Source organism: Lactuca saligna, chromosome 4 (genome assembly GCF_052625555.1).
Source record: "Lactuca saligna cultivar CGN05327 chromosome 4, ASM5262555v1, whole genome shotgun sequence".
NCBI lineage: Eukaryota > Viridiplantae > Streptophyta > Magnoliopsida > Asterales > Asteraceae > Lactuca > Lactuca saligna.
The window spans coordinates 270,151,644-270,223,732 of record NC_136420.1 but is presented as its reverse complement, the minus strand read 5'-3'; the positions used below and the strand labels follow the sequence as shown (position 1 = coordinate 270,223,732).

The window sequence follows — 72,089 nt, the reverse complement described above, 5'->3', positions numbered from 1 at the left end:
TTGCATACCATCATGCACTTGGATAGACTATAATGAGAGAAATAAGACACTTATGGTTATTAATATATTATAAGTTCTAGTATATTAATAATAAGAATAATGAGATTATTTAATTAGTATTGATCAAGAATTAATCTAGGATTAATTAAGTGATCAAAAGAAGACTAATTAAATATATGGGTTGATTGTGTAAATTATCCATACTTGTATAGTGGGCTAATGCTCCATGGATTATCTAGTTGGGCCAAAACCCATATGATGCTCCATGGATGCTCCATGGTGTATTTGAACCCATGGATCCAAGGAAATGGAAAGTCATGACAATTAGGGTTTACCCTAATTGTATAACTATATAAGCATCTTATTCTTGAGGAAAATCGGCCACTAGTGAGAGTAAGAAAGGGCTAGCCGATTTCATGAAGTGTAGAATTCTCTCTAAGTTATTCTAAGTGTTTTGATGATTGTGAACCATTTGAGGTGTCACACTTGGGGCACTAGGCACTCAAGCTTCATGAAGACTTTCTACATCAAAGAGGTATGTATTCTATCTTATTATATTGATTGTTTTTGTATGCTAGATTAGGATAATACCTTGGATGTTCATATTTGCATGTATAATAGAGAAAACATAGATCCAAGGTATTTAGGGTTGCATGTACACTTAGGAGTGTTACAATGCTCATAAACCAACACTAACATCCCACACTGAACTCTTGTCCTGACTGGGATCCTCAACTTGGTTTCCATAGTCTGCTACACATCAATCTGATGTAGTCACAAAGTCGGGAAGTTTCCCAAACTTCCAATTCACATTATCCTCCATACAGGCAGCCACTTGAGCCACCTTTTCCTTTTCTGATGGGGATACGAGCTCATCCCAATTTCACGCTTACTTCTATCCTGGGCACCTGAACGGTTCTCCCCCACTTCGATCCGACTAAGTCTCCATGGCATACGAGAAATGGAAGGATTTTCGATCCTTCCTACCTTCCAATGATCGATCTGCTGACAACTGGCGCTTACTAATGCTAGTGATCCATTACTAGCTGAACTTAAAAGACCATACAACCTCTGAAGACTAGATGAACAGTTTCTGATTCCAAGCAATACTGATAACTCCAGATGCTTGAAATGATAACACACTCGAAAATTGAAAGACCAAAAGAAAGATGCTCCTACCAATACCTCAGCAACGAGCCACTTCCCTTGGCGCTTCCATCAGCCAGTCAATAACAATTACTAAAAACAATGAATCCTGACGATGTTCAATAACCATCCTGCGGAAACCTGACCACAGACCTTCCACATAATACCCCTGAACCGATCTCGACCATAAACCAAGATGACATTGTACACTCCCAACCCGCAAATAGGGAAATGACCTTTCTCTAACCAATAAAAATTCACGGTATGCAAATGGCATATGACATCACATGAAGATATAACCCAAACACAAGCAGAGAAACAAACCCAGAGATACACTTACCCAAACCCTTGGGACGAAATACTCCATCGTGTAGTTTCCCGCAAGTGTTGCACTAAATCCGACCCTGCTGGCCTCTCAAAAGTTGATCCGAAATCTTGGGTCTCTTCCCAGGACCATCCAATATATGCACCTGATCTGGTCTCCTCTTCCTAATGTGCTCCAAATCAATCTCCCGCTCTCAGGCTCTAGAAATCATATCATTCAGGTTCTCGCACCCCGAGATACTCGCGTTCTCCCTCATATCATTTCGTTTATATATCATGATACCTTAAATTCTTCATTTCCACATCTGCTGCATACTTCGGTACCAAATAACCTCTCTCCCGAGACTTGGCAGTGATCTCTGCCACAGTCTCAATAGTCTGGCGGAGATCCAACAACTCTTGCGCCAACTGTTATGCCTCACTCGCCAGGGGAACTTCGCCTGGAATCTGGTCGAAAAGTCATCCCATGACATAGCATCAACCGCTTCATCATCCAAATCACTACCAAACTCTTCCCACCAATCATGTGCCTTATCCTTTAGGAGGCAGGAAGCACGACGGACCTTGTCCCGTTCGGGACTACGTCTGGTACAAAAAAAATGTTGGCAACATCTGTCAATCACCTGTTGCTAGCAATGGGATACCTAGCCCCATGATAATCTGGAGCTCCACAAGCTCTGAACTCCTGAAACATCAATATACGCGTCCCTATCATGGGCTCCATCTCAGTGCGGAATGTGCTTAGCCTCTCATCAGGAATATCCAATATGCCCTCCTTGACTACACCGAAAAACATAGGAGTTTAGTAAATGATACATCGTGTAATCTTAGATGAAACGAACTCCCATATCTGATCATCGAGCTACCCGGCTCCAAAGTCCGAGCCTAATCCCTTTCCGGCACCAGAACTGCCATCTGGTATACCACGTAGCGTCACCATACTTAAGAATATACTGCAACAATCATCAGAATACTCATCATAAATCGAGGGATCACACATACTACAAGTTTCCTGGGTTCATCTCATCCCTCCTTGACTCGAGTACGGATCCTCTGCTTTCAGTAGTACGGGCCCATACTACCTTCCACATATATCTGTACTTTCCTCAACGATTGCCTTCACTCCACAAAGCCCCTTCACTACTACTGCTTTTCGTGCTAATCTCATCCCAAGCTTGCCCTAGGGTAATCTCTAACCCACTCTTCACCATCATCTGCATAAGAAGTCCCCGCTACCCTTCCCTAACTAGCTCGCAAATACCATTAAATATTACTAAGACCAGATAATTCTTTGAATGAGAAGTGTCTCCCTACAACGATTGGACTCAAACAAGAGTTGTGCAATACGGCTAAACCTAACCTTATGAAATTATTTAGTCCTCGTGATATGTAACTTAGCGTATTCATTTACTAGTTAGTTAACGGTAACTAGGACTCCTAAAAGCACAAAGCAACCAACATTCGAGCATTGAGTAACCAAAACCAAGCATATCCTAATCAGGCCATCATATCACTGATCAATCAGTACTAGCATGTAGTTCAATAAGCTCGTACATTAGGCATACAAGGCATTCGTCCTAGATCCTTAGCTCTAATCTAGCATGCGGTTCTTATACACATATAGTAGGCATACAAGGCATCCTTCCCAGATCCTTAGCCCTAATCTAGCATGCAGCTCTCATAATCATATCATATCATAACAAATATGTATGGGTAAATTGAGATAATGTACTTGAGCTCGGTTAATTGCATGCACCACACCCTTTTCTCTTTTCAAAATCATTTTTATAAAAATGGTTTTATTTTGAAATTTTTTATACCAAGTCCTCAGTTTGAGTTCAGACACACCCGAGAGTGTGCCCGAATCCCTCAAACCAAGACTCTGGTACCAACTTGTAACATCCTAAAAATCATGACCAAAAATTTCATTTTTAATTATTAAATAAAACCATAGTTATCAAAATCATGTCATCAAAACATAAATAATAGTATCTCATTTCAAAACATTTTTCAAATATATCATAGTAAACATCCCAGGGTAAAAACATCATGGTGTGTGCAATGCAGTCATCTCGAGCTCTTCCCTTTGCTACTGGAAGTACCTGAAACCAAAACTGAAAACTGTAAGCACGAATCTTAGTAAGTCTCCCCAAACTACCACACACCATACACATAATCACATGATCACATATAAACATATAAACATATCATTGGCCCCGCCCCTTCATCGGGCCCTACCCAGGATCGAATAGTGTCCGGCATCGGGCCTCGCCTAGCATTAGACATAGTCCGACATCAGGCCCCTCCCGACATCGAGCAAAGTTCGGTATACATATAAACAAATACACATAGATAATCACATAACATAAACATATAAACATTCGTCGAGCCTCGCCCGACATCGCACCAAAATCCGGAAGCATACAATATTCCTCCGGCATTTCCCGGTATTGAACCGTAATTTAGAAACATATAACACAGACACATGCAAGAATCATGAAGACATCAAGCATACAAACATTCCTAGAGCATCACCCGACATCGGACTGAAATCCAGAAATCATATAAGCATACATCGGGCAACCCCCAACATTGGACCTTAGTCCGGAACATACTAACATAAATATACGGGCCGGCATTGATGCCTTCGACCCATTCATACTGGCAGAAACTCACCTCGCATTGCTGAAGTCCCGCGAATAAATTGTTGGCTGCTGGTTGACAGATCTACGAACTGTCAACATCAAAACAAAACCCAGATAACCATTTGGGTTCCAATACATAACCATAAACCCACACTTGGGGTAAAAGGACCATTTTACACCTAACCTAGCTTGGTCCAAGACAAAGGCCTAAACTCATTCTCTGAAGGCCCAAAAGTCAAATAATCAACCAAGGCCCAATTATGGCCCAATTTTCCAAATTTGGCCCAAACCCCTCACATGGGCCTTACCCTAAAGACCATCCAAAACCCTAGTACATATACTTGTTCTTAGATGGCCCATCAATAGCCCAATCACCAAAGCCCAAAGGAAAGGCCTCAACTCAAGGCCCAACCAAAAGTAGGGTTTTCACATAAAATGACGATTAGGGTTAAGTGTTCTTACTTAACACATTAAGAACTTAATCCATTAAGTCCATAACTCCACTAGGCCAAACATATAATGTAATTGGGCATAATTCATACTTCAATCCACTAATCCAAATGAGGGTCCCGACAATTCCAAAACTAACATATCCAAAATTAGGGTTTCCAACCAAAACGCAAGTCAATTAGTCCAATGGTTAGATTTTTAGGTCAATTAGGGTTTCATTAGGTCGAGCACCACCCATTGCCACCTCAGGCGATGGTGGTCGACGGTGGCACACGGCGGCAGCCACCAACTCACGGTGGTGGTGCTGGTTTTTCCTTCAATTTTCCTGCCAAAATGCTTAAACAAGTCCCATTCTACTAAACACACTCACAACACTATAACATACACACACAACCATCACCTCATGGCGGCTGGTGGTGGTGAAGCGGTGGTACAAGGTGGCAGCCACCATGGCTGGCTGCCATGGTGGTTCCCTTACAGATTCGGCCAACAGAAACACACACACTCTCAACACGAGATCGATCCCCAAGAAAATACACACCAACCAGCCACCCCATGGCGGCATAAGGCAGTCGGAGAAAGAATGTCAACCATAACAGCCGCCCAGAATGGCGACAACGGCGACATCGCAGCGGCAGAAAAAGATGGAGGAGAAGAAGTGGTCACAGCGGAGAACAGAGGTCGGGTCCTCACCGACACACGACATCAGCAACCTCATCTCTCGATTCCAGCAGCCCTCGTGAAGCTCTTCATCATTGTCGTAGTCACAACGGTGGTTTGGGCTTTTGTAGCTTCCGGCTTCAACAGCGGCTAAGAGGCGGCGGCGGCGACCAGCTGGAGGGGTCAGATGAGCAGCGGCTGGTGAAGAGCTAGGGTTACTGTAGGCGTGTTCGTTTGGATGGATTGGTTTGATCTGATCCAATCAAGTGAATCCAAATTGATTTCGGTTTACAAAACATGGATCCGAATAGTCCAAATCAAAATCAAATCCGATCTGACCCGATCTAATTACAATTTGGTTGGATCGGTTTTTATAATTCAGTTTTCAAAAACCCAAACATTTTAAAACGACATACAATTATAATATTCCTAAACTTTACACAAGAAGCGAAAACAAATTGTTTAGTTGTGATTTGAAATTTATAAACAACTAATAGGATGACATATTATAGTTAAATATTTTACAGATATAAAACTTTTGAGAGAAAATGCATATTAATGTTTTTTTATCAGGTGAAACGTCTTGACCCAATTTGAAAAAATAAATTACAAAATTAATAAATAACTATTCATATATATTATAAATAAATAGATAATAAATGTGTCACACCCGAAAACCGGAACGGTTGAAACGTTCGGGGGTGGACGACATCATGTACAGTATCACAACAAAGCATAGTAGCAAACAAGCAACAACATCATCCATTGCATTAATAAGATAATTTAATACAAGCGTGTTTTGTGAAGTTTATAAGACACCAAAATGTAAATCAAAATAAGAGATGAGTTTTGAACGAGTTCCATCTTCTCAAAACCTGGCATCGGTACCTGTCTACTGATGACCTGAGAATACAAGTTATTTTGAAAGAGTTTATCAGCTTTAAAGATGGTGAGTTCGTAAGCATTTTAGTGTCATTATTTGTATAAAAATGTTTGTAACTGTTTGATGTATAAGTTTGTAAATATTTGTAGTAAATGTTTGTATCTTCTAGAAAATCTTATATTTTCTACTAAATGTAGCCTTCTACCAAGGCATCAAATGTTTCATATGTTTGTTTCTTGTAAGAGTGTGTATTTTCCCAAGTGTGACTATTATTAACCAAAAATATAGTTTATACATTACCGTTTATGTGAGAAGATCACAATGTGAATGCAACGGGGAACTAATAAAGTATTGTGGTGTTGTCTTATAGTAACTACTGTTGTACTAACTACCTTAAACCAATTGTTATTTAAGGTATAATGTGACGTGGTTGCACCATACTATCGACTAATAACACGATGACGAAAGACATCGAAAGAAACGACATTTGGCACCCGTAAACTTGCAAGTCCCACTGTAGTGAACAGCAAGGTGAAGGATAGTCAATCCAGTATAGATCTATACACAAATTCACGCTCTACCTCCAGGAGACTCTGGATACAAATCGAGCCATGGCAGTGATGCCATCCCCCAAACAATGGTTCACATTTATGGTATAGTATTCTTGTATATGTATTGTATGTACTAGTGTAATGTATGTTCTTTCTGTCTAGTATGTAGTATGTTCTCTTTGTTTCTCATCATAGTATGTTCTTTTTGTTTCTCATCATAGTATGTTCTTGTATATTGTATAGTGTATTGTATGTATTGTTTCTCGTTATAGTATTCTGTATCTGTTTCTCGTTATAGTAAGTATTGACTCATGTATGAACTGACTCTTTGTATGTTTCATTGTACTAGAAGTAATGAGTAGTATCTTCCTAAACTATACCTATTATAGTTTACTAGTAGAATTGTTTGTATAACTGAATGTATTGAACTGAGATAAAAGCTCTTATGTCTTATACATATACAAATAATATATAACTAAGGATCAAACAACACTCGGACAAACAACATCGTACTCTAAGTCCACAACCAAACGAGGAACAGGAAATAAAGTGAGTTATCAGTCCTAAGTCCTTTAAACCTTACTTATATAACTATATATGCATTAGACATGGTTTTGACAATATATAAGTTTAAAAAGAAGTTTTGTAAAACCTTTTTGAAGAGTTTAAATAAATATTGATGACTTAATGTCATTTTATAAAACGATTTAAAAGTAGTTTGGCATATAGAAACAAGTTGATAAAGAGTTTAATGTGTAAAAGAGTTTGATAAACATTTTGAAGTGGTTTTTTTGATAAAACAGCTAAAAGTATAGCAAATCCATTTGTCTGATAGTTATTAATCATAGGTGATTGATATAATAACTATAATGTTTCAACTTGTATCCCCCCTCCCCATAAAAGCATTTAAAATCATTTAAAAGGTAGATTAAGGGGTATGAAGTCACCTGTAGTGATTGATACGGAAGTATGTTTGGATAAAGGATGTAGAGTGTCAGGTGAAACCATGAGCACACAAAGATCCTAATAAACACATAATGACATGTGTGTGTATTTGATTAGTGTATAAACAACTAATTATAGGGGATTGCACCCTAATAGACTAGGAAACTCTTAGAATGAAGGGATACAATCAAATTTGATTGCATAACTAGGGTATATGGACACCCCATAGAGTTTACAATCCAAATGGCATGACCAAGTGAGTTTATGGTAAAAGTGGTATAACCATTGGAGTTCACGGTCCAAGTGTTCACAATCCTTGGAGTTTACTGTCATGGAGTTCACGGTCTAAGGAGATTCAACCGCAAACTCATCAAATCTTACACAAATGATGGTTTTCAAAGTCTTCATTCAAAAGCATCGGATTCTAGGGACCATGCTTAGCCTTAGGAAGGGTTTAAGGTCTCTAATGCACCTTTCATTAGAGTTTACGGTCTAAGGAGATACACTTAGACCGTAAACACCTTGTTCTTGGATAAAATGGTGTTTTCAAGGCCTAAATCAGAAATCCTAACTAGATAACAAGTATAGAAGGATGATACTTACGATTTGTAGGCAAAGAAAGGTGTTTTCGATCCAAAACACTAAGGTGTTCTTGATGTTCTTGATGATCTTGAAGATCTAGAATCAAAGTATGAAATTCTTGGATGAATTTAAGAGTGAATCAAGAAGAAGTGATGTATTAAATCACAAAGTGTGACAACCCGATATTTTTCAACCCAATGTAACATTCAAAAAGTCAAATATAATGAACTATTTAGAATCAAAGAAATCATTGTCAAAAATGAAGTGTTCTAAAATCTAAAGTGGGATGCATAAAGTGTTAGATATCGTGCCAAATTTTCCTAAAATATAAAGAACACTCAAATCCGAGTTATAACGAAGAAGTTATGACCAATCGAAAATCCACGACACACCTAGAAAAACACTGATAAACGTAAAAAGTGAAACTTTAATAAAATACTTTTTAGCCCTAGACACCTAAACGGAAGTCGTATATTACGTTAAACCGTGAGCATACATAAAAAGAACGCCCAAATCTGACTTCGTATGAAGAAGTTACGATTTTTCTAAGTTTCGGAACAACGGTAGATAGCTAAAAACTCGGAATAAAGATCAAGACATTTTTAGCCGATGCAACCTAAACAAGAGTTGAAGGTCTCTAAAATATTAGTACAATGGTAAAAAGACAGACGAAAACGGACATCAGATAAAGAAGTTATGGATTTTTAACAAATTTATCCTGTCCCGGCCTATTTAAAATATAATATTAAAAATTAAATTCAAAATTAGCTGATGAAGTCTAAATAAAAGTTGTAGATTATATTCTCACCTACGCGTGGATATAAATAACGTCAAAAACGGAGCTCGTATGCGAAAGCTACGCATTTTTGAAGTTTTTGGCATACACTTCGAGGCTTATCCGAAGGAGTATGCCCAAATACCAGAGACCGGAGACGTCATCGTTGATGTACGCCCCGCGTACGAGGTACGCCCATCGTACTTCGGAGTACGCCCAATGTACGAAGCCTGGCAGCCCACCAATAAATACCTTGCGAGACCTCCAACTTTACTTGCTCATTTCTCTCTTCTCTCTCACATTTACTCCCCGTTTAGCATCCCGAGACGACCCCAACACCCCAGTTTCATACCTCAGCCCCGACGAAGGTCCGAAGCCCCGAGATTCCCAAGAATCTTGCCACTTTCCAAACGAATGCCGCCTGAGAAAAAGCTTGTTTTCTTCGAATCGTCACACTTTCCAAGTGAGTTCATACCCCTACTTTTGTTTGCACATCTTTTCATAATTTAGGGGGGGAATACAAGTGCAATACGAGAAAAACTTATTGTTTTATACATATCCAAATACACCACCTACATTTTTTTTATAAATGTTAAATAACTTCAATATCAACGTATAAACTATATACAAAGTTATTATTACAACAAGTTGTTTTTATCATCAAATGGTACATACTTTCGGGAAACCTATAATGGGTATAGTTTACAAGTTATTCATTACATCTTTACGTAAACATTGTGAAAATGAAATACTTTCATTTACATGAAATATAGAATTGTCTTTCATAAATCTATTAATACGAAGTGTTGTGAGACATTCAGCTTCAACGTACTCTCAAGTATGCATTTCAAGCCCTATATTATAAACCATAATCTATTAGAGGGAGAGCTTGATACTTGTGTATAGATCCATACAAGACTGACAATCCCGCACCTAAACTGTTAGCTACAGTTAGACCGGCAGGTCTGGGGTGACAAACGTCATAACACTACAACGCCTGAAGAACGTTGTTACATGCAGTCTGGGTCAATAACATGGTTATAAAACTCACACGGAAGTATTAAATAAGTTTGATTTATGAGACTCTTAAATGCATTCAGTAAATACATTATTTTGAGTATAAATTCACTTTCACCATTTGAGCACGAAAGATACTATTGCACTCTAGCCTTTGGAACTTTTTCAAACTATGGGAAGAAAATATTGGATTTTCTGGAAAACACATTCAGTTATTTTTACTAAAGGACATACAAATTGTAGTATAAAAACGCTTATGAACTCTCCAACTTAATGACACTTTTTCAAAACTACTTGTATTTCTCAGGGAATTAGTAATACAGGTAACCAACATTTTAAATCATCATATTGTAATACTCTTTTAAAACATGTATTACACGAAACAATGTAAGTTTTTGTTATATATATATATATATATATATGATGGTTGTGTTTACTTTCTTTACAATATTCAATTGTTATGATACTACATGAAGTCACCCACCCCCGAATGTTTCCACCATTCTGGTTTGGGGGTGTGACACAAAGGGAAGGAATCACTTACATTTTGAGGTTTGGAAGCAAAAACCTTAAGATCCTTGGGAGGGAATTCGATATTTTAGGCTTGTAAAGGAAAGAAATGATCAAAATGATCATGATTTACACATATAGTGGAGTTTACGGTCACCATAACCATAAGCTCTAAGCTTTCTGACCATAAACTTCTTTTGAGGAGGTTTACGGTTTGCTAAATGGTTTGGAGCTTTAACTGACAAATCCAAACACTGATTCCTTTGATGCACTTGTCTCAGAATAATCATAATAGACCCTAAACAATGCTAAAAGATAGTAACACGAGTCTAACTTTGATAGATTTGAATGTTTATACAAGCTAGAAATTTCGGGATGTCACATCATCCCCCCGTTAGAGAGAATTTTGTCCCGAAATTAGAGTTTATGTAATTAATTTAATACAAATACCTAAGTGAAAAGATGAGGATATTTTAGTTTCATCTGATCCTCACGCTCCCAAGTGAATTCATGTCCTCGCTTGGCGTTCCAGCGAACCTTCACTATCAGGATATGACTTTGCTTTGTTTGCTTGACCTCTCGGTCCATGATCTCTACTGGTTCTTCCACGAAGTTGAGGCTCTCGTTTATCTCGATCTCGTCGAGTTGGATTACAAGAGTCTCGTCGGAAAAACACTTTCTCAAGTTCGAGACGTGGAAAGTAGAATGTACGTTACTAAGTTCACGAGGTAGATTGAGTTTGTAAGCTAAAGGGCCGATTCTAGAGAGAATATTGAAAGGCCCTATGTATCTTGGATTGAGCTTCACACGCTTTCCGAAGTGTATCAAGCCCTTCCAGGGTGAGACTTTCAAAAGAACGATGTCTCCAACCTCAAATTCCAAAGGTTTCCTTCTCTTGTCAGCGTAGCTTTTCTGTCGGTCTCTAGAGGCTTTCAATCGTCCACGAATCTGAATGATCTTGTCTGTCGTTTCCCAAATGATCTCCGTACCTTCGGAGCAAATACTACTGCCCCTAACTCCATATCGTGTGTTGTATAGCTGGCTTCGAGAGTCTTAAGCTGCCGGGAGGCATTATCCATGACCTTACCTCGTTGCATCAGAAAACAACCGAGCCCTTGATTGGATGCATCGCAGTAGACCACAAAGTCTTGTATTCCTTCTGGTAGGGATAGTATCGGTGCGGTGCATAAGGCTTGATTCAGAGTTTGGAACACTTTCTCTTGTTTCTCTTCCTAATCAAAGGCCACGTCCTTCTGGGTCAAAGTCGTAAGAGGTTTTGAAATCCGAGAGGAGTTCGGAATGAACCTACGATATTAGCGAGAGAAACTTAGAAATTGACGAATTTCTATAGGTGTATTCGGAGCTGACCAGTTCTCAATGGCCTTGATTTTGGAAAGGTCTACATGAATTCCCTCTTCACTAACAACGTGACCCAGGAATTCGACTCTTCGAATCCAAAACTTGCGCTTAGAGGACTTCGCATAGGGCTTCATCGATCGAAATGTTTCTAAAATCTGTCGCATATGCTTACTATGCTCTTCCTTACTACGAGAGTAGATAAGTATGTCATCTATGAAGACAATGATGAACTGATCCAAGTAAGGAAGGCACAGCCTATTCATTAAGTCCATGAATACTACGGGTGCATTGGTCAATCCGAATGGCATCACTACAAACTCGTAGTGTCCATAATGAGTTCGGAAGGCTGTCTTCAGGACATCCTCCTCTAGCACACGTAACTGGCGATTTGTGCAAGGAATACATGATATTCCTTTTGTAAGCGCTTCTGAGCTTAACTACACGAATTGATGCGAAGGTTCGTACTTGATTTTTCATCGTAGATAACTAGATTTTTGTTGTTAGGGAGGTTAAGACGAACGGCTTTCTAAAAGAAAATGATGTCGGCTCGATGTAGACTCAACCAATTCATACCGATTATGACGTCAAAACCTCGTGGCGGATTTGATGTCGTGAAGATCTAAAAGAAAGTATGATCACTCATGAATAAAGGAAAAGTATAGGTACTTCTGTCCCATCTGTATATCTTGTCCCGATCAGCAGGAAAGGCATTTGATTGGCTTCTAAGTTTATTCGCATGGCAGCATGATCACTCATAGTCTTGAGCAGTCTTCGTCCTAAAGTTCATATTATAATTCATATTTGGTTCATCAATCACAGCTTCGCGTATACGACTCGTATATAATTAAGATTGAAAAGGCAGTCGAATAACTGATTCTTCTCTAAGCCCACATCCAAACAAGGAAAAGAAGTTAAAGAGGAATCATCAATTCTAAGCCTGTAGAACCTTGATTACATACCACCCTTGCGTATAAATTCCTCAGCGATAGATTAACCGTATGGGTCTTCGGATTGAGCTTGACGTACTATACGAGTGGTATTCCGGGGAGGTTTGCTGATGTTTCTTCGGGAAGGATACGAAACATAAGATACTCTACGCATGAGTACCCCGGAGTTCTGGAACGACGGATTCGCTAGAAAAGCAATTACGGGGAAAAGAATTTTCACACGATACTAGGATTGTGAGGATCGAATTGACTCAAGTTAAATGATAATGTCAGACTACTCAAAATAAAAGTCGTTAGACTAGTTTAGAAAGGTGTTACAAAACACAACGGTGCAACTTCATCAGAGTTTCATTACCATAGGTTTATCTACAAGACTACTACTGCGAACAAGGTATACTATAAAAAGCAAGTACACACAGCACGTGGGTCCCTTGAATGATGGGATCTCGCAGAAAGATATGACTCGAGTTGCACTAGTTTTTAACAGTTTATAAGTCTACTATAACGAAACGCACTAGTATTTAAACGTGGGTCCAGATTAGTCTCTCCTGCAGCAATGATCCTTAGAATCTTCCCGTCTGCGCCATAGTTCTTTGTTATTGGACAATCCTTCTTGAGATGTCCTATCTCACCGCATATGTGACATATATGGCTTATACCAGCATCAGTGGTGGAAGTGACGTGTCGGGTCAGAGTTATGTAGACACGAGCGCTTTCGTTGTTCCTCCTTTTTGGAAAATTCCTTTTATAGTGTCCAGTTTCACCACAACCATAGCAAGTTGGGTTGATCCCGATGCTAGTGGCTTGGAAGATGGTTCGTACCGGCGCTCTACAGACCCAAGTAGTGTGCCCTATTCGGTTGCAAATGTTGCATGGCAAATCACAGAAAACCCCGTTACGATGAAAATTAAACTTGTCACACTTCGGGAGTGTTCCCTCATATGGTTTGATCGGTGTTGAAGTGGTCGGGGTTGCCACTTGTTGTTGTTGCATGGCAAGTCTTTGAGATCGCTTACGCTCCTTTTGGGCTTGACGCTTTCGCTTCTTATACTCATATTTGTGGCTTTGGGTGTTTGTGACTGTTATCATTTGTTGATTTCCCAGATTGTTACAACAATTTGAACTGTCAACACCTTTTCCAGCCTCATTTGCATTACCAGCGTTGAAGTGTGCAAGGACAGCTGCCACGGCAACTGTTACCGCGGCTTGGAAGATGGCAACGTCTATATGAATGATTGGGGTTTCGTCATTCGGATGACTATTTCTGGATGAAGACATGATTCTGTTATACGAAAATAAAAGGAGTCTGTGAGTGATTATGGTCGGCACTAGATGCATTCAACTCATTCACGTAAATGTAAATTTTCATTTTGCTAGACTGTTCTTGGTGGTTTGACCTACATCCCTATGATGCAGTACTGGTAAAGAGTTGAAGTAAGTTCATAGAATGGTCACTAGATGATTGTTATTCCAAACTAGGCTATCATTGGTTTGTGGATAACATGATCCAACCTTCGACAAGAATTGGAAGTGATCCTTGAGCTAAATTACCACATCTCAATAATTTGACGAAAGTAAGATTTAGATAGAATTATAACGATAGTATAATGAAAGTATTTGAACAAGGATTGCCACATGGATTAGCCGATTGTCAATACCATTGATTTTTAAGGTGTAATAAGTTTGGGAATATTGACCTTGGAGTAGGTCTTACATCATATCCGAAGTAGAAAAAGTTTTGACAGACAAAGACCTATCTAAAAAGTACTTACAGTACATGAATAGTTACATAGAAAAGTGCTACTTGGAGCATAGATAGGAAGACGATTTCTTATACCAAAGAAAGAAAGGTAGAGTAGTCTCCTACTAGTGACAGGTATCCCTCGGGTGAACCCTTAGTTCAGCCAGCTGGCGCTCCACATCAAGCAGGTGCCTTTTGTACACCCTTTGGCGTACTCGGAGCGCTATGACTTCAGCTCAAGTTTCAGCTAGTGCTTGCAGCAGGGTTTCATTGTCTCTCTTAAGAGTAAGTTCGAGATTACGAATACTATCTATATTGGAACTTGTGTCTGCCTCGAGTTCTACGGTTTGTTGAATGGTTGCTACATTTAGTTCAACATTTCGAGCCACTCTGCGAACTAAAACAGGAAGAATCCTGTCTGCAGACCCTCCTTCGCTCACGTTGTAGAAGCTTCGGTCTCTGTTGTATGGTAAGGATTATCCCTGATCGTGGCCCCACCTTTCCAAGTACTCAGCTCACAAAGGCATCGGGCCATGAAAAGGCGGACAGGGGTTGGGATTTGGGATTGGAACCACTGGGGGTAGATTCTCAACTTCTGGATCAGAGTCAGAACCATTATAAAAGCCTTCAACATGGTGATCATCCAAAGGGATTGGATGATCATCTTCTGGCTCTTCTTCAAGCCATCCAGCATTGCCTTTGTTTGGGAAGTACTAGTCGCCATGGGGATGGAATCCAGCAATGTTATCTACGCGAGAATAGGGATAAAGAAATAATTAATAGACATACTAGTTAGATAATTATAAGATGATCTTTATCAGTTACTTCAATACTTGTATAGTGCATACCAGTTATATGTAATCAAAACAAGATAGACCTTCGAATAAGAGACCCTAACTCCAAATCCACAACCTAACAAGGAACAGGAAGTAAAGCCAAGATCACAGATTCTAAGTCTATGACATCCTACTCACATATAACCTTAGCGTATCCACTTTAGCAACTATTGACCTACTAATAAAGACCTTTAGTTCTTAGATAAGAATTATAGTAACACGAAATACTCCTATAGTATTTTAGGTTTATGTTTTGTTCTAATGTTTTCATTGTAGTAGTGTTGGTAAGTTTTTAGGCTTGTCGCCACATCACAACCATTCTCGGGCATATGCTAATCACTTCTCGGACCAACATAGTTGATCAGGCTATGTCACTCCTAGAACTGACCACACATCCCCGAGTCTACTTGTGATGTTCAACAATCGTAATACTTTGTTCTGTCCTACTGACACTAATTTTAGTATGAATGCAGGTATGTATACTTGGTTAAATGTTTTAGTATTTAAAATTATAAACTCTTGATCATAGTATTTTAATCCCGCTGTGTTTATAGTTTGTATATCTTTTATGGGTTGATATACTCGATTCACTATAAACAATGCTCTGATACCAATCTATCACACCCCAAAACCGGAACGGTGGAAACGTTCGCGGGTGGAGGATGTCATGTACAGTATCACAACAAAGCATAGTAGTAAACAAGCAACAACATCATCCATTGCATTAATAAGATAATTTAATACAAGCATGTTCTGTGAAGTTTATAAGACACCAAAAATTTTAATCAAAATAAGAGATGAGTCTTGAACGAGCTTCATCTTCTCAAAACCTGGTATCGGTACCTATCTACTAATGACCTGAGAATACAAGTTATTTTGAAAGAGTTTATCAGCTTTAAAGCTGGTGAGTTCATAAGCATTTTAGTTTCATTATTTGTATGAAAATGTTTATAAGTGTTTGATGTATAAGTTTGTAAATACCTATATCTCCTAGAAAATCCTATGTTTTCCACTAAACGTAGCTTTCTACCAAGGCATCAAATGTTCTGTATGTTTGTTTCTTGTAAGAGTGTGTATTTTCCCAAGTGTGACTATTATTAACCAAAAATATAGTTTATACATTACCGTTTATGTGAAAAGATCACAATGTGAATGCAACGGGGAAATAATAAAGTATTGTAGTGTTGTATTATAGTAACTATTGTTGTACTAACTACCTTAAACCAATTGTTATTTAAGGTATAATGTGACATGGTTGCACCATACTATCGACTAATAACACGAAGATGAAAGACTTCGGAAGAAACGACATTTGGCACCCATAAACTTGCAAGTCCCATTGTAGTGAACAGCAAGGTGTAGGATAGTCAATCCAGTATAGATCTATACACAAATTCATGCTCTCCCTCCAGGAGACTCTGGATACAAATCGAGCCATGGCAGTGATGCCATCCCCCAAACAATGGTTCACATTTATGGTATAGTATTCTTGTATATGTATTGTATGTACTAGTGTAATGTATGTTCTTTCTGTCTAGTATGTAGTATGTTCTCTTTGTTTCTCATCATAGTATGTTCTTTTTGTTTCTCATCATAGTATGTTCTTGTATAGTGTATAGTGTATTGTATGTATTGTTTCTCGGTATAGAATTCTATATCTGTTTCTCGTTATAGTAAGTATTGACTCATGTATGAACTGACTCTTTGTATGTTTCATTGTACTAGAAGTAATGAGTAGTATCTTCCTACATTATACCTATTATAGTTTACTAGTAGAATTGTTTGTATAACTGAATGTATTGAACTGAGATAAAAGCTCTTATATCTTATACATATACACATAATATATAACTAAGGATCAAACGACACTCGGACAAACAATAGGGTACTCTAAGTCCACAACCAAACGAGCAATAGGGTACTCTAAGTCACACCCCCAAACCAAGGATGGCGGAAACGTCTGGGGGTGGAGAACTTCATGTAGAGTATCACAATAACGAGTATAATAGTGCTCAAAGTAAATACAAGCATCATAAATATAATTGAAAAAGGTTATAACAAAGTGTACGTTTACATGATTCAAATCAATTACATTATGATGACAAAATGTACTGTTTGACGATTTATCATCCCATCCTCAAAATGTTGCTGGTTTTCATGTATCACTGATTTCCTGAGAATACAAGTTGTTTTGAAAAAGTGTCAACAATTAATTTGGTGAGTTCATAAGAGTTTTGTTTGATGAAGAAACTGTTTTCCTTGTAAAAGCGATAGAGTATGATTTCCAGAAAATCCAATATTTTCTTAGTTAAGTGTGGAATGTATGCTCCTATGTTATGCGATAATGGATTCTAGAAGAACCCTTATATTTCTTCTATGATCACTCAGCGTATTTAAGTTATATATAAATTGAGTTAAATGAACTTTTGTAGTCTAACAATTCTAGACAAGATGTAGTGTTAATATAATCTGTTCCAAAGAAAATCCAATATTTTCATTATAAAAGTTATGTAGTCCTAAATCCTAGGACCGAAAATGAACAAGTATTTTTCCATACATAAAGATATAAAAGTGATTTTAAATCGGCATAAAACCCTTTTTGATTTGAGAAAAATCCTGTAAAGTTTATGTATTATGAGTTGTCCTTGATCCTAAGACCAAAAGTGTACAAGTATTTTACCATACTTCAAATAATTCATGTAAGTTTAAATCGACATACACTCGTTTGATTTTAGAGGTAACCCCCTTTTTAAGGTAAAAGTTTCCTTGTAAACTTGCAAGATTGTTAACTACCTATGTGAGTTGCTATAACCATACTATGACTAGAAATAACCTTCACAGCGCTTTTTAGACGTTAGGATACTATGACTCTTGTCACCCGTAGACCTGCCGGTCCCACTGTAGCTAGCAACAAGGTGTGGGGTGTCAAACCCAATATAGATCTATACACAATTATCACGCCCTCCCTACAAGAGACTCTGGTTATAACTTACAAGAATTTGGATCCCGCACTCGAACGTACGGGTAGAGAATTGCCTCATAACCTAAGCTAACTAGTTTACACGTAGTTTGATATTAAAACCTCTTCTGTGGAGGAAGTGAAACCACCTTTTCTGAATAAATTAGTGATACGAATTCCTTAAACTTTTACTTATTATAGTTTATCACGTAGGATATGAAAAACCCATTTGTTTTGAGGGTAAAACCTTTTTCATGTAGTAAAATCCATAAACTATGCTTATTGAAGTTTATTATATGTGTTTGAAATGAATGAGTAAACCTTATCATGAATGACTAAATTTCAGTTTATGATGTTAAACTAACAAGATATTAAATTCAATATTTAGAACTTATTGTTATACACTTTGCTCAACATAATACAAAGTGTTATGAAACTTATAATTTGTTAACTAGTTTTTAGCCTTTCAGCACTGTTTTAGAAAAATCATACGAAGTCGAAAACTGGATTTGTAAATTCTGAGAGTTCATAAAATGTGTCTAGTTTAACAATAATTTTTATTATGATTTTTGGAAGTCTTTAAATTGGGTTAAAATGTCCATATTCATAGACTGGTCCGGATTTGTTCTTCAAATGATAGGCTGTTTTGTAAAAATCACCATAAATCGTAGAAAAATTGTATCGAGATGTGCAAGTAGTCACTTTAAAGTTATAAACCTGAACTATTTGCATCTAATACAGTTTTGAATAATAAAATGTTTAAGTTAACCAAAACAGTCCATGAATCGAGTTAAACTTTCTTGATGAAAGCTATTGGAAAAGTTTAGTTGTGTTCTTGGTGTTTTAACTTGTATCCCCCCCCCCCCCCCTAAAACTTAAGAAAACATGAAAATATTTGAGTGATTTCAGTAGATGGATGATGGAGAAAGGTAGTGTGACAACCCGATATTTCAACTCTATGTAAACGACCTAAAAAGTCAAGTATTGTAACCACGTTTGTTATAATGAAATTTACTTCGAAAATAAAATATCCAAAAATCACAAAATAAATTACCTATTATGTTAGATGTCATTAAACTGTGATCGTACATAAAAAGAACGCCCAAATCTGACTTCGTATAAGGAGGTTATGAATTTTTCAGGTTCGGCTTAGCAACGGACAGCTAAAAACTCGAAACAGAGATTGAGTGACTTTTGACTGGAATGACCAAAATGAGAATCAAAGGTCTTGACAATGGTTTTTCAACGGTAAAAAGTCTGGCAAAAACAGACGTCAGATAATGAAGTTATGAATTTCTAAAGAAATTTCTTACCGCGACCTTTTAAAAATAAATAATAAAAATAATTTCAAAATTTGCCGACGGAATCTAAACGAAAGTTGTAGAGTACAGTCTAAGCTACACGTAGATATAAAGAACATTGAAAACGGAGTTCGTACGAAGAAGATATGAATTTTTGAAGTTTACTAAATATTAAATATATAATTTTTAATGTAAAATTTGGTATTATCCGAAGGCTGAGTCACGCCCGAGTACGCCCAGCGTACTCAAGGCGGCTTCGGATCGTCCACGTCGCCCCCTATGCGAAGCTACATCAAGTCCCATCTGGGAGTCCGAGGCAGTCGAGGATGCGCGCATGCGTGACGCACGGGTACGCCCAGCGTACGCCCGTACGCCCCGCGTACGGAGGCGGTTCACACCCCCATTAAAGGGATGCGAGGGTTCCGAACTCTCATTTCTCTTGCTTTGTTGCCTCGTTTTCCGTGCCCCTGCTATCCCGAAGTCCCGGTCACATTGCTCAAGTCCTGAGGTTCGTTTGTGCTCCCGAGATTCCCGAGAAAATCCGCTTTCTCAAGTGAGTTCATACCCCTATAATTCACACTTTTAAATGTTTTATAAATACTTTTATATGCTTTTAGGGGGGGGGGAATAAAGTAAAACACTTGATTATTATTGTGTGTTACATAAAGTTTCATTATACGCTTTTTATCAACGGAATCATATGTGATTTATAACTATTATAGGGAAACTTTCATATGCAAATTATACCACGATAACATCTTATCTTTTGAAATAAGAAATGATTTATGTATTTATGTAAATCATACACTCTGCTCATACTATATTTATGTGTATCGGTTTTGGCACTACAAAGATTATACTTTTCATAACAAGTGAACATTTTCACTAGGGATTTTTTATACAAACGAAACACACTTTTAAGAAACTATAATATGTATAGTTTTACGAGAATACTACGAACTTTTACATACATGAAATACTATTTCAAGAAGTTACTATCATGTACAACAACAAACGAACATTTTTACACGTAAATCTGTTTTATACTAAGTTTTGTGAGACATTAAACTTCACGTACGTTCGAGTACACATTTCAAGTCCTGTATTATATACCAGAATCCCTTGGAGGGGGAGCATGGTGTTTGTGTATAGATCTATACGGGATTGACAACCCCGCACCCTGACTGTTAGCTACAGTACACCATTTGGGGTGACAAACGTCAGAACATTCCAACGCCTGAAGAACGTTGTGTATAGGCATTTCGTGTCAATAGCATGGTTATAAAACTCACATAGAGTATTAAGAACACATTGATTTACGAGGTTTTACAGATGTAATGGAGATTTTATACGTACATAGATTCATTTACTTTATGCATGAAAAACCAAATTGTGATACAAGTTTGGAACTTTTAACCATTACTCATAGATGGGAAAACATAAACTTTTTAACATATATTGGTCTTGATTTAAGGCTACTCTTATACCAGTAGGAAATATGGGATTTTCTAGAGATTAACAAACAAAACGAACCATTTCATTTTCATACAAAAACTATCATTAAATGCTTATGAAACTCACCAGCTTAAATGCTGATCTACTCTTTGAAAGCTACTTGTATGTCCCAGGGACTCAGTAATTACAGGTACTAAACAGCTTTTGAAGAAGGAACGTTGTGGCACTAGTTTAAATTCATATTTTGGCATCATATTGTAATTGGTTTTGAACATGTACTCTTTTAAACAATGTAAACTTTCAATTATATATATGATGGTTGTATTGCTTTCTTTACTATGTATTCATTTGTTACGTTACCACATGAAGTCATCCGCCCCCGAACGTTTCCTCCGTTCCGGTTTGGGGGTGTGACAGATTGGTATCAGAGCAATGTTTATAGTGAACTAAGTATATCGAACCTCATAAGATATACAAACTATAAATGCTTAGGGACTCAAAGTCTCTGGCAAAATGTTTTCACGCCCAAAATCCTTATTTTATTTAAATAGATTATTTTAGGTCATGAAAATACAAAATACATGCATACAACGACATATTTTTCATGATGAGAACTATACAAAAAGTATTAAGACGAGTTGGACACTACGATTAGTTCTCAAGATATGTAATCAAATTTGGGACGAATATAGCTTGATCAACTATATTTATCCGAGATAGGACTAACTGATATCGAGGAATGATCGTAGTGAGCAACAAGTCAAAACTTACCAAAGTGGACACTAGTATCAAACGCACAATTTAAATACTATAGGAGTATTTGATGCATACAATAGATTAATTAGTGTTACATGTTTTCAAGTTTTGTTCAAATCTTATAACCCTATTCTCGTATAGTCAAATGGCTGGATTTCACCCACAAGGGGACCCCTACTACCCGAACCAGGGCAACGGAGGATGGGTAGAGGATGTGACAACCCGATATTTCGAGGCAATATGATGGAACGCAAGTCAAATTTGGGTCAAAATTTAACTTTCCTAAAATCTTATTTGGGTTAAATAAAGTAGTAGGAATCGTATCAAGGTTTTCGTACATATAAAGAACCCTAGAATCCGAGTTATAACGAAGAAGTTATGACCAACCGAAGATTCTCGGCAAAACTGGCAACACCGAGTAAACGAAAAATGCGAAGTTTCAATACAATAGTTTTTAGCCTTAAATATCTAAATGAAAGTTGTAGATAACATTAAACCGTAAACGTACGTAAAACGAACGTCCAAATCTGACTTCATATGAAGAAGTTGTGATTTTTCCAAGATCCGGATATAGCAGTAGACAGCTAAAAACTCAAAATAGAGATCGAGAGAATTTTGGCCAAAACAACCTAAATGAGAATCAAATGTCTCAACAATAGTAGTTCAACGATGAAAAGTCTGACAAAAACGAACATCGGATGAAGAAGTTATGGATTTTTAACGGAATTTTCGTTTCTCGACCCGTTAAAAATAAATAATTCAAAATAAATTCAAAATTAGCCAATGAAGTCTAAACGAGAGTTGTAGATCATGTTTTCAACTACGCGTGCATATAAAGAACATCGAAAACGGAGGTCGTACGCGAAAGTTATGGATTTTACAAGTTTGGGGTCCAAAATCCGAGGCTGTCAGGCCCCCACGACGTGGCACAGCTTGGCCGCGACCCGGCAAGTGACTGAGGGCGTCCAATAAACGGAAGAGGATATGGATTTCTCCCCACGACGTGGCCAACCTTAGCCATGACGTGGCACACCAGAAATGCCCCTATAAATAGATTTCAAGGGCTCCGAGTTCCATTGCTCAATTCCCTTCTTTCTCGCGCCGAAACTCTGCGTTTAAGCCCCCGAGACCCTCCCAAAGCCCTGGTTTTCACCTTCAAGTCCCGAAGGAATGTTTTGTGTTCCCGAGATTCCCGAGAATCCCGAGATTTTCCCGCGTTTTCAACTCTTCCTGTCTAAGTTCTACTCGATTCTTCTCTCGACTACTTCAAATCAACCACTTCAATCAAGTGAGTTCATACCCCTATAAACTACACTTTTAAATGTTTTATAAATACTTTTATATGCTTTTAAGGGGGGGAATACAAGTTAAATACTCGACTACTATCGGGTGTTATATATATAAAGATTATTATACAGTTTTATCAAATAGAATCATATGTGATTTATAACTAGTATACAAATGGATTTACTACAAGTTTAACAGTTTTACTAAACATATTACTTCAAATGACTTTCTTAAACATTTTTACATGATTAAAGCTCGTTATCAAACTATCTTACATACTGTAAGCTTCCTTTCAAACTCGGTTACAAAGTTGTTTTCAAACAGTGCTTTTCCGTGTACTTAAACTGTCTTATCAAACAAGATACTTTCAATCATTTTATAAACTGACATCAAGTCACAAATTCTTTATTAGACTTTTCAACGTTTTTACAAAACTTCTTTATGCTTTTATATTATAAATTGCATGCCTCTGTATGTATAGTTATATAAGAAATGTTTAAAAGACTTAGGAAGGCTATCCACCCTATTTCCTTTTCCTCGATTTGGATGTGGTCTGGTGGGATATCGGGTACTCCTCCGAAGGTCGTTTAAATATTAGTTATATATCATGTATACATATATGATCATAAATGTTCCATCAGTTAATTTAGTTCCAATACTCTTGGGTAGCAAGGGTGTATAAACATACTTGGACACTCATCAATTACATTCTAGTAAACTATTATAGGAATAGTTTAGAGTAAACAAAACATTATCCCTACTACAAGAAATTACACCAGAGTCAGTTCATTCATGAGTCTAGACTACATGCTATATGAAAGAATACTCTTACATGAATACTTATACATGAATACTTTTACATAGACATTATAGGGCAAATTACTATTACATGTTATATGTCTAGATATTGTTATATAGTTCGCCTTTCTATCTTTACCTTGTGATACAATCACATCATCAACGAGATAGATTGGACTTTATATCCTAGTACCAAAGGATACTTTGAGGGACTAACCATTCCGAGAACCACTGTTAGCTACAGAGGTAAATGAACAATCTACGGATGTTTTAGGTTGATAACATCGCAGGTATACTTAAGGGACTAACTATTCCTAAACCCGGCTGTTAGCAACAGAGGTAAATGAACAATCTACGGATGTTTTAGGTTGATACCATTGCAGGTATACTTAAGGGACTAACTAATAATAGTTAAACAGGGAAAAACCGTCACATTTTCAAGTGATGCGTACTTTCAAAACATTCGAGTCTTGGTAGAATACTACTTTTATACTAGTAGGAAATAAGGGATTTTCTAGAGTTTTTCATACTTATACTAAATGTTTCATCGATCATTCACCAGTCTTTCATATCAACTAATCAAAGCAATGACATTAAATACTTATGAACTCACCAGCTTAAATGCTGACCTACACTTTCAAAATAACTTGTATTCTCAGGTCACAAATAGACAGGTGCCGATGCAAGGTTTAGAGAAGACGGAGCAGTCAAGACTCGTCTTTCATTTTGATCAATTATCATGTTGTCTTGTACTATGAAAGAAAACAATTGTAATTAAAATTTTACTATTAATGCAATGGATGATGTTGTTGCTTGTTTACTACTTTGCAATTGTTGTGATGCATACATGACGTCCTCCGCCCCAGAACGTTTCTGCCGTTCTCGGTTTTGGGGTGTGACAGAGGAGGATCTGGAAGATGATGAAGAACCTATCGAGTTGGAAGAAGGGGACGACTCTGGTACAGACTCGGAACCAGAAGTAGTCGACCCTCCAGCCATTAGGAGGAACTTCCATGGACCGACTCCCGTTTGGGGAAGCCACCTCACCCATTGGAGCCAATAACAAGGGATACGCTCTCCCTACGGTATGTGTCGAAACTTCTACGACATCAGGAACGGAGGTTCAGCCGACAGAGCACTTCCAGTTATGGTAGGTAAATTGGCCAACCAGTCCTATCAATCGGGGGTCCAAGTAAATCAAATCCGCAAAGTCAACGTGGAAGTACAAGTTCACACGGCTAACATCCGTCGTCTGGATATGTTACAGAATGATACCCACCTCCGCACCGACGCATTCCAAACACAAATGAATGCAGCCCTCGTAGAGTTAAGGGAACAACAAGTCGCCTTCGATAAGCGTCTTATGAAATCAAAGCAATCGGATGCGGAGTCAAGCTCCAAGCGCAACACACGTCGCAAGTAGTACTTGCGAAAACCTCAAATTTTGTTATAAGTTAGGACCTCGGCTAAAAGTTTTACTATCTTAAAATTCTTGTAATCGGAGACCCTTTTAAGGGTCAAATTTTCGTGATCGTTGTATCATCTATTATATTAATGTAATTCGCACGCTATTATTACTACGTTGAGTATCTCGTTCAATCTTTAAAATATTATGGAAAAACCATACGCTTGTTCATATATTCAGATTTACGAATAACCTTCATTCTTCTATCTTTGAGACTCACACTATCATCTGCTGTTGAACTATAGCAATTTAGTTCATGAGACACATACATTTTCTAAACTATGGACTTCTTACCCTTGTCTTTTCAATCTTTAGTTGAAGGATGCCTCCGCGTAGAAATCCGAGATGAAACAATGGTGGGGAAGCACCGATACCACCACCACCTCCACCTCCTCAGTTTTATGCTGTCATGTTCCAGGCAGCATTCACCGCAGCTGTAGCAGCTGCCATGTCACAGATCAATACCCCTACTACTACTGGTTCAGGTGTTGGGATACATCCTTCAAACCATGGCGATAGTCATGGGCAACCCCGGAAGTGCACCTATAAAGACTTTATGAATGCTAAACCCCGGATGTTTAATGGAACAGGTGGTGTGATGATTTTAAGGCAATGGATTGAAAGGACAGAATCAGTCTTTGAAATCTGCTCTTGCCCCAAGCACAGCAAAGTCAAGTTTGCAACTTACACACTTACTGATAGGGCTTTAACTTGGTGGAATGGCCATGTTAAGGTACTTACCCTAACAGTGGAAAACTCAATAAGTTGGGAGAGCTTGAAAATCATGCTGATGAGGGAGTACTGTCCACGAGGAGAGATTTAAAAACTTGAGCACGAAATCTGGACTCTGGGGATGATTGGTACCGACATAACAACTTATACCAACAGATTCTGCGATCTGGCAATCCTTTGCCTAGATATGATTACTCCCGAGAGCAAGAAAATAGAGCGATACATTTGGGGACTGTCGCCCCAAATTCAGCCAAGCGTGTTAGCTTCAAAACCTGACACTTTTGAAAGTGCCAAGGAGCTGGCACAACCGATTATTGATCACGGAAATCATCAAAACTCAACAACTTCTGCACCAGAACCACAAAATTGAAACAGCAATAACAACAACAAGAAGAAGAGAGGGTGGAATAAGGGGAAGGGTGGGTCTTCCCAAGAATCCTTGAAGAAACAACAACTGATTACAGTAAATGTTGCTATTGTACCTACTACCGCTCCTACACACCTCTACCCAACAAATCCTTATGTGGGCAACCTCCCAAAGTGCACCAAATGAAATTACCACAACCACGGACCTTGTCGGGAAATGCAGTGCTCCAACTGCAACAGAAAGGGACACACTGTCCGTTTCTGCAAGGCCCCCGCAAAGCCGATCACTCAAGTTCCTAATACTGGTGTAGGCCAAGCATGCTACGGTTGTGGCGAGGTGGGCCACTACATACGAAACTGCCTAAAGGCAGCGAATACCGGTGGAGTGGGATGAGTTCTAGCTATGGGTCACGAGGAAGCCGTAGCTGATCCTACAGTAGTTACTGATGCGTTTCTTCTTGATAATTTATATGCATGCATACTGTTCGATAGTGGAGCAGAGAGAAGCTTCGTGAGCCAAAATTTTATTCACTTACTTAAACATAAACCTAGCATGTTAGAAGAATCATTCACTGTAGAAATGGCAAATGGAAAAACGGAAAACACTAACTGCATATACATGGGTTGTACATTAACTTTAGACGGTCACTCTTTCCCAATCAACCTCATGCCAGTCCAAATCAAAAGTTTCGACGTCATAGTTGGCATGGATTGGTTAAGTCCTCTTCGCGCCGACATCATGTGCTATGAAAAAGTCATTCGTCTAAATCTCCCTAACAATGAAACATTAGTGATTTACAGTGACAAATCAAGTACAAACCTTCGCATCATTTCGTGCATCCAAGCTCGAAAGTGTTTGCGGAAGGATTATCAGGCATTTCTTGCACACATCGTCGATACGAGTCGGGAAGTAAAAGATATTAACAGCATTCCAGAAGTACGTGACTTCCCAAATATCTTTCCAGAAGAACTATCGGGATTACCACCACAACGTCAAGTCGAGTTCAGAATCGATTTAGTTCCAGGGGATACCCTTGTAGCAAAATCGCCTTATCGTCTGGCACCAGCAGAGATGCAAGAACTTTCCAGTCAGCTTAACGAACTCCACCAAAATGATTCATTAGACCAAGTTCCTCACCTTGGGGAGCACCGGTCTTGTTTGTGAAGAAGAAAGACGGATCGTTCCGGATGTGCATCGACTACCGAGAGCTGAACAAACTCACTGTCAAAAATCGTTACCCTCTGCCCCGCATTGACGACCTATTTGATCAACTTCAAGGAGAGAGCTACTTCTCAAAGATAGATCTACGATCCGGATATCACCAATTACGAGTGCTAGAGGAAGACATTCCCAAGACAGCCTTCCGAACCCGTTATGGACACTACGAATTTGTAGTGATGTCGTTCGGATTAACCAACGCACCAGCAGTATTCATGGACCTAATGAATAGAGTGTGTCGTCCTTACTTGGATTAGTTCGTCATCGTATTCATTGATGATATACTTATCTACTCCCAAAGTAAGAAAGAACATAGTCAGCACCTACGAAGAGTCTTAGAAACACTACGATCAGAGAAGCTCTATGCGAAGTTCTCTAAATGTGAATTTTGGATTCGAAGAGTCGAATTTTTGGGCCACATTGTTAGCAAAAAAGGGATACATGTGGACCCCTCCAAAATTAAGGTCATTAAGAACTGGTCGGCACCAAAGACACCTACAGAGATTCGTCAATTTCTAGGTCTAGTTGGCTACTATCGCAGGTTCATAAAGAACTTCTCTAGCATCACGAAACCTCTTACAACATTAACCCAGAAAGGTGTGGTCTTTGACTGGGAAGCGAAACAAGAGAAGGCGTTCCAAACACTGAAACAGGCCTTGTGCACCGCACCGATACTATCCCTCCCCGAAGGGATAGAAGATTTTGTAGTGTATTGCGATGCGTCAAATCAAGGACTTGGTTGTGTTCTTATGCAACGAGGGAAGGTTATTGCTTATGCCTCCTGTCAGCTTAAGACACACGAAGTAAACTATACAACACACGATCTTGAGTTAGGAGCAGTGGTATTTTCTTTAAAGATCTGGAGACACTATCTGTACGGAACGAAGAGTACCATTTACACCGACCACAAGAGCCTTCAACACATTTTCGATCAGAAGGAGCTCAACATGCGAGAACGACGATGGGTCGAGTTACTCAATGATTACAAATGCGAGATTCGTTATCATCCTGGCAAGGCCAATGTAGTAGCTGATTCCCTCAGTCGAAAAGAATACACTGGTCAGAGAGTCAAATCTCTGAATATGACTATCCATTCCCACTTATCCACACAAATTAAGGAGGCTCAACTGGAAGCTTTACAACCCGAACATGTGACGGGTGAATCCCTTAGAGGAATGGAAAAGAATCTAGAAATAAAGGGTGGCGGAGCCTATTATCTCATGGACCGTATCTACATGGTGGTTTCAGAGATGTGGTCATGACCGAAGCACACAACATGAGGTATTCCGTTCACCCAGGTTCAGATAAAATGTATCTAGATCTTAAGAAACTGTACTGGTGGCCTAACATGAAAGCAGAGATTGCTACCTTCGTAAGTAAATGTCTTACTTGCGCTAAGGTTAAGGTCGAGTACCAGAAACCTTCAGGATTACTACAACAAACAGAGATACCAGAATGGAAATGGGAACGGATCACTATGGATTTCATAACCAAGTTGCCCAAGACAACGGGTGGATTTGATACCATATGGGTCATCGTCGACAGATTGACCAAATCCACGCATTTTCTACCAATCAAGGAGACTGACAAGATGGAAAGGCTTACAAGAACTTACATAAGGGAAATAGTCTGATTGCATGGTGTTCCGATGTCCATTATCTCCGATAGAGATAGTAGATTTACATCAAGATTCTGGTAGTCGCTACAAACTTCCCTGGGGACTAGACTACACATGAGTACAGCCTACCATCCACAAACAGACGAGCAAAGTGAGAGAACAATACAAACTTTGGAAGATATGCTGAGAGCCTGTGTGATTGACTTTGGAAAGGCATGGGATATCCATTTACCCGTTGTCGAATTTTCATACAACAATAGTTATCATACGAGCATAAAGGTTGCTCCATTTGAAGCCCTCTATGGCCGTAAGTGCAGGTCCCCTCTGTGCTGGGCTGAAGTTGGCGACACACAATTAGCTAAAGGACGACATACTGAAAACACTCTCACCGGTCCGGAAATCATACTAGAAACGACAGAGAAGATCGTTCAAATTCGTGAACGGTTGAAAGCATCTAGAGACCGACAAAAAAGCTATGCCGACCAACGGAGGAAACCTTTGGAATTCCAAGTAGGAGACCGCATTCTATTGAAAGTCTCGCCGTGGAAAGGCTTAATACGCTTTGGAAAGCGTGGAAAGCTAAATCCAAGGTACATAGGGCCTTTCGAGATTCTCGTCAAAATCGGCCTTGTAGCTTACAAACCTGAATTCACATGGGAACGCGAAGATCAGATAAAACAAAAGTACCCACATCTTTTTCTCTGATTCACTTGTATCTTTCTTACTTTAAATTTGGGGATGAAATTCCCTCTAACAGGGGGATGATGTGACAACCCGATATTTCAACTCTATGTAAACGACCTAAAAAATAAAGTATTGTAACCACGTTTGTTATAATGAAATTTACTTCAAAAATAAAATATCCAAAAATCACAAATTAAATTACCTATTATGTTAGATGTCATTAAACTGTGATCGTACGTAAAAAGAACGCCCAAATCTGACTTCGTATATGGAAGTCAGAAAACGGAGTGGATATAAAGAACATCGAAAACGGAGTTCGTATTAAGAAGATATGAATTTTTGAAGTTTATTAAATATTAAATATATAATTTTTAATGTAAAATTTGGTATTATCCGAAGGCTGAGTTGCGCCCGAGTACGCCTAGCGTACACGCGTACTCAAGGCCTTGGCTTCGGATCATCCACGTCGCCCCCTATGCGAAGCTACGTCAAGTCGCATACGGGAGTCCAAGGCAGTCGAGGAGGCGCGCAAGCGTGACGCACGGGTACGCCCTGCGTACGAAGGCGGTTCACACCCCCTATAAAAGCGATGCGAGGGTTCCGAACTCTCATTTCTCTTGCGTTATTGCCTCGTTTTCCGTTCCCGTGCTATCCCGAAGTCCCGGTCACATTGCTCAAGTCCCGAGGGTCGTTTGTGCTCCCGAGAAAATCCGCTTTCTCGAGTTGAAATTATGTCCGGTTTTCATCCCGCCTTCTCCGATCTTTCAAGTGAGTTCATACCCATATAATTCACACTTTTAAATGTTTTATAAATACTTTTATATGTTTTTAAGGGGGGGAATACAAGTAAAACACTCGATTATTATTGTGTATTATATAAAGTTTCATTATACGCTTTTTATCAACGGAATCATATGTGATTTATAACTATTATAGGGAAACTTTCATATGCAAATTATACCACGATAACATCTTATCTTTTGAAATAAGAAATGATTTATGTATTTATGTAAATCAAACACTCTGCTCATACTATATTTATGTGTATCGGTTTTGGCACTACAAAGATTATACTTTTCATAACAAGTGAACATTTTCACTAGGGATTTTTTATACAAAGGAAACACACTTTTAAGAAACTATAATAGGTATAGTTTTATGAGAATACTACGAACTTTTACATACTGGAAATACTATTTCAAGAAGTTACTATCATGTACAAGAACAAACGAACTTTTTACACGTAAATCTGTTTTATACTAAGTTTTGTGAGACATTAAACTTCAAGTCCTGTATTATATACCAAAATCCCTTGGATGGGGAGCATGGTGTTTGTGTATAGATCTATACGGGATTGACAACCCCGCACCCTGACTGTTAGCTACAGTATACCATTTGGGGTGACAAACGTCAAAACATTCCAACGCCTGAAGAACATTGTGTATAGGCATTCCTTGTGAATAGCATTGTTATAAAACTCACATAGAGTATTAAGAACACATTGATTTACGAGGTTTTACAGATGTAATGGAGATTTGTACATACATAGATTCATTTACTTTATGCATGAAAAACCAAATTGTGATATAAGTTTGGAACTTTTAACCATTACTCATAGATGGGAAAACATCAACTTTTTAACATATATTGGTCTTGATTTAAGGTTACGCTTATACCAATAGGAAATATGGGATTTTCTAGAGATTAACAAACAAAAAAGAACCATTTCATTTTCATACAAAAACTATCATTAAATGCTTATGAAACTCACCAGCTTAAATGTTGATCTACTCTTTCAAAACTACTTGTATGTCCCAGGGACTCAGTAATTACAGGTACTAAACAGCTTTTGAAGAAGGAACGTTGTGGCACTAGTTTAAATTCATATTTTGGCATCATATTGTAATTGGTTTTGAACATGTACTCTTTTAAACAATGTAAACTTTCAATTATATATATGATGGTTGTATTGCTTTCTTTACTATGTATTTTTTAATTACGTTACCACATGAAGTCATCCGCCCCCGAACGTTTCCGCCGTTCCGGTTTAGGGGTGTGACAGGTAGTGTTCCACTCAAGAACACTAAGAGGATGTCTTGAAGGTTCGAAGATCTAACACTAATGTGATGGAATTTGTGTAAGCAATCTATGATTTTGAGTAAAAGGAAGTGAAATAATTATATGGAGGATGAATATAGTTACCAAAAGTGGGAGAAAAGCTTGGAAGAAGGCCCTTGAATCTCGAATTTTAGTGAGAGGATTGAGAGAGAAAAAAGTGTTTAATCTTTGGTGGAAGAATGAGAAAATGAGAGAGTGTGATAGGAGAGAGGATAGATTTCAGCCTTGACCAAGAGTATGGCTGGTCAAATGGTGGGGAAAGTACTCTTGAATGACCAAGTATGGTGGAAGGACAATAGTTGGTCATGGAGTGGGCATGGGGGTGGTTGCTTATGTTACACACTAAGGTAAAGTCAACACTCCAACTCAAATATTCACCTACTAGATTTTATTCTTAAATAAATATTTCCATAAAAATATGTTTAAATTATGAATATTTAGGGTATATATGTTAAAATATGATTTTTGGAGAAAACCCCGCGTTAAAATAATTAAAAACGGGCTTAAAACGGAGTCATGGTCGAAAACCGAGTGGAAAGTGGCAAATCCGAAGTCAGGAGGGTGACTCCGGCCTTAACAGCATTAGATCCGAAGTGGGGTTAGGCTGTTGAGGTGGATCCGAAGGGAAATGGGCTGCGGTCTGAGGAGGGTCCGAAGCGAAGGTGGCTGCGGTGCTCTGGTTTGATGACTGCGGTTCGGAGGCTACGACTCGCTGGCTACGGCTAGCTTGCTGCAGCTAGACAAGAGGACTTCGGACTCGATCCTTGGGGCTTCAGCTCAAGAAGGGCTTGGTCCTTATAGAGCGACTTCGGTCCAAAAGGCTAATTTTCCAAGGAATCTTCCCGTTTCGAGTGGTTTTTCACCAAGTCAAGTGTCGGGATGCCCCAATTGATTAAAATAAATCAAAAGGGGTTTTGAGAGAGATTTGGGAGAGATTTGACATACTTTGAGAGATTTTACATACAGAGACAGATTTGGGAGAGATTCCACATTCTTGGAGAGATTTGGGAGAGATTTGACATACTTGGAGAGACTTCACATATGGAGAGAGATTTGGGAGAGATTACACATTCTTGGAGAGATTTGGGAGAGATTTAACATACTTGGAGAGATTTCACATACGGAGAGAGATTTGGGAGAGATTCCACATTCTTGGAGAGATTTCTCATACAAAGAGAGATAGAGTGAAAGAGATTGAGAGAGACTTCTTTTGAGACCTTTTTGAGTGTTTGGCTCTGTAATTCAAGGTTCATAAACCTTGTTAAGTCTTGTTATGACTGTCATATGCCCCCGAGGGTTAAGGAATAATGTTTTATCGAGTAGTTTCATCACTTGCCCTAATTAGGGTTTAGAGTTTCCGAACACGTGAAAACTCCAAGTGATACTTTGTATTAAGAGTGTGAGTTGTTCAATAAGAAACATAATGAAAACCCTAGCATACAAGGGTTAGATGAGTTGACCGGTTTGACTTGTTGACTTTAGTTAACTTTTACTTGACTGGAAATTGACGGTTGTCAGACATGGTTTTGACAATATATAAGTTTGAAAAGAAGTTTTGTAAAACCTTTTGAAGAGTTTAAATAAATATTGATGACTTGATGTCATTTTATAAAACAATTTAAAAGTAGTTTGGCATATAGAAACAAGTTGATAAAGAGTTTAACGTGTAAAAGAGTTTATTAAACATTTTGAAGTAGTTTGTTTGACAAAACAGCTAAAAGTACAGCAAATCCATTTGTTTGATAGTTATTAATCACATGTGATTGATATAATAACTATAATGTTTCAACTTGTACCCCCCCCCCCATAAAAGCATTTAAAATCATTTAAAAGGTAGATTAAGGGGTATGAACTCACCTGTAGTGAGTGATACGGAAGTATGTTTGGATAAAGGATGTAGAGTGTCAGGTGAAACCTTGAGCACACAAAGATCCTAATAAACATATAATGACATGTATGTGTATTTGATTAGTGTATAAACAACTAATTATAGGGGATTGCACCATATGATTGCATAACTAGGGTATATGGCCACCCCATAGAGTTTACGGTCCAAATGACATGACCAAGTGAGTTTACGGTCAAAGTGGTATAACCATTGGAGTTCACGGTCCAAGTGTTCACAGTCCTTGGAGTTTACGGTCATAGAGTTCACGGTCTAAGGAGATTCAACCGCAAACTCATCAAATCTTACACAAATGATGGTTTTCAAAGGCTTCATTCAAAGGTATCGGATTCTAGGGACCATGCTTAGCCTTAGGAAGGGTTTAAGGTCTCTAATGCACCTTTCATTAGAGTTTACAATCTAAGGAGATACACTTAGACCGTAAACACCTTGTTCTTGGATAAAATGGTCTTTTCAAGGCCTAAATCAAATATCCTAACTAGATAACAAGTATAGAAGGATGACACTTACGATTTGTTGGCAAAGAAAGGTGTTTTCGGTCCAAAACACTAAGGTGTTCTTGATGTTCTTGATGATCTTGAAGATCTAGACTCAAAGTATGAAATTCATGGATGAATTTAAGAGTAAATCAAGAAGAAGTGATGTATTAACTCACAAAGGGAAGGAATCACTTACATTTTGAAGTTTGGAAGCAAAAACCTTAAGATCCTTGGGAGAGAATTCAAGATTTTAGGCTTGTAAAGGAAAGAAATGATCAAAATGATCATGATTTACACATATAGGGGGAGTTTATGGTCACCATGGTCGTAAGCTCTAAGTTTTCTGACCGTAAACTCCTTTTGAGGAGGTTTACGGTTTGCAAAATGGTTTGGAGCTTTAACTGAAAAATCCAAACACTGATTCATTTGATGCACTTGTCTCAGAATAGTCAAAATAGACCCTAAATAGTGCTAAAATATAGTAACACGAGTCTAACTTTGATAGATTTGAACATTTATACAAGCTAGAAATTTCGGGTTGTCACAAAATGTTTATTCAGTTTTTTTGGACTATTCGGTTTTTATTTTATAAACCAAAACCAATCCAAAACAATAATTCAGTTTTGTTGAAAACCAATGCAAAGATCCGATTATCCAAACCAAATTGTCCAATTGGACAATTCGGTTTTATCCAAATAGTGAACAGTCCTCGATTAGGGTTTGGCTGCACTCGTTCAGCGAGATGGGGAAGGGGATCGGGTTTAATCCCATGACTTCATCCAAACTACATACAAAATTGTCACAATCGGTCCCTCCTTTGCGAAATATATTCAACTTAGCTCCAATATTTACCAATAATACCTTGACTTCTGAAATCATTTTCAAATTAAATCCATAATTTACCAAACAACCCTCAGCCTTCAAAATTCTTTACAAAACTAATCCGGAAATTACACTTAACCCCCAATATTCAAAAGTTATGACATTTAACTCCCAAAACCAACACCTTGCTAAATTATTCTAAAATTAGGGCTACAATAACATCAGAAAATAATATAATTTGAATCTCGGGGTTTAGGGCTTATTATTTATTTACTTATTTTATTTAATTTAAAATGGAATGTTACACAGCCTACTGTATCCCTTTCTACTACAGAAGCTGAGTACCGAGCAGCAACTATGGAAACCCAAGAATGTGTTTGGCTTGTCCAACTCCTAAAAGACTTAAATCTAGGACTGTTCACTATTTGGATAAAACCGAATGTCCAATTGGACAATTTGGTTCGGATAATCGGATCTTTGGATTGGTTTTCAACAAAATTGAATTATTATTTTGGATTGGTTTTAGTTTATAAAATAAGAACCAAATAGTTCAGAAAAACCGAATAATCATTTATTATCTATTTATTTATAATATATATCTATAGTTATTTATTAATTTTGTAATTTATTTTTTCAAATAGGTTCAAAACGTTTCCCCTGATAAAAAAAAAAACATTAATATGCATTTTCTATCAAAAGTTTTCTATCTGTAAAATATTTAACTATAATATATCATCTTATTAGTTGTTTATAAATTTCAAATCACAACTAAATAATTTTTTTTCACTTCTTGTGTAAAGTTGAGGAATGTTATAATTGTATGTCGTTTTAAAATGTTTTGGTTTTTTAAAACCAAATTATAAAAACCGATCCAACCGAATTGTAATTGGATCGGATCGGATTTGATTTTGGTTTGGACTATTTGGATCTATGTTTTGAAAACCGAAATCAATTTGGATTCACTTGATTGGATCGGATCAAACTCATCCATCCAAACGAACACACCTACTTAAATCAAGATGTAAAACCCAAGATTCCCTTGTTTTGTGACAACTTATCTTCAAATCATCTCGCAAAGAACCCTACTTTTCAAGCTCAAACAAAACACATTGAATTTCATTATCATTTCATTCGTGAGAAATTACTAAAAGGGGAGATAGATTTAATCTATGTGAAAATAGTTGATCAAGTAACCAACCTTCTCACCAAGAGTCTAGCCAATCACAAAGTTGTGGACTTTTGCAACTCTTTGGCATTGTTGAAGCAGGTGTTGAGAGGGAATATTGAAGATGCAACACCTTACGTGATCTCATGCTTCTCACATGATTCCTGTTTTAGTCATGTTTGTTTTTTGCATGTTTATTTTCTAGCTTAGTTAATTTAGAGTTTGACTCAGTCATATAGTAGTAGTAGTGCCTTAGTGGGCAGTTTCCTTTGCAGTTTTTTCCTTTGTAATCGTAAGCCATATATGGCAACTTCTCTTCTTTTGTTTTGTTGTAGAATGAATGCAAAAAACCTTTGAGTCAAATTCTCTCTTCCTCTGTTCTTTGCTCATTAAATTTGTTGTGTACAGCTTGTGATCTCTCCATTTCAATCAACAGTTGAAGTGTAAGTAGGAGGCTATTGAGGCGTTTCCGTAAGGTTTAGGTTTGACAGAGGCTGCATTGGTTCCTGATTTGACTCCTTTTCCGGTGAATAGGTTCATGGCAACATTGATGCCACCCATTGAAGGGTATATTCAGAAAATCAATGAAGCAGCCAAGAGGCAGAGCTCACTTAAGGGGAAGCTCAAATGAGGTTAGTAGGAAGGAAGAATTGTTGGCTTTCTTTGTGCAGTTTTGTCCATTCATCATCAACTCAGCTGTTTACATTAGATCGAGTAGAATAAATTAACTTGTTTAGCTTTTCTTTTTCTTTTGATTGTTGAATAACAACACACATCTAACGAATTCATCTATGTCATATATGGATCATGCATGGATTCCAACAACAAAGAATGTATAAAATGACTATCTGTATCTGAATCCGAAAAATCCGATATCCAAATTTTGGTATCAGATATTTTTGAACACCTATATATATTGACAAAGTTGTGGGTCTATTAAGAAACATATACGCAACAATTTCTTATTTTTGTTTTTTCCCCAATATGATGGGGGAGCTAGTGATATTTGTCGCATTCAAGTTAGATATTTGATAAGATAGTTGTATATAAGGACATATTAGTTTACCAAACATTTATGCCTTGGGACAATGTATCAATGCCTTGGGACAATGTATCAAATGTAAATGTCAAATGTCAAATGTCAACCCAAACCTCTATCTATATCAATTCATATTTATATGCGAAAATAAATATGCAATTCAATATTTATAATTTTTACATGAAATTTTGCATTTGATTGTTTTTATTTTTATTTATTGACGTATGTAGGTTCTAATTCTAGCACTTTACTATACATAAAGTTTGTTAATATATAATTGTGGATTATTTGTAAATAAGATTTTGTTTGATTCGGATGTATGTGAACATCAATCAAAGATCGAAGAACAAAAAGTAATAATAGACAGAACTTTCTTTTTATTGAAGTGTTAGCAATATTCAAATAAAACCTCACAAAAAGTTTATAAAAAGTAATAATAGACGGAACTTCTTTTTTGAAGTGTTAGCAATATTCAAATAAAACCTCACAAAAAGTTTATTTGATTTAAATGATAGACTATTTTTTATGTGTTAGGTTTGTCGTGCTTCTGGTAAGGAATAAGCATCATTTGTTATCTTGACAGACTCGTTGGAACGAAAATCAGCACTTAGACCGGTATATTTTTTAGTTTTTTTTTTAGTGGATACGTGGGAAAAATGTATATACAATAAGAGCAAAAAAGTAATTTGACATAGGTTTAAAGACAAAATTTTAACATAGTTTATCAAAATGATGGGTAAATTGTACAATTTAAAACTAAAACGACTACTAGTGTTCAAGGTTTGCTCTAAAGAGATCATTCATGCAAAAGAAAATAAAAAAATAAAAAAATAAATTTTTTTTCATAAGGATAAAAAGAATTAGGACCATTTGTGAAATTAGCAAATGTTGGGAACTCTTCTATAAAATATAGGCATCAATAATGTTATTACCTAACATGTATGAAGTACGAACGTTGTCTTTTTTTATAAAAAAAGAAATTGCAATCCCCAAAAAGTTAACAATGCAATTTGTTTTTCAATCTCAATGTATTAGTAACTGCAAACTAGGATCGTGAAAGTATATTATGAAATTATTATCAAAGCAATAGGATTAGGTATCAAAGTTATGAATAGCAAATGATAATCTGAATTATTAAAACGTTATTGATATCTTATCACTTATGCTCAATTTATTTATATTTTTAAGATAACCAAGCACATACCCGAAAGTTTTTCCCGAGATAATACATTTATAGTCTATAGAGCATATATTAGTCATGTTTATTTCGGATCCTGTTTTTGTACCTTTGATATATCAATTTATATGTTATCAATTCAATAGTATACTGTATAACTATTAAATTTTAGAAGTTTTTCGCCAGGTATATCTATAAATACAAGTAGACATCTAACACAATTATCATATGGAATAATAAAAATAATCACATATTGGATTAACAAACCATAAGTATTATATATTATACAACAATATATTATCTTCTTATCATCACAATGGTTCCAACCCTTTAAAATAAACATCATGAGTCAACTCATTCCAACAAACCCTTTAAATAAACATCTAGAGTCAACTCGTGCCATTTATTTTGAGGTTTTTTTCTCATCATGTTTTAAACGAACATTTATTTAGATGAATTTAAAAATATAGACAAATTTTTAATTATCTAAGCCATTTTTAACCAAAAATTAAGAGGTTATAAATTTTAGCCATCAAAATACTAGATGATTAAAAATCACTTGCCGTTTTACCTTATACTTTACCTAAAAATTCACCATTGACACATGGACCTAGAGTATATAATTCCTAAAATTTGGAAATAATCATTATTTTTGAATTTTCAAGTTGAAGATCTCTACTCTCTTTCCGACAACATTCTTCTGAGTTTTGTAAATATTTCATGTTTTATTCTTTTTTTTTAATAGCTTTTATACATTTAGGATATGTTTATATACTATGATTTTTAATTAAAAAGTGGAAGTGTTTGAATTTTTTTTACAGGAAATCGCACGTAAAGATTAAAGTTGCAAGTGTTTTAATCTCATCTATGAATGTACAAGTCACTGATACACACCTTCTGCATTAATAACTTATACATTCAAAAAAAAAAAAAACTAAAATCATAGATCAAACAAGGGGAAATCAAATGTGGTTCTTAGCAATCTAAGATTTTAGAATAAAAATCTGTAAAATTATTTTTTTATGACTACACAATATTGGGCTGGATATGGACCGAAAATAAGCTGCAATTTTAATGGTTATTTATGAAAATTTTGTTTTTTTTTGGCTAATTTTGACCAAATAATTAAGTTTCAAAGTAAATTCAAAAGTCAAAAGTCAGAGACCAAAACGCATCACTCAATCTCTCTCTCCGTTCACGCCGACGAAGATGATCGGATCGGCGAGCTCAACGACGACGATGGAGTTTAAGACCTTGATTTCAGTTTCCGAATTTTATAAGCCCACAAATTTCATATATAAATCGCAACTCGACTTCAAGAAGAATAATTAAAGCCAAAGAAGAAAATATATTTACGAAAACGATATCTGTAACGTATTTACAGTAATTTCTATTCAAAATTTCTTCAAAGATGCTATAAGATTTCCTATCGGCCTTTTTCAATACAAAAAGTAAACGAATCTACAACAAAAGATCCAATACAACCAACAGGCAAAGGCAAATCCACGTTTGAATCCAATAACAAAACCGCTTACAGTAACCACCGGAGCTCCGACCTGTGCTTACGCTCCCCTCACGGTTACCTTCCAGCCCTGCCGCCACCGCCGGCGGAACATCGTTAGGGTTCAATGGTTTTGAACTTGAATCAGTTGAATTTTCAATATCGTAACCTTCATAAACAAAAAACACAACCACCACCATAAGAAAATTGATTTCGATTCTTGTTTTGAATTCTAAAAAAAACAAAAACGGAACTTACAATCGGACTTTCTCCACCCAAGAATAAGTTCTTCTCTATCAAATACGATTCTGTATCCAGTCATGAAGTTCTCTGTATTCAAAAATCAACCCCAAATTACTCCTTTTACAAAATAAGGATCAAAAGTGTAAAAATTGGCTTACCTAGGGACCAAATATGTAAGTTACTATAAAATTTATAAACATTTTAAAGTAATTGAAAACTTACGACCAATGATGTTCAATTCCGTACTCTTGATAACAGCCAAGCAATATACAACTTCCCTCTGCATCAAAAACATCGCGATTATTATCAGTTATAGATTCTCACCTCCTTACTGCTAACAGTCTAACACAGATATTAAGGTGACAATTGGCTTACATTTGTTGAGATAACAATCACGGGATCGTATATAAAAAATTGACCTTCCCCTTTCATTGTTAAGCTTATACTCGGGATCAAACTAGTATTTGCATAAGGACTATACACATAATAGCAACAAACTTTTGGTCACTAATTACATTCTATAATAAAAATAAAAAAGAGGCAATAGTCAAAAAAAAGTATATACCTCATATCGTAACAATATTCGAAAGGAATCCTTTGATCGGTTGGGTGTCGTGAATCTTTCGTTTGTACATGAAACTGAAGAACGAAATGAATTTTTTAAAAATTAACATGCAAAAAAAATACAAAAAGTTTATTTTTTTTTTTAAATTATTGCTAACCCTTTGTGTTAATCTTGTATAGTGTGGGTCAATGAGATAGGTGAAGGAGGTGCCCGAATCAAAAAGAGCCGAGAAAGACGAATCAATAAGCGAGGAACCGACACGAACTTCCGTTACGGTAATATTATACGTCGGACTGCACAAGCAAAAAAACAAATTTAAAGTTTCTGCGAAAAGGTTATTCTTCCAGAAACCCCTGAGCTGATCTGGCACACACTGTCAACATGTGAGATGTAAATCACGCTAGTGGCCAAAAGCCCAAACAATCCACATTTGGAATTGAAACTCCCACACTGACTGTCAAATTCTCGACCGTTTTGTTTTATAAGGGTAAAATTGACATTTCACAATTTGGAACTTACTGCGATGAATCTAAATTAAACGGAGTCACGTCTTGCTCGGGGTTGCCTTTATCACCGAAAGTAATCCTACCGGTTCCATCGTGTCCAAAACACATAGAAAACGAGTCCGAAGTGTAACCTTCTCTTGATAAAATGCTTGGAACCGATATTTTCTCCAAACCAAGTCCAAAAAGACCATTTGGGGCAGCTATATCTAAAAACGAACCACTTTGCACCTGCCCGCATCTGCAAATTTCGAAATTTTAAAAAGGACATTTACGTCTTTTGCACAAACAAGATATCTTGTTTCACCTTTTTGGGAAAGACAAAAAACTTTTCACTTTTGTCCTATATTGACATCAGTGTCAGTTTTTTTTTTCGGTTAGTGTCCAATGCATGTCAAAAGCAGTATAATTTGTTTAATTTGTTTTGTGTTGTAGGAATTTTACCCAAAAGTGACAAAGGCATCGATGATTTCGCCTTCACTATCTTCTGTTTCTAAGTGGAGAAGATCCTCCATTAAGATCCCGGAAGTTGAAGTTTGAGATGAAACGTAAGAAACTGAATAGGGGCAAGTATTAAAAGCTTCACTTTCTTCACAATCATGGCGATGAGTGCACATACTGTGGTTGCATGTAAGCTTTTTGCTTGTTGATGATCTTGTTGGACTATATATGCTCAGCTTAAAATCCTAAGGAAATACAAGAGAGAGAGATTCATGGTGTGGGAAAAGTCTAAAATGTCCTTCAAAGGGGACAAAATTCAACATCATAAGTTGTTTGAAATGATTAAAATGGAAGCTATTGAAGAGTATTAAACAAATTAACCTAATTGTGAATGAATAGAAGAACATACAGAGCTATAAGCTGTGTTATCAATGGAGGCACATCTGGTACAATCACATGGCACCCAGAATAGATCACTCCCAGTATCAAGAGCCACCATGAACTTCTGGCCAGGGGTTCCCAATGAAACAGTTGTGTAATGCAAACTAAATTACCAAAAAAACACATAATTAGAATCTGTAAATGAGATCGTGTTTGATAGCTTCGCTAAATCAAGGTATGGAATTGGAAATTTGGAATTCAGGATTCTTGTTTTGGTAAGTTAGGGTTCATGTTTCGTTGCTTCACTAAATCATGTAATAGTAGCTAATGCATTGTGTTGTTCAATTGTATAACATCGTTTGGGGATAAATGTATAATGTATATTCCGTCTAAGCCCAATCCCCAAGAAGAAACCCTAAACTGAACTTGATGATCATGTAAATTACTTCTAATGTTGGTTTTTTTGAGGAAGAAAGTGAATTAAGTAGTTTCATGGAACCGATTTATTCTACTTTTGAGAAAAGTACACCGTGAATAGTAATATACGATCCAGAAACCCTAAATCAAGAACTCAAGATTTGAATAGAATGAAACAAAAAAGGAGAATGTAGTAGATAAAAGAATACGTACAATCCTAAAGAGCTGATACGAAAACTGGAATTTCCATCGGAGAAAGTGAGGCGTTCTTCGTCTGAATCCGAGAGTCTCCGGCCTCGGAATATCTTGTCATGGTTGGCCAACTGAGAATAGTACTCGACGCTGCCTTTTTCCGGGAAATCGCCGGGCGTAAGCTTGTTAATACCTTCCGACCACCTCTTCACCGGCTCGGAGAAGCGGTGGTGCATCTTCAACGTGAAGACGCAGGCATTAGAGTGTTGAATGAAATTGTTGGTCCAAACTGAAAGGAAAATGATGGAGAAGAAGTAAAAAATTTGCATTTAGATTGTTGATATGGGTTTTGTCATTTAGTTGAATTGAATTGGGATTGTTTCGAAGAATCCAAGATCTGTAAAACGGAGGAGATGGTGAGTAACGGTGGCGACTGGTGAGAGTGACGGTTGGTGGGAAGGTTTTGAGGATTTAAACGTCCAAAACTTTATGCATGATTGAATTTAGTTGAATAATAAATCAAAATATAAATATCATTTTACCAAATCATAATTTAACGATGACAAAACTACAAATCTGGTCATGTGGTATTTAAAAACTTTTGATAGGATCCAAAAGTTTTTTGACTTGCATGAAGATCCAAAAAATATTTATGTGTTTTTTGATAAAAAAAGGCTTGAAAATACCATTATACCCTTTTAATTTTATTTTTGGATTTTTTTTTTATTCTTCTTTGATTTGTTTTCTTAGTATTTGGAGAATTTTTTTAATATAAAAGAAAAACAAGCGGCCCTCTCTCTCACCCCCTCTCTCTTTCACACACATAAAAAGGAGGTCGGGTTCGTCACATCCATTCCCATCATGAAGCCCTAAATCCTAATGGATTCAACAATCAAAAACTTTATATGAGCAAATCCTACATTCGACGCCACCTACACCGCTCGACATTTCTTCATCTTCATCACCTCCGTATCTCGATGTTTTCCCACACTAACCACCATAGGTGACAAGTATGCCTTTGTTCAAATTTCTTCATCTTCATCACCTCCGTAAGGAGTTGGGAATATTACCTGATGGAGATGATTAGGAGACTTCGCTTCAAATTTTCACGAACCCTATAGGTGACAAGTATGCCTTTGTTCATCAATGCTCTTGAACCCATTCAATTTTCTTGAAAACATTATCAACAAATTCAATAATATCTAACCCTAACTTACTATTAATCAATTCCCAAATTTTATGATCATTGTTTGTAAATATTTGAGTAGGACAATGATATTCATCGAGATAATTTAGAGGGTTAGGTGTATGCTGAAAGATGATAAAGGCAATGTGCATCATTGTTTGTAAATAACTGAAGCTCTATATTTAAAGGTGGAGTGTGTGCGTTTCAATAACATTAGTTTGGTTTTTGAAGCTGGGCAAAAAAAATCTTAAGAGCCTAATTTTTTAGGGACTCCTTGTGTGTCTAATCTAGTAGCAAAGTAAAAAACAATCTACTTTTTTTTCCAGATTTGCATATGATAGATGTGGAAGAAGAAGAAGAAGAAGAAGAAGAAGAAGAAGAAGAAGAGAAAAAGAAAGAGAAAGGGAAAGAGTGAGTTTGTGTGTAGGTGTGTGTGTGTAAGAGAGAGAGAGAGAGAGAGAGAGAGAGAGAGAGAAAGAGAGAGTATGTATGGGGATAGGTGGTTGGTCTCTTTTTATTTTTTTTAATTAAAATAACATCAAAGTAATTGTAGAAAAAGTAAAAAGAAATTAAAATGGTATAATCGTTTTTTCAAGTTTTTTTGAATCAAAAACACATAAACATTTTGATTTTGGACATTCCATACAAGTTGAAAAAGCTTTTGAACCCTATCCAAATATTTTTAAATACAACAGTGATCAAATTTATAGTTTTGTCTTTAACGATTGACAATATGTAAAAAGAAAACTAAAAAATTCACTATTTTTCATCATCATTTCACATTTTATCTGCGTTTTGAAATTAGTAATGCTAATCTCTCGTAATTCAGCATTGTCATTAATATTTCCAGCAATTCAGTATATGTTTTTCAATATATTTGAGTATTATTTTATATTTATATTTATTTATTTGATAACTAGTTTATAATCCGTAGGAATCACCGTTATAAAATTAATTAGATTTTTATAGTAAAAAACTCAAAATTATTAATCAATTATTTTAAATAAATTATTAATTAAGATATATATATATATATATATATATATATATATATATATATATATATATATATATATATATATATATATATATATATATATATATATATATATATATTAAAGATGTGAAAAATTTTAACAGTACTTCGTTATTATTGGATCGCTTCCACCGTCTTATCTATCTCTGTTCCAATTTCCACCGTCTTCCTTTTATCATCTTCATCAGCTAGATAACACCTCCAGTTTCTTCCTCACTTTACCTTAGCCGCTTCTGCTTACATACGTGTCCACCTTCTGTTTCCAAAGTGATATGTGTCCGATGCTTTATCTCTACCTTTTCCATAGTGTTCATTCATATTTTTTCTAGAATCCCCACCGCCCCACCGCCACCGAAATAAGATTTCCACTCTGTCGACTCCCCCTTTGATATCATTCTTCTATAAGCCCTAATTAAAGATTTCAACAAACCACCATTGCCGCACAAGACAATGTTTTCGCCACTATCGCCATCGACATCTTCTTTGTCTCCCTGTTGGAGACCAACGGGATACCCTCTACCAATTGTTATCTTACACTAATCCTTTTCTTCCACTGAACAACACCAATGTTGTTAATCATCTCCACACCTTCGATCTCTCCACCGCTTCTACCACTTACTGACCCAATCTTAAATTCATCTTCCGCCAGGATCTTGAGGTCTTACGCTTGCCTTCCTCTTTTTGACTCTCTGTTAGGTTACGTTTCCATTTGATTGTAACTATCGCAGCAAGCATCAGTGGTTGTCGACCAAAAAACGTACCATTGGGCTCGATTTGGTTCTTTTACAGGCTAACATTTCAATCCTAATATTTGTATCTAAGGTTGCACACCAAGTGTTTGTGATATTATTTCATTGAATAGAAAAATAGTTGAATACCCCCAACGCCTATCGTTTATTTCAGATGCATAATCGATTCCCAACTTCGACTGTAGATGGTTTCCCACCGTATTGATGTCGGCTTCCAGACACCGAGGTCGAATTTTACGTTTCCGGCTCCATCACCACCAACAACCACAACTACAAACTCCATGTATGACTTTGAAGCTCCAAAGGAGCCAAAGAAATCTGGTATGTAGACCAACGTTTTCATCGACCTTTTTGCTCTCTTTCTACCATAGTGACCTCCAATTACGGAGCGTTCATGGAGAAATTCATTATCCCGCCATCGCCAACAACTTCTCAGGCTCAACTCGCCTTCAGCTGGGATTGATGCATCTCAGGGGCAAGTTGATGATGATGCAGATGATTAGCTTCTTGTTGTTAGTCGAAGCACTCATCAGAGGTTTTTAAGGAGCAAAGCTAGACGTGAAATGTATGTGTCAGCATCTGAAAACACAGTAGGTAAGTGTTGTTTGATATAAAAAGAGACCTATCCATAGTTCTATTCAAAATCCGGTCTTTGACATTAGAGATCGCTGCTACAAAACATGAAATCAAATGTAATCTAGCATTGAAATTTAGGGATTTTCATATATGATGTCTTATGTTTTTGTCCCTCTTAGTATTTATATGACTCTCTATTGGATCGGTACTATCAGTGAGTTTTTGGTGTGTTATTGTCCCTCTTGCTATTGCTATGTTCCATATTGTAGAGGGTAGTTTGGTAAATTTAAAATTATTTCAAGGGAAGTGATACAAATTTAGTAACTAGACTTGGGTTTAATGTTTTTTTTCATTTGTTTTGGTCTGATGTTTCTTGCAGGAGGAATTAACAGTGAGTTGTTGGTGTGTTTTTGTCCTCTTGCTATTGCTATGTTCCATATGGTGAAGGGTAGTTTGGTAAATTTAAAATTATTTCAAGGGAAATGATTCAATTTTAGTAACTAGAGTTGGGTTTAATTTTAAGATTGATGGAGCCACTATTTTTTTTGTGGGTGAGCATTTACATACAGTGGTATACAGGTATTCGAATGATTCTGATGTGAAGACAATGATTTTGTTTTTTTAGGTCTATGATACATTTCATTGTATTATAGTTTCATATTTCCAGTTGTATTGTGCATATATAAGGGTTTCCATGAATATGGTAGATCAGCAAGGCTGTATTATAGTTTCAGATCACCAGTTTCACATCATGTAATAACTGATGCAAGCATTCCTATAGGTAAGAAAATTATCCAAGAAAAACCTAATGGTTTCACTTCCGATAAAAATAAATAAATTTCTTTTGCGTTTTATCTTCATCTCTTTGCTTCCTTTCTTGGTCAATTTATAGATGCGGCGAAGACGAAAAAGGGATATGTCTGTAACCAGACGGGGTAAAAATTCTTTTCTCTTATGATTTGTTCTGGAAAATATTCAATTTCTAAACTATATTTTTATCTGTGTTTTTGGTATACATTTACCTCACACTTATTTCCTGTTTTTGGTATACATTTACCTCACACTTATTTCCAGAAAATATGTTAATATTTCAAGTGGACATATGGGTTGCTTTTTTTTTAGATGCCATTTTGTTATGCTTTATGAAAATTATCTATGAATAATTTATGTATTACTTTTACCATTTATGAAATTTAGTATTAGAGATCTTGATTTTTCGTCTTTCATGAATGTATGACATATTTTTCTTTTATTATATTGTTCTATTATCAGGATAATGTGGACACTGATTGTTTTCAACATCAGGTTTATCACTTATTGCAACACAAACGAAGGTATATTTGAACTTGATATTGTACTTTTCCACATGAAAAATTTCCCTTTTCTATAATGGGATTCCTTAGGAATTGGTAGTAATGAAATTGAATTCCATCCCTAATTTATTAACTCATGGAATTCGATTCCATTCCTACCTCGGCTGTCTCAACTCTTAAGGATGTCTAATGAATAGTTGATTATCATTAAGTTGATTAAGAAATGAATCTAAATTTTAATTGCAATCTCATTTTTTTGCAAAAAATAAAAGCATATGACTGTGATTTGGAAATGTTGTTACTTTGTTTCAAATGATTAGGAGGCGATAATCATATTCCAATGGAATTGACCTTAGCCTCTTCAGGAATCTTCTAATCAATATTTCGACCAAGTTTTACAACAATGTATCACCATTTTTACTATGATAGTTTTTTCTAAAATTCACATGTTCCAATTGTCATGTTTTATAAGGAAGTGGATATCAATGTGGCTGTAGACCAACTTGTAGAAAAGATAAGCACCACCGGTTTTGGTTTGGTTTTTTTCTTATTTTTTTTAAATGTTCCAAGTTTTATATGCTTATGACTTTGACACATTTCTTAGAAGGAAACTCCAAAATGCTTTTCTATAAATAAAATTACAACCAATATGAGGGAATTGAATGGTTCATTTTCGAGGTTTATTGGGCCATCCAATAATCTATGGTTGGTGAAATGGTAAACATCAAACATGGGCAATTAGACAAGAATGGGAGGCATGTTTGATTACCAAGTGAGCAGATTTTAGTTCCACACTTCCACTACAGAAGATATGCAGATAAAGGAATATGCACGTCAAATCCAACCAAGTCGGTAATCAACAATTCCATTTCCCCTTATGACCCCCGCAATGCGGGGGGAACTTTCCCTAGTTTTTATTAGTTATGTGAAATTATAATTATTGATTTAAATAAATGTGTAAAATTAATTTTTAATATATATATTAGACATTTTTTATTTATGAATTAATGAAAACAATAATATAAAATTTAAAATTTAAAATATAGAATAAATACATTGACAAATAGCATCACATTAATGAGGATGTCTAATAAATTTAAAATGGATAACTAATAGATTGACAAATGACATCACATTAATTAAGGGGTATAATATGGTGATATATTGCAAAATAACTACTCTTTTATTAGTATTGGGAGATGAGATATTAATAATAAGAAAATTATTGGTGTTGGTTGAACTTCCTCCTTTGGCGTTTTATTTAGCTAGCATTGTCTTACAAGTTATAAATGCATATTCATTTAGCCCCAATGTGATGTGTCTTGATTTACTTTAGGTTTGTGGGAGTTGGTGTGGTTCCTACCGCGGTTTGCCACCTCATCATTGCAACATATCTCCCCAACCTTGTGGTCTTCCTCGTGGTTTGGCTGCACACAGTTAGAATTGGCCACACACACACATTCTCTCTCTCTCTCTCTCTCTCTCTCTCTCTCTCTCTCTCTCTCTCTCTCTCTCTCTCTCTCTCTCTCTCTCTCTCTCTCTCTCTGTTTGTGTGTGTGTGCCAAGGTATACACACCTAGTATGTGGCAAAGAACCATACTATGTGTGGTAACATTGACATGACATCCATATAGCATTTACGTGGCAGATGAGGGAGTGTGGTTTTTGTTGCACTACACTTTCCATCTTTAATAGTTATTGTCTCGTTTGGTCTTTGTATCTCACTCACGCCCCTAAATTTGGGGATCATCGCTCCAACCATTTATTATATAATCATGAATCATAGCATATTTAAGGACAAAAAGTCTTAAGTGCACTAGAACTATTGTCTTAGCAACACGAATTTCGATGTCGTGTAATAAGTCACCTAGATCTATAGAAGTATTACGAGCTCTTATGTGACATAAGTAAGTGACTTCCATATTGCCTATGAAGTATTTCAAACCAGTAGGTCGTCTAATCCCTCAAGTTAACTGATTCATATCACTTTAACTCGACCGTATACTTATTTCATCATTTCAAATGTGTAACTTACCGTATTGTGAAACTGATAACCAATAATGCCTATTTTCCAAAGATTGAGATTTACGAGATTCGTTCAATGTACTAATAAACAAAATATAAGATAAAAATAATGATAGAAATAAATTAGAAGTTTAATAAAATCAAATAAAGGAAGTTATGTTATATAGACCAAAGTTGCGAATGATTTGATTCTTATTGTAATGACACAAATTTTCAAAAGAAAATTTTCATTTTTAAATAATCAAACACATTTCCATAAATCATGAAATCCCAACATAATTGTTTTCAAATCCACATTCATTACATCTTTATTTAAAACCATCAGAGTGTCCCACAAAATATCGGTGAGAGAGTGCACGCCGCACCATCATGCCTTGCCCTTGCCCTTGGGCTCAAATGTACCTGAAACAAATCCACAATTGTAAGCTAATGCTTAGTGAATTCCCCAGAGCATACCCCACACACAATCCACATAACACATATCATAATAGCTATAAAGCTATAGATATCACATAAGTCATGCATACAACATATAAGGAAGCCATGGAAACCCTCCAGGGTCTTACACCTAATGCCATGGGAACCCCCACGTTGTCTTCCCACCTTGGGAACCCCCACAAGCTCTTCACTACCAAACAAGACATAATGCAAACTATACAAGTAGATATACCAGGATGCCATGGAAACCCTCTAAGGTCTTATACCAAATGCCACGAGAACCCCCACGTGGTTTTCCATGCAAATGTCATACTATCATAATGCATAATCAATCAACAATCAATATAACATAAAATGGGTCAGCCTTGGTGCATTAGACCTATTGGTATGGTGAGAAGACTCACCTCTCAAATGTTGAACTGACAAGCTAGAATCAGGTATGTACCACGCACCGCTCCTCCTCAAGTGCCTATAACCATTAACTTGTCATAATCCCATTATTACCCTCAAAGTCAACTCTAGTCAACCCTGGTCAACAACCAAGATCAACAGTCCATGTTGACCTCAACTCGTCGAGTGCACCCATAAACTCGTCGAGTTCCTGTATGACTCGTTAACTTGCTGAGTTACCTTTTGTAACTCGTCGAGTTCTTCCCGAGTTCATCCCACTGAGTCCCACCTCAACTCACCAAGTCACCCTATTGACTTGTCAAGTTCATCACATGTCCAAAAAACTAAGATCTAATCAAACCAAAACCCTATTCCTTTGCTGCACTTATCTAGAAACTCAAAAACGGGCAAACCGTACCCCGACTCGTCGAGTCAGCTAAGGGACTCGACGAGTTCCTTCAGTCCTTAACAAGTTCAACCCTTTTTAATGGGATCTATGGTCCCAAACTCCTTTAGTGTAGATACCACGTATTAGGCTCAGATCTGTGGTTGCTACTGCAGATCTAGACTGGTATTGACTCATGAATCTGGGAAGTGATAGCTTTGGGGCTTGATTGAGACTGTCCTTGCCTTAAACCTTCATTTTAGCTTGATTAGAGCTTGTTGAGCCTTGCATGCATGTAAAGTTGGAAACTTTATGTGTGAATCTAGCCCTAGGAGTCCAGATCTATATATTGGAAGCAATGGAATACCCTGTGATCATCTGAATGAAGATGTCACCTGTGGACTCGTCGAGTTGGAAGCACCACTCGGAGAGTCTGTTGAAGTTTGCCTTGGACTCGGCGTGTAACACCCAGAATCAGGAAGACCAAGAAAAGAAAGGTTAAGCTCTAAATCAAGAGTCAACTCGTCGAGTCCACGGAGGAACTCGACGAGTCGGAGCGGGATCCGGGTCATTGAGTAAATGAACGACTCGGTGAGTTAGTGAGTGGACTCGGCCAGTCTGGTCTGGGCAAGAAAAACCCTAATCCCAGAGGTTGTGCCCTATATAAAGCACATTATAACCCACCCTCAGCCTCTTTGCTCCCCTTTTGAGTTCCAGAAATCCTAGAATTGAGTGAGCCTTCATTATTTGAGAGAATAGAGCCTTGGAGGAGAGAATCTTGGAGAGGGGCTTGAAGATCAAGGGCTTTGCTGCAAAGGAGTGGTGTAGATCCGGGATTTACTTCAGTTGGAGCTTTCATTTGAGGTAATAGTCTGTTGTTTGGGCTTATGTGCATCTAGATCTATCTTATGTTTGAGTTTTGGGCATTTTGAGTATGGATGAGATCTATTTCGAGTTTAGAGTAGATCTGAGGTAGCTACCTCAGATCTAGGTTGGTAATAACCCATAAAGTCATAAAGTTTAGGCCAATAAGTTATTGGTGAAGCCCTTTGTTACAAAACCTAGCCCTAGAGTGTTCAAAGCCTATAACTCCTTGGTTACACGTATAGTTTGCCACTTTACGTAGCGGTTAGGCTCTAGAGGAATAGATCTATGGATTTGAGCCCCTGCATGGCTCGAAAATCCATTATATGGATTAAGAACTGAAGAGACTCGGCGAGTCACATGGGTGTACTCGGCGAGTTGAATGATCATGAGCATGAACTCGGCGAGTTGGAAGAACAACTCGGCGAGTCTGTTGAAGATTGCCTTGGACTCGGCGAGTCTGGTCGCAGAACCTCAAACCTTTTCTGGTTAAGCCTCGAATCAATGACTCAGGAGGTGACTCAGTTAATGGAGCAGGACAGAACTCGGAAATCAGTAGACTCGGTGAGTCATGGTCTGACTCGGCAAGTCTAGTTGCGATTGAAAGGGGTTTCTGAGCTTATGAACTCGGCGCATTAGTAGGCTGACTTGGCGAGTAGGGTCAACCTGGAAGGTTGACTTTGACCAAGACTTTGACCTTGACCAAAGTTGACTTAGTTTGACTGTTGAAGGGCAGTTTGGGACTAAGTGTTATATTTGGTATTAGTAGATTGGGGAGTTATTGGAGTAGCAGTGCGGGAGCTGTCAGATAGCAGTCAGCAGGGTATCAGCAAGAACTCCAGCAGTGCAGGTGAGTTTCCTTCCAGTAGGAACGGGTCTAAGGCCACAATGCCGACCCGTTTAGTTAGCAGTAGTTTCTAGACTTGGTCTGATGCAGTAGTTAGTAAGTTTGATGCCTTCGTGGCTCAGATAGGATTATGTGTTATGTGTCCATGCTAGTTGATATGTTATGCTATGCTATGTTCGGTTAGATCTGGATTTCGGTCCGATGCAGTCAGTTACGGACTTCGGTCCGATGCAGGGGACAAGGTCCCAGTTAGTCCGGACTTCGGTCCGATGCAGGGGGCAAGGCCCCAATTAGTCCGGACTTCGGTCCGATGCAGGGGACAAGGTCCCAATCAGTTTCCGGACTTCGGTCCGATGCAGGGGCAAGGCCCCAGTTAGTCCGGACCTCGGTCCGATGCAATGGGCAAGGCCCAGTATATGCTTATATGTTTGTATGGTATGTGGTAGTTTGGGGGAGCTCACTAAGCTTCATGCTTACGGTTTTAGTTTTTGGTTTCAGGTACTCAGTTTTCAAAAGAGGAGCTCGGAGAGGTTGCAGTGCACACACCATAGCCAGTTAGCCTGGGATGTTTTACTCTGAGAATAAGTTATGTTTGAAATTAATATTATGAAATTATGTTATGACTTATGATACGGTTTTTATAAATGTTGTTTTAGTAATGTTTTAAAAGAAATTTTTAGTCGTGAAATTTGGGTCGTTACAAGTTGGTATCAGAGCCTTGGTTTGAGGGATTCGGACACACTTGAGAGTGTGTCTGGACTCAAACTAAGGAAAAGGTAAAAGGTTTTCAAAAGAAAAACATTTTCGAAAGGAATTTTTGGTAAAAAGGAGTTTGAGAAAAGAAAAGACTTTTAGAAAAAGCGAAAAGAATATTTAGAAAGAAAATAACTTGAAAAGAGAAAAAAGGTGTGGTGCATGCAATCAAGCCGAGCTCAAGTAAGTACTCCCAAATTACCCATACAAGTTATGATTATCAATTTCAGTTTCAGTTTTAGTTCCAGTTTCAGTTCCAGTTTTAGCAGAATAGCATGCTAGTATAGGACTAAGGATCTAGGAGTATGCCTTATGTGCCTGCTTATGTGTTTCAGCCTTATGAGAATTGCATGCTAGTATTGAGTAGACAGAAGTAGGATAGCCTGCTTAGGTTATGCCTGATAGTATGAGTTCAACATTGTATGCTAGTACAATTTCTTGATTATGAGAATAGTTTGCATGAGTATGTTTCCTTTATCCGAATGATGCTTGCTCTGTGCTTAGTGGGACTCTGAGTGATGGGAGTTAGCCATTAGGTGAATACATCACATCACATGTGATCAGGGTTGAATAATCTCAGAGTGCTGGATTTGGCCCTATTGCATAGCTCTCGTCTGAGTCTAACCGTTGTGGGGACGAGTCTTTTACTCGAAGGATTATCTGAGCCTCGTCACATGTGATGGTATTCAGGTGGTGGATAATTGGCATTACGAGGAGGCCTTCAGCAACTGAGGACTGTTTGGGTGGAGTCGGAGGTTCCCTAGGGCAAGCCTAGGATGAGAGTAGAAAAGATTAGTAGTAGAGAAAAGGGACTTGGTGGAGTTGAGATAACTCTTAAGGAAAGTACGGATAGATGTGGAAGGTAGTATGGGGCCGTACTACTGAAAGTAGAGGATCCGTACTCGATTCAAGAGGGGCCAACGCAAAACCAGGGAACTAGTAAAGTGTGTGAAAGATCTCTCAGCAGCGGTATGTATATTGATCAGATTTGTGATGTGTTTCCAGCATGGTGACGTTACGTGAGATATGAGTTGGCAGTTCAGGTGCCGGGGAAGGATCTGGCTCAGGCTCTAGAGCCGGACAGTTTGATGATCAGACGAGAGATGTTATTTATGCAGAGATTATATGCAACATCATTGATCAGACTCCCGTAATATTTGGTTCAGTTAAGGAGGCCATTATGGAGCTTTTGGACAGTCGTCTTGAGGCCTTTAGGGTCGGGATAGTTTCAGGGCAGTTTGGGGCTCGTCTAGAGCCCGATTCTTATGGAGTTCAGGGATCCATCAAGGAGGGATATCCCATTTTTAGCTCTTGCCATCAGGGGACGGGAGTGAGTGGGGCACCCTGTCTCCCGGAGAGACCTCTGCATGATTGGATAGTCAAGGAGGTTGTGCGAGCCATTCGCGAGGGGATGCCCAAAATCGTTGGACGGGTCACTGGTAGGCTGACCACGAAGCTCTAGGATCAGATAGCAGTCGTTCAGATGATGGATAGGGCCGACGAAGTAACGCATGAGTGAGAGTCGGACAGTGAGTTGGAAAGGAAGAGGAAAACGGATAAGACTCAGGTATCCGCAGGTTCGGGCAAGAGGCCTAAGGGGTCGGATTCGAGATCGAGGGACTATCAAAGCCACAGTCGATGTGGGGAGTGTGGTAGGACGCACGAGGGTGTGTGCAGGCATAGAAGTGGTGGTGATGTTGGATGTTTCAAGTGCGGCCAGATTGGCCATTTTAGCAGAGATTGTATTGTTACCATCGCTCATGGGCTTGATCCAATATGTTTCCGTTGTAGTAAGAGGGGCCACAAGAAGGCCCACTGTCCGAGTTTGTATACAGCAGGGCAGGTGCCAGCTCCTGCCCCTGGGACTTCGAGAACCGCCAGCAGACATCAGGGTCGGGCAAGGGCGCCCACGGCTCGAAGCCGAGTTTTCCGGTTGATTTCAACAAGGATTCAAGTAGCACTGAATGATGGGGGTACGTATCTTTTACCTTCGTGTCAATTATTATTCATGATATTATTGTTATGTTGCTGCATTGTTATCAATAAGCATAAGTGTTGGGGTATTATATTACCTGCTTGTGACTGAGTTTTATGCCATCAACATACTTTGGAATTAGAATGGTAAATTGGAGGTCGTCCCCTCTAGATCAAGTTACTTTAGATGCGGTGATTGTAGCATGTATGTGTAAGATTCAGTAATGCCTCACTACTTTCGAAAGGTATCATTCAGGATTGATCAATTAAATCCTTAGTAGTGAAAATTTAGAGCTTCTAGTGAGGTAGCCAGCGGACAGTAGGGAAGTGGGTTGGGGATGTGCACCCCAAACGCAGGTTCTCAGGATGCAGTCCCTAAAGAAAATATAGTTAAGGATTGAAGGGTGCTTAGTTAGATAGCAAGAATGGTTCGGATCTGGTAAAAGTTAGTGGAGCGCCGACAAAGGTAAACGTTGGCAGACAGCAGATCGGCCTTTTAATGGAAGGAAGGTTGGGGAATCCTTTCGACCAGTGAGCAGTAAGGAGTTAGCCGGATCCAAGTGGGGAAGAACCCTCCGAGTATACAAGGGTAAGAGCACGCAGTTCCAGAATGAGTACACGACCTATGAGAAGAAAAGATAGTAGTGCAGCGATTGATGGATTGAGGAGTTCAGAGTTGGGAGTTTGAGGAACTTCCCAACACTGAGTTCATGTGATCGAGATGGTTAGTAGCTGGTTGGGAATTCAGGGTTAGAGGACCGCCTGTAGGACTCTAGTGAGTCGGAATGAGGATCTTGAGAACGGTTAGCAAGAGATGCTTTCGTGTTAGTAGTCAGTGGCAGAGACGGCATACAGGGTTGTGTGGATTTAGGATTTGGGGGTTTTGGAAACTTCCTAATGATAGTTTCATGTATCCGGATTAGTAGACGGTTTGTTTGGGAACCAAGCCGAAGAATTCCTTGACAGACCGCTAAGTGTATCAAGGATATAAGATGTCGAGGTTGATGCAACATTCGATAACTGAGGGCTGGTTTTGAGAAATCAGGATGAGAAATCACTAGCAGGACTAGGGATAGTCCAGATGTCCTCGGAATAGTAGTAGTGTTGTAAGTCTACGGGTGTAGCCGTAACATTCACTAGCAGTCAGATAGTAGTAGTGTTGTAAGTCTGCGGGGGTAGCCGTAGCATTCACTAGCAGTCAGATAGTAGTAGAGTGTTGTAAGTCTGCGGGGGTAGCCGTAGCATTCACTAGCAGTCAGATAGTAGTAGAGTGTTGTAAGTCTGCAGGGGTAACCGTAGCATTCACTAGCCACAAGATAGTATTAGAGAGTTGTAAGTCTGCGGGTGTAATTGTAGCATTTACCAGGTTGGTAGGCAGCTTGAGCGCGTTGTTTGGACACGGGGAAAGCAGTAATACCCACCAGTTCGGGTGCAGCAGTGAGAATATGGGAATACACGGGTTAGATTTTGGATTTCCCAAATGGTTCAGTTCTGGTTAAGTCAACGATTTATCAATGGATCGTCACCAAAGTTATGAGATCATGGAAGCAGTAGACCGCTTGGGTTCGTGTATGTTAAGGGCTACCGTTAGTCTGGGAGCCACCATTTTTAGTCTTGGATTTGATGATGTCAGGATTCGACGTATGGACCTGGTCGGTTGGATTAGGAGGTTGTTAGAGTCACAGTGTCAGGATGACTAGTGGAAACTAGTTCCAGAGAAAGATTTCGTTCTGAAGTTGTGGGCCGACTAAGTAAGGAGTCCTTGGGCTCCACAGTTGAGTTGGAACTCAGTGTTGCAGATAACCGATGAATGATTGGAGACCAGGAAGGTCTTGAGATGTTGTGGGAAGCAGCCATATAGCCAGTTCAGTGCTTCAGCCAGTTTAGTGTTTCAGTCAGTTCAGTGTTTCATCCAGTTCAGTGTTTTAGCTAGTTCAGTGCTTCAGCCAGTTCAGTGTTTCAGGTAGTTCAGTGTTTCAGGCAGTTCAATATTGCAGGCATTTCATTGTTTCGGATAGTTTCAGTGTGATGGCCAGTATTAGTATTTGTGTTGGAATGCAAGTGCTGACAGTATAGTTGGTCGATTTGAAATGGCAAGTCCCTCTCAGCAGGATCAGTTGAGTCTTTTGCCAAGTATAAGTGATCTACAAGGATAATTAGGCAGGTAGCCTTTCTTTCTAGATGGAAGGCTCGAGTTATTGGAAGTTGAGTAGTCAGATGAGAGATAAGTAGGTTGGTTCCAGCAGCATCGATTCAGTATGAGTGGCAGAGTGGGTAGAACAGTTATAGATAGTCAAGGTATCTTCAGAAGTCGCTGAAAGCGACTAGGAGATTGGGATGGGGTGTAGTAACCGGTAGGAGTCCCGTAACCCAGATATGGAGACATCAGTAGGGACCAGGGTGGTCTCGATTCATCCGGAAGGCGGATAAGGGACAACATAAATTTTCAGTCAGTGGCAGTAATGGAAAGCAGACTATGGTAGAATTCGACTAGATGATTGATGGGTACTCAATACTAAGTTATAGTAGCGAAAAGTGTCCAGTGCATAGCTAGTGGTAAGCAGTAAGTGGGCTGTGAAATAGTTGGTCGTGGTGGACTTCGCGGACGGAGTCTAGTTTAAGTGGGGGAGAGTTGTAACACCCAGAATCAGGAAGACCAAGAAAAGAAAGGTTAAGCTCTAAATCAAGAGTCAACTCGTCGAGTCCAGGGAGGAACTCGATGAGTCGGAGCGGGATCCGGGTCATTGAGTAAGTGACCGAACCGGCGAGTCACCGAGTGGACTCGACGTGTCTGGTCTGGGCGACAAAAACCCTAATCCTAGAGGTTGTGACCTATATAAAGCACATTATAACCCACCCTCAGCCTCTTTGTTCCCCTTTTTAGTTCCAGAAACCCTAGAATTGAGTGAGCCTTCATTATTTGAGAGAATAGAGCCTTGGAGGAGAGAATCTTGGAGAGGGGCTTGAAGATCAAGGGCTTTGCTGCAAAGGAGTGGTGTAGATCCGGGATTTACTTCAGTTGGAGCTTTCATTTGAGGTAATAGTCTGTTGTTTGGGCTTATGTGCATCTAGATCTATCTTATGTTTGAGTTTTCGGCATTTTGAGTATGGATGAGATCTATTTCGAGTTTGGAGTAGATTTGAGGTTGCTACCTCAGATCTAGGTTGGTAATAACCCAGAAAGTCATAAAGTTTAGGCCAATAAGTTGTTGGTGAAGCCCTTTGTTACAAACCCTATCCCTAGAGTGTTCAAAGCCTATAACTCCTTGGTTACACGTAAAGTTTGCCAATTTACGTGGGGGTTAGGCTCTAGAGGAATGGATCTATGGATTTGAGCCCCTACATGGCTCGAAAAGCCACTGTATGGAATAAGAACTGAAGAGACTCAGTGAGTCACATGGGTGTACTCGGCGAGTTGTATGATCATGAGCATGAACTCAGCGAGTTGGAAGAACAACTCAACGAGTCTGGACACAAATGCTCAAACCTTTTCTGGTTAAGCCTCGAATCAATGAGTCAGGAGGTGACTCAGTTAGTGGAGCAGGACAGAACTCGGAAATCAGTAGACCCGGTGAGTCATGGTCTGACTCGGCAAGTCTAGTTGCGATTGAAAGGGGTTTCTGAGCTTATGAACTCGGCGCGTTAGTAGGCTGACTCGGCGAGTAGGGTCAACCTGGAAGGTTGACTTTGACCAGGACTTTGACCTTGACCAGAGTTGACTTAGTTTGACCGTTGAAGGGCAGTTTGGGACTAAGTGTTATATTTGGTATTAGTATATTGGGGAGTTATTGGAGTAGCAGTGTGGGAGTTGTCAGATAGCAATCAACAGGGTATCAGCAAGAACTCCAGCAGTGCAGGTGAGTTTCCTTCCAGTAGGAACGGGTCTAAGGCCACAATGTCGGACCGTTTAGTTAGCACTAGTTTCTAGACTTGTCCGATGCAGTAGTTAGTAAGTTTGATGCCTTCATGGCTCAGACGGGATTATGTGTTATGTAACCATGCTAGTTGATATGTTATGCTATGCTATGTTCGGTTAGATCTGGATTTCGGTCCGATGCAGTCAGTTCCGAACTTCGGTCCGATGCAGGGGACAAGGTCCCAGTTAGTCCGGACTTCGGTCCGATGCAGGGGACAAGGTCCCAATCAGTTTCCGGACTTCGGTCCGATGCAGGGGCAAGGCCCCAGTTAGTCTGGACCTCGGTCCGATGCAGTGGGCAGGGTCCAATATGTGCTTATATGTTTGTATGGTATGTGGTAGTGTGGGGGAGCTCACTAAGCTTCGTACTTACGATTTCAGTTTTTGGTTTCAAGTACTCAGTTTTCAAAAGAGGAGCGCGTAGAGGTTGCATTGCACGCACCATAGCCAGTTTGCCTGGGATGTTTTACTCTGATAATAAGTTATGTTTGAAATTAATACTATGAAATTATGTTATGACTTATGATACGGTTTTTATAAATGTTGTTTTAGTAATGTTTTAAAAGAAATTTTTAGTCGTGAAAATTGGGTCATTACACGACGAGTCTGGTCGTGAAGTCCTAACCTCTTTGGTTAAGCTGTGAATCGGTGAGTCAAGGGATGACTCGGTGAGTTGAGCAGGAAGGGACTCAGAGTTTGTTGGACTCGACGAGTCTTGGGGTGACTCAGCGAGTTGAGTCGTGGCATGGGAGTTTCTGAGCATAGAAACTCGATGAGGCAACAAGTTGACTCGGCGAGTAGGGACAACCAGGAAGGTTGACTTTGACTCAGGACTTTGACTTGGACCAAGGGTTGACCAGTTTGACTTCGAAGGGTATTTTGGTAATTATTTGTAACGACCCAAAATTTAAGACCAAAAATTTCTTTTAATAAAACATTACTTTAGGCAAGGTCATCATTCCAAAACATAATATGAGTATAAGTTTTCAAAACACATGTTCATTATCAGAGTAAACATTCCCAGGTTGTCTAATCTATGGTGTGTGCCATGCGATCACCCCGAGCTCTTCCCTCCGCTACCGGAAGTACCTGAAACCAAAACTGAAAACCATAAGCACAAAGCTTAGTGAGTTTCCCACCCTACCACATACCATGCATAACCACATACTGCATATACTGGGCCACACCCGCTATCTTGGGCCTTGTCCCCTACCTCGGGCCTCGCCCGTTACAACGGCCCCGCCTGGCTTCGAGCCTCGCTCGGATACAAATATGTTTTACTTAGGCCTCGCCTATCACAGGGCCCCGCCCGCCAACAAATAATATCACATAAACATATCACAACACATAACTAAACTCATACGACTGATCTTGTCCTAAGGCCTCGCCTATCCTGGGCCTCGCCGTTGTCCTGCTACTGATGATTCATGGAACCCCGTCCACGCTCCTACTAGTAGTGAGATACGGGCCCAGCCCACTCTCACTCCTTCTCTAGCTTGGGCCTCGCCCATGTTCTGCTACTAATGAGATATGGAACCCCATCCACACTCTGCTATTGGTGAGATATGGGACCTCGCCCATACTCACCTCCCTACCAGGCACATACATGTATCACACAGACAACAAGTATAAACTATTATATACACAAATCCTTGAGCACTCGTCCGCTATTACTGGACCTCGTCCTGAATATCATACTGGCATACTATGCCTAGGGCTAACCCTCGGGTCTTCTACTCATAACTACATGGGCCGGCATTGTGGCCATAGACCCATTCACACAAAGGGAAACTCACTTGCACTAGCTGAACTTGCTGATGAACTCACTAGCTACTACCCGGCAACTTACTGAACTCCTGCTCCCCTTGCTCCCCGAACTACCAATATCAATGCAACACTGAGTCTAACTGACCTTCAAAAGACAACCAAGTCAACCCTGGTCCAAGTTAAAGTCCTGGTCAAGGTCAACCTTCTGGGTCAACCCTACTCGCCGAGTTCATATAGACAGAATCCTTCCCTTCACGTCTCGACTCGTCGAGTCAGTCCATGACTCGCTGAGTCTACCGATTTCTGAGTCCTGACCTGTCCAACTCACCGATTCTCCACCCGACTCACTGATTCGAGTCTTAACTCGAAGGGTTTGGGGTTTCGCAACCTGACTCACCGAGTCCAAGAACAGACTCGCCGAGTACAAGGCAATCTTTATCTGACTCGACGAGTTGTTCATCCCACTCGTCGAGTTGCTCCTCACCTTCATTCTACTCGCCGAGTCCACTCAAAGGACTCGCCGAGTCCATTCAAGTCCCTTTACATGCAGAGGGCTTTTGAGTCATGAAGGGGTTCCAACTCATAGATCCATACTCCCAAAGCTCAATCCTCACGTAAAGTTGCAAACTTTACGTATAACTAAAGAGATCTAGGCTCAAAACACTCTAGGGCTAGGTTTTGGTACAAGAGGGTTTCACCAACTCCTCATCTTTTGATGCTTTATGACATATTAGACCATCCCAATACTAGATCTGAAGTGGCAACAACATATCTAGGCCCGAAACTTGAATTGGGTCTCAAACAACCATAAAACCCCCAAATCTTATAACAAAAGTAGATCTAGATGTAAAGGAGGGAAGATAGCAGCTTGTTACCTGCAAGATGAACACAACCGAAGTAGATCTCGGATCTACACCTCCTCCTTTGAAGCAACCTTCTTGATCTTCAAGTTCCTTTCCATAGTTTCCTTCCTCCAAGCTATTTCTCTCAAATGATGGAAGCTCACACGAAATCAAGGGTTTATTGATTCTCTAGGATGATATGGGGGCTGAAGGAGGGACATAACACCCTTTAAATAGGATACAACTCCCGGGATTAGGGTTTTCCTCGTTCAGACCAGACTCGCCGAGTCACCTTGGACGACTCGCCAAGTCGGTCACTTACTCCTCGACCCGGATCCTGCTCGGACTAGCCTAGTTCCTCCTTGGACTCGCCGAGTCGCCCTTAAAATTAGGGTTTTCTTTCCTTTCTTGGCCTTCCAAACTTTGGGTGTTACAACTCTCCCCGACTTAAACTAAACTTCATCCTCGAAGTTTTCTATGCTCCACTGCCTGCGATCTTCCTCCGATACCCCACCAATTATTCTAACACCAGTTGCCTACCATCGATGCCCTTCCGTTCAATCATTCAGACTAACGTCAACCCTTGCGGATAATAATCTCGGGTCAACCCTGACCCAGAACATCCTGGGAGCAAACCCTACCTAACCGACAATCCTTCTGATACTCTCCGAATATTGCACTGACCCCATATGGGTTCACCCCTTCTTTCCTTGCGCGATTTCCTTGCCTTCCCAAGGCAACGCTCCCTAACCATCTATCCCCTCTGCCACTGTGAAGACCCTGCCCTCACCCAATCTATTTCTCCCGCTACTCCCAGTACGGGTCATCGTCGCCAATATCCACTGGGCATTCCTTCTACTATCATTTTGTGTCGAGCACCCCACGATCAATTAACTGAATTCCACCATACACTGCATACTTGCACTGCTATTGACTGGAAATTCTGCTATTCCTTATCCGGCTTCCGGATGAACTGAGACCACCCTGGTCCCTACCAACCTATCAATATCTGGATTACCAGCTCCCACCGATTGCTGACCTAACACAATTACTAGTCGCTCCCAGCGACTTTTGAAGAGACTTAGACCACCTAAAAATTGCTCAATCTATCCTGCCATATAAGCACTATAATTCCCAGGGATCCCCGATCCCCTATCTAGACACTAAGATCCTTACCAGGTCCCACCTGTGCTGTTAGAACTCACGGGCCTCACCCACGGGTCTCACCCAACCATACTACTGAGCAACCCTGCTCTCATGTCTCACCTACACTGCTATTCTCATACGGGTCTCGCCCACGGGTCTCACCCAATTATATCGTAGAACGTCCTATCCCAAGGTCTCACCTCTCAAGGGCTATACAGGCAAACTCCTTACCATTCTCATCCATTACCCATTCATGATCCCTATGTGAATGCTAGGAGATAAGGGCCTTGCCCCGACTCCGCCAACGAAGCTACTATGGAATGCTATGGCTTACCCACAGTCTTACATCACCTTCTATCGTTGTCTGCTAGTGAATGCTACGACTGCCCCGTAGTCTGACAACACTTCCCACCACTGACTGCTAGTGAATGCTACGGCTGCCCCGTAGTCTTACATCACTTTCCACCACTGACTGCTAACACGAAAGCATCCCATGCTATCTGACCTCAAGATCTTCATTCCGACTCACACGAGTCCTACAGGCGACCCTTCACCGGAATCCGAACCACACACTTACCATCACCATTTACACGCCCGGACTGATGGGGAGTCTCTCAAACTCCCAACCCTGAACTACTCAATCCATCAACCGCTAAACTACTTCTTTTCCTTCTCAGAAATCACGTACTCGTTTTGGATTTGCGTGCTCTTACCCTTGTACATTTGGAGGATTCTCCCCCACTCCGATCCTGCTTACACCTCACTGCTCAATGAATAGAAATCCTAATCCTTGTTACCATTCCATAATCAATCTGCTAAGGAATCCCACGCTTACCATAGCTAGGGATCTAACCAGTCCATTTCTAAAACTTATACGGCTCCGAACTAGCGAGACATACCGAGTCCCTCCAAGGCATGCTACAGTTACTGCACCCTAAGTAACCTTCTTCAATAGAACCCATCCCTTAACTACTAACCAAATATCCAAGGTATGCAGATGGCATATAACTCGATCACAATCAAACCGCTCAAAATGAAATGCTCATACCGATAATGATGCAGAAACCATAACAATATAACATCATGCACAAACAAAAGAACTGAAAATGAAAATTGCATACCTGCAACGTCCGGCGCTACTCGCGTCTCCAAGGTAGCCATCTGAAAAGCCCTGCCTCCTACCGTAAGCGCCTCTTCACGGCCCTGACGGTCGTCTGTGATCCTCAAGGTTGCAGGGGTAGGTGCCATCACCCGTCCTGCTGAAAACAAACTGGGGAACTGTGCCTTCTTGTGGTCCCGCTGATTGCAGTGAAAACATATCAAGTCTGATCCCTGAGTGGTGGTAACAGTACAATCCCTGCTAAAATGACCAGTCCTACCGCACTTGAAGCAGCCATACTCACCACCACTACCACTCCTGCACGCGCCCCCGTGCGCCCTGCCACACTTTCCACATCGACTGCGGTCCTGATAATCCCTCGATCTCGAATCTGATCCCTTGGGCCTTTTGCCCGAACTCGCGGCTACCTGAACCTCATCCGACTTCCTCTTCCAGATCTGCTCCAAATCAATTTCCCTCTCCCTAGCCCGAGAAATCATATCTTCCAGCGTCTTACAACCGGACCTGCTCACGAACTCCCTAATGTCATCCCTCAACATCTCGTGATATCGGGCCTTCTTCATTTCCTCATCCGCGACATACTGTGGTATGAGAAGAGCCCTCTCCCTGAACTTAGCGGTGATCTCCGCCACAGTCTCAGTAGTCTACGTCAAATTCTGAAACTCCCGGGCTAGCTGCTGCACTTCAATAATCGGTGAAAACTCCGCCCTGAACCTAGCTGAGAAATCGCTCCAAGTCATCGCGTCCAACGCGACATCATCACCCAAAGCATGACCAATATCTTCCCACCAATCCCTTGCTCTGTCCTTCAGAAGACAGGAAGCGAGTCTAACCTTGTCCTCCTCAGGACACCGGCTCGTACGGAACGCGTTGGCAACATCAGCCAACCATCTGCTGCTAGCGATGGGGTCCCTAGCCCCATGATAATCTGGTGCCCCGCAAGCCCTAAACTCCCGAAATGTCAAGGTACACGCTCCCATCAGTGCCATCATCTCAGTACGGAAGGCTCCCAGCCTCTCATCCAAAATCTCCAATATACCCTCCTTGACCGTGCCAAAGATCACAAGAGTCTGAGCTAGAATATTGCGCATAACCTCAACTGATATCAACTCTATCATCCGCTCCTCGAGCTGCTCGGCCCCTGAACCCGAGCCTGATCCCTCTCCGGTGCATGATCCGCCCGTTGGTCTCTCTCGCAATGTCACCATACTGAAACATATAACATAACCATTATCAGAATACTCCTCACTACTGCGAGACCAAACATACTCGCTATCAAGTTCCCGGTCTTGTCTTAGCCTTTCCCGAATCGAGTACGGATCCTCTGCTTTCAGTAGTACGACCCTAGACTACCTTCTACATCTATCTGTACTTTCCTCAAGAACTGCTTCGACTCCACCAGGTCCCTTTTCTACTACTACTGCTCCCAGCACTACCTCATCCTAGGCTTACCCAAGGGAAACCTCTGACTCAACTCAAACCAGCCCTCAACTGTTGAAGGTCTCCTTGTGATGCCAATTAGCCATCACCTGGATACCATCACATGTGACGAGGCTCAGATAATCCTTCAAGTAAAAGACTCGTTCCTACAACGGTTGGACTCAAACAAGAGCTGTGTAATAGGACCAAATCCAACACTCTGAGATTATTCAACCCTGATCACATGTGACGTGACGTATCCACCTAATGGCTAACTCCCATCACTCAGAATCCCACAATGCACAAAGCAAGCAGTATTCAGACAAGGGAAAATCTAACCATAACATACTCAAGCAATCATATCCACATAGCAAGAATCTAAACTAGCATGTAACACAACTCATAAACTCAGGCATAACCTAAACAGGCTATCCTACTACTATGTATTCAGCACTATCATGCAGATCAAAAGCACATATAATAGACACATAAGGCATCATCCCTAGATCCTTAATCCTAATCTAGCATGCTGTTCTATTAACTGATAATCAAAACATAGACTTGTATGGGTATTTTGGGGTAATTACTTGAGCTCGGTTAAGTGCATGCACCACACCTCTTTTCTCTTTTCAAAGTTCTTTTCTTTCTGAATTTTGTTTGCTTTTCTAAAACCATTTTCTTTCTCAAAACTCTCTTTCTACAAAATTGTCTTTTCATTTTGAAAACTTCTATACCAATTCCTCAGTTTGAGTTCAGACACACCCGAGAGCATGTCCGAATCCCTCAAACCAAGGCTCTGATACCAAATTGTAACGACCCAAAATTTAAGACCAAAAATTTCTTTTAAAAAAACATTACTTTAAGCAAGGTCATCATTCCAAAACATAATCTAAGTATAAGTTTTCAAAACACATGTTCATTATCAGAGTAAACATTCCCAGGTTGTCTAATCTATGGTGTGTGCCATGCGATCACCCCGAGCTCTTCCCTTCGCTACCGGAAGTACCTGAAACCAAAACTAAAAACCGTAAGCACGAAGCTTAGTGAGTTCCCCACCCTACCACATACTATGCATAACCACATACTGCATATACTGGGCCACGCCCGCTATCTTGGGCCTCGCCCCCTACCTCGGGCCTCGCCCGTTACAACGGCCCCGCCGCTCCAGGCCCCGCCTGGCTTCGAGCCCTGCTCGGATACAAATCTGTTTTACTTAGGCCTCGCATGTCATAGGGTCCCGCCCGCCAACAAATAATATCACATAAACATATCACAACACATAAGCTAAACTCATACGACTGATCTTGTCCTAAGGCCTCGCTTATCCTGGGCCTTGACCTTGTCCTACTACTGATGAGTCATGGAACCCCGTCCACGCTCCTACTGGTAGAGAGATACGGGCCCAACCCACTCTCACTCCTTCTCTAGCTTGGGAATCGCCCCTGTTCTGCTTCTAATGAGATATGGAACCCCATCCACACTCTGCTATTGGTATGATACGGGACCTCGCCCATACTCACCTCCCTACCAGGCACATACATGTATCACAAAGACAACAAGTATAAAATATCATAGAAACAAATCCTTGAGCACCCACCCGCTATTACTGGACCTCGTCCTGAATATCATACTGACATACTGTGCTTAGGGCTAACCCCCGGGTCTTCTACTCATAACTACATGGACCGGCATTGTGGCCTTAGACCCGTTCACACAAAGGGAAACTCACCTGCATTGGCTGAACTTGCTGATGAACTCACTAGTTACTGCCCGGCAACTTACTGAACTCCTGCTCCCCTTGCTCCCCGAACTACCAATATCAATGCAACACTGAGTCTAACTGACCCCCGAAAGACAACCAAGTCAACCCTGGTCCAAGTCAAAGTCTTGGTCAAGGTCAACCTTCCGGGTCAACCCTACTCGCCGAGTCACCCTACTGACTTGCCGAGTTCATATAGATAGAATCCTTCCCTTCGCGTCTCGACTCGCCGAGTCAGTCCATGACTCGCCGAGTCTACCGATTTCTGAGTCCTGACCTATCCAACTCACCGAGTCTCCACCCGACTCACTGATTCGAGTCGCAACTCGAAGGGTTTGGGGTTGCGCAACCTGACTCGCTGAGTCCAGGAACAGACTCGCCGAGTACAAGGCAATCTTCATCTGACTCGACGAGCTGTTCATCCCACTCGTCGAGTTGCTCCTCACCTTCATGCTACTCGCCGAGTCCATTCAAATCCCTTTACATGCAAAGGGCTTTTGATTCATGCAGGGGTTCCAACTCATAGATCCATACTCCCAAAGCTCAATCCTCACGTAAAGTTGCAAACTTTACATATAACTAAAGAGATCTAGGCTCAAAACACTCTAGGGTTAGGTTTTGGGACAAGAGGGCTTCACCAAATCCTCATCTTTTGATTCTTTATGACATATTAGACCATCCCAATACTAGATCTGAAGTGGCAACAACATATCTAGGCCCGAAACTCGAATTGGGTCTCAAACAACCATAAAACCCCCAAATCTTATAACAAAAGTAGATCTAGATGTAAAGGAGGGAAGATAGCAGCTTGTTACCTCCAAGATGAGCACAACCGAAGTAGATCTCGGATATACACCTCCTCCTTTGAAGCAACCTTCTTGATCTTCAAGTTCCTTTCCAAAGTTTCCTTCCTCCAAGCTATTTCTCTCAAATGATGGAAGCTCACACGAAATCAAGGGTTTACTGGTTCTCTAGGATGATATGGGGCCTGAGGGAGGGACATAACACCCTTTAAATAGGATACAACTCCCGGTATTAGGGTTTTCCTCGTTCATACCAGACTCGCCGAGTCACCTTGGCCGACTCGCCGAGTCGGTCACTTACTCCTCGACCCGGATCCCGCTCGGACTCGCCGAGTTCCTCCTTGGGCTCAACGAGTCGCCCTTAAAATTAGGGTTTTCTTTCCTTTCTTCGCCTTCCAAACTTTGGGTGTTACATTATTGGTGTTTATTGGTTTTGGTTATTTGGTAATGATCAGTGTCGGAGTTCGTGCTGGTGGTCGGAGCAGCGTGGTCTTATTTCTTCAAGTCGGCAGTTGAAGGTGACTTATCCTCACTATATCAACAGGGTCTAAGGCACCACGGCCGGCCCTTTATCGGATGGGAATCCGGGTAGCTGTTTGTTATGTTATTGCTTTGATATGTCTGCATGTTGGTAGTTAGGATGGTATATGTTAGAGACCTGGTTAAGGTGGGTATCTTGGTATATAGTATGATGCTATGTTAGTGATTGAATAGGTCGGTATCCCGGTTAGGATGTTGCTATGTTATGTGATATGCTAGATCAGTTGATAAGTTGTGAATTGCTATATGATTATATGTTTATGTGCACATGGTTGTTGGACTAGGGTTGGGTTGAGGCGAGTCCTGCTTTGTGCTGTAGGCCAACATACCCAGGGAGGACCGGTTAGACCGAAGGCCCAACGAGCGGTCAGGATAGGCTGAAGGCCCCAAGAGGGCGGACCAGACGTGCTGAGGCTCGGAGAGTGGACCAGACAGACTGAAGGCCCGGTTTGGGCGGACCAGTCATACTGTAGACTTAGAGAGTGGACCAGGTGGACTGAAGGACCGGTGCAGGCGGACCAGTCATACTGTAGACTCGGAGAGAGAGTGGACCGGGTGGACTGAAGGCCTGGCGCAGGTGGACCAGTCACATTGTAGACTCGACATGCATGGTTGTTCTGTTTATGATATGATATGTTATGTGTATGGTATTGTGGTTGGTATTTTGGGGGTAACTTACTAAGCTTTTGGGCTTATAGTTTCAGTGTATTGTTTCAGGTACCTCAGTAGATCGTTGCAAGGCGAAGGCGTGATCGTACTGCTCCTCAATTTTATGTTGATGTTCTGGGATACTCTAATAATAAAAGAATTGAAAACCTTTTTGTAGTAACTTAATGAATATGGGTTGTTTTTGAAAAGTTTAAATTGGTTTTAAATTTTCACGGTGTTACATTGACTCCATTTTGCACCAAGAATGGCCATTTACTACCAAGAAAAGGGATCTAATCAACTCGAGATCAAGGTGGCGACTTTATACCTCAAAATGATGGCCAAGATAGAGTAGATGATGGATCTACTACTCCTTTCGCTTCAAGCTCTAAAATCCTTTACAAATGCTCCAAAATCACTCACAAAGGTTCTTTCTCTCACTCAAGAAGGTTCAAGACCGGTCTAGGGTTTTCTTTGGATGTTAGGGTGATAAGGGAGGCCACAAGAGGGGCAATAAGTTCTTTAAACAGAGTGTAAACCCTAAAAATTAGGGCTTCTCTTCATAGCTCCTACTCGCCGAGTCGGGGCCTTCCAACTCGTCGAATAGGACCCAAACCCCGTGTCCACTAACAGTCTTTACTTGACGAGTTTGAGCGCCCCAAATCGCCGAGTCCACGCACAAAACCCTAAAAAATATAAAATAAATCAATACCTGGAATAGGTGTTACACTTATTGACCAAATAGGACTTGAATGTCATAAATTATATATGGATGAGTTAATTATATAAATACAAAGTAACAAGTTAGTCTCCGGTCAAAATTTTGGTATAGATGTAAGTTTTTAAAGTTGAGGGACTAAAACGGTCAATTCCATGAAAGTAGAATTTAACCAAGAGTTGACTCATAAGATAAATAGGACAAAATAAGATAAAGATGTTAGACACATTATGGGAAGGTTTAAATTGATAGGACGGAGAGTAATAAGTGAAATGGTGTTCATTTTAAGAAATTTGAGATCTAAGGATATAACGTGTAACATTTTTGTTATAAGGATGCAAACTCTTTCCCTTCTTATTTATTTGGAATGTATAAAACACTACAGAGAATCTTTAATGGGATGATTTTCTCTTTGAACTAAAGATTTGAAGCCCTACTATCATGTCATGGAAGAATTAGACAAATTCACCACCATCTTCTAACATTAAAAGGTAAAAATTTTTATTATCTTTATGTTCCTTAATCTAGGGATTTGGGAATTGCTTTTAATTTCGAAAATGAATGTTTTAAAGGATTAGATTGAGTTTTAATTGATATTTTGTCATTACTTTACCAATTAATCAACAACTTCCTCTACAATTACTTATATTAGGTTTAAATAGAGTTTTTGGGGGTTTTTAAACCCCATACCTCATGAGAAATTTAAATTTTATTGATACTAAGTTTTTAATTTTGGATTATAATGATTGTGTAGTGTTTTAAAACACCATGTAGTCACCATTTACTCAATAGATTATTGAATCCCGCCTCCAATGGTGGATTCAGGGAAATTGATGCCCTAACTTCATGAACAAGTTGTGCCAGAGCTTTTATGACTTGTACTTCTATACATCATTATGATAATATTTTATAGGTTGTATGGTAAGTTATTGCTTAAATCCCAGTGCGGAAGTCAAAAGTATGACCTATGATGAACTAAATTTTGATCAATAGAATTGAACATCCAAAAGGAGATAACTGTGGATTTGAGTTAAAGTGACCATTTTAGAGTGAATTGGCCTAATGAAACTCATATAATCTAGTTTAACTATAGTTATGTTCTACAAATTATGATACGCCATAAATCCAAAGTGATTAGAAGGAGCATAGTGGGAAAGTAAGTGTATTATGGATTATGTAATAGGAATGTATGATTTCATTGTTAGAAATAAAGGCTTACACTCACTTGTAATGAAGTTTAAGTAATGATTAAGTGTCCTAATAAGATCATATTACTTTTGGATGAAGTTTCATTCCTTATTTTTTTTCTTTGTTGGACATCACTATAATTGATGTCCATAAACCTCTTTTGATGGAGTTTTATGCCTAAATGAAAGGTGTGGTATCATCCACGATCCAACAATGTCAAGGATGTTATAAGAGTGTTAAAACATGTGTAGTAAATTTATAAAAGTATATCAATCATTGAAAATAGGTTAAAATAGAGTTTGGGAATGTTTGGATGCAAAATGGTCAGAGTACATTTCTAAAATGTAAAAAGTGCATGTTGGCGTCTTATGGGGCATCCCATACATATGGGCGTCTTAGAAATGTATAATGTCGTCATTTATGGCATCTAATACATCAGCTCTAAACCCTTTCTAAACAAGCCTCTAAATAGATGGGAAATGAGTATTAAATTCATAATATGAATTATTTGCAAATATAAGAGTATTATATTCGACTCCCATTGTGGCCACTCATGGGGAATTTTCCTTTGGAATTCCATTAAAAGGGTGAGGGTTTGCCCTCTAAAGGAGCTCGAACCCGGACTTTCACTGTAAAAAGTGGAAGGGCTTTCGCTTGGTATTTCCGTTCCAAAAAAAGAGTATTATATTCATTTCAACCGTTAATTATCATCAATAGGTAGTGATTA

The 72,089-nt window shown here is 39.1% G+C and overlaps 1 protein-coding gene and 1 long non-coding RNA gene across 6 annotated transcripts; one reads left to right on the top strand and one right to left on the bottom strand.

Moving 5' to 3' along the window:
• Positions 1 to 40,045: 40,045 nt before the first annotated feature.
• LOC145043610 (aspartyl protease family protein 1-like) lies at positions 40,046 to 43,443 on the bottom strand. The gene is made up of 10 exons (XM_078992313.1): positions 42,982 to 43,443; positions 42,380 to 42,515; positions 41,974 to 42,215; positions 41,546 to 41,770; positions 41,184 to 41,319; positions 41,027 to 41,100; positions 40,837 to 40,936; positions 40,684 to 40,741; positions 40,477 to 40,548; positions 40,046 to 40,387 (listed from the first exon to the last, which is right to left on the bottom strand). Exons 1-10 carry the CDS (start codon positions 43,287 to 43,289, stop codon positions 40,179 to 40,181), a joined length of 1,560 nt encoding a protein of 519 aa, XP_078848439.1. The 5' UTR covers positions 43,290 to 43,443; the 3' UTR covers positions 40,046 to 40,178.
• Positions 43,444 to 45,300: 1,857 nt separating this feature from the next.
• Positions 45,301 to 69,594, top strand: LOC145043609 (uncharacterized). 5 transcript variants are annotated; one of them, XR_013681079.1, is made up of 5 exons: positions 45,301 to 46,525; positions 46,887 to 47,288; positions 47,400 to 47,442; positions 47,780 to 48,672; positions 69,526 to 69,594. It is a non-coding gene; the product is annotated as an uncharacterized LOC145043609 (long non-coding RNA). The 5 variants fall into 5 exon arrangements; XR_013681078.1 differs by lacking the exon at positions 69,526 to 69,594 and adding an exon at positions 49,157 to 49,643; XR_013681076.1 differs by lacking the exon at positions 69,526 to 69,594 and having other exon boundaries at positions 45,301 to 46,004; positions 46,086 to 46,525; positions 47,780 to 48,820.
• The last annotated feature ends 2,495 nt before the right edge of the window (positions 69,595 to 72,089 follow it).

Bases quoted from the DNA above. Each gene is read 5' to 3' on its own strand.
- LOC145043610 (XM_078992313.1), bottom strand. From the start codon at position 43,289: ATGCAAATTTTTTACTTCTTCTCCATCATTTTCCTTTCAGTTTGGACC. The intron at 40,742-40,836 runs GTAAGCCAATTG...TTTTTGATGCAG, and splicing joins TGATTGTTATCTCAACAAAT to AGGGAAGTTGTATATTGCTT. The intron at 40,549-40,683 runs GTAAGTTTTCAA...TTTTGAATACAG, and splicing joins GGAATTGAACATCATTGGTC to AGAACTTCATGACTGGATAC.